The sequence below is a fragment of the Cottoperca gobio genome, chromosome 24 (assembly GCF_900634415.1).
Source record: "Cottoperca gobio chromosome 24, fCotGob3.1, whole genome shotgun sequence".
NCBI classification, from domain to species: domain Eukaryota; kingdom Metazoa; phylum Chordata; class Actinopteri; order Perciformes; family Bovichtidae; genus Cottoperca; species Cottoperca gobio.
This window is the reverse complement of record NC_041378.1, coordinates 4,048,760-4,109,707: the sequence shown is the minus strand read 5'-3', so window position 1 is coordinate 4,109,707 and position 60,948 is coordinate 4,048,760. Positions and strand designations below refer to the sequence as shown.

General features: G+C 41.8%; 2 protein-coding genes across 2 annotated transcripts in view; both read left to right on the top strand.

Annotated features, from left to right (window-relative positions):
- Positions 1-2,421: 2,421 nt before the first annotated feature.
- On the top strand, positions 2,422-23,513 carry nudt14 (nudix (nucleoside diphosphate linked moiety X)-type motif 14). Its single transcript, XM_029425615.1, has 5 exons — positions 2,422-2,625; positions 11,455-11,498; positions 16,135-16,199; positions 16,938-17,238; positions 17,875-23,513. The coding sequence occupies exons 1-5, from the start codon at positions 2,545-2,547 to the stop codon at positions 18,122-18,124; spliced, it is 741 nt and encodes a 246-aa protein (XP_029281475.1). The 5' UTR covers positions 2,422-2,544; the 3' UTR covers positions 18,125-23,513.
- Positions 23,514-35,702: 12,189 nt separating this feature from the next.
- Positions 35,703-60,948, top strand: part of jag2b (jagged canonical Notch ligand 2b) — a 43,182-nt gene continuing 17,936 nt past the window's right edge. The window contains 6 exon segments of the mRNA XM_029462963.1: positions 35,703-36,077; positions 36,446-36,763; positions 52,286-52,340; positions 56,288-56,560; positions 57,457-57,517; positions 59,933-60,063. Coding sequence (XP_029318823.1) covers positions 36,009-36,077; positions 36,446-36,763; positions 52,286-52,340; positions 56,288-56,560; positions 57,457-57,517; positions 59,933-60,063 — 907 coding nt within the window. The 5' untranslated portion in view covers positions 35,703-36,008.

Below are 60,948 nucleotides of genomic sequence, written 5' to 3'. Positions count from 1 at the left end.
TTTCCATGGGTATAACGCTGGTAGCACAATGAGTTAAGATGTGTTTTATATAAAAACAAATGATAAGATTATTAAATACAATGCATTGTTAATTGTTAAGCAGTCTTGTGACGCCCAACAAAAGAAAGAATCTGTCTGGTTGTTGCTCTTTGTCACAAAAGTTTCACAAAAATTAAAGAGAAAAGTTGCGCATCAGAACTTAATCTAACTTCTTTCCTTTCCCATTAATCCTCTCATGACCCGTATTTCTCTTGTGACCCTTTGAATTTGGGAATCTACTCACTATTTAGAAAGTAGTTAATACTGCTATAATAAAGTGTTACCAGTTAATGTTTTATCAGGGTGAAAGAAATGTGGATTTGTTCGCAAAAGTCGTCACAGATTGTCTCAAATAAAACAAACGTTTTTCTTTATGCCTTCGTCTCATTTCATCCCCTCATTCTTCTGCCATAATTTATTTGTGTTCTGCAAACCAGAGCAGGTTGCCTCCTGTACAATGCTTCATCTCTGCAGTCTCCCCCCCCCCCCCCCGTCTTATCGTGCCCTGCAGCTTGGCTGGATCGGGCAATATAAATTGGACGTGCCCAGAGGAGAGACGCCGGTTCCTCTTTTAGGTACACACATTGTTTCGTCTAGGCCTGTATTTATTTAGATGTAAATCAGTTCGCAAAAAGTGTTACGTCCTGTCCTTGTGTAGTAGGCGGCGGACTGGGGCTCATTTGTTGGAGGAAATCAGCCCAATCTAGATTGGAGCTCTGCAGATTGTTTTCCATTATAAGGCTGCTGTTGATGTGAGGAGGTGACATCATGCGGCCTCACCCTTCGAGGCAGGGTTGGTGAGAAAGAGCTCCCACACCCGTCTCTTTTTTCTTGCTCAGAACAGTGAGGATGCTGGAGCTCTCACCAGGTTTAATATGAAGCTGTAATGGGCTGTTAAAGATGCACTCCGAACACAAAACACTGGATCAGAAGATGTTGTCAAATCCAAGTCAATTGCTAAATACTAAATTATTATGTCTGAGTTGTTAAAGGAACAGAGAAACGTTTTGGGAAATAAGCTTATTGAAGATACAGCCGGCAGCCAATTAGCTTAGCTTAGCATAAAGACTGGAAGTAGGTGGAAACAGCTAGCCTGGCTTGGTCCAAGATCCACCTACGAGCACCCCTAATGTGAATTAATTAACACTTTATATCTGGTTTGTTCAATCTGTGCAACAATCTAAATCTAAAAATGACATGTTGTGGTTTTAGATTCGACTCTAAAGTAAATACAGCAGCATAAAGGTCAAGGTTCAAAATCCACCTGCTCTTCCTGTGTCTGTGTGGCCCTAAATCACCCATAGCTGTGGATACGAGTGTGAACTGCAATTGGCACTTTCTGCAGTGCAAACACATGTGTGTGCCAGTTGACAGTCTGATGATGGAAAAAAATAAGAATCACTGAAATTTACAAGCAATGTTTCAATCCTCAAACCTTCATCTCACCCAGAGGACTCACACATTGCTGATATATTGAGTAGTAAGTGACAGTGTGTGGGATTCTTTGGTCAATTGAGTCCTTTTTCTTGTTTTTGATCGTTCGATAAATGTGTGATGTTGGGATACATAAATACAACTGACTTGACTCTATGGTGTGCAAGAACTTTATTGAAACAGACTCTAAAATGATGCAGGAATCCCAAAAGCCTTTACCAAAGGCTAATCCTAATTAGCATCATCCTAATAATCACCTTGGGTGTTTACTGAATCTTGCTGCAAATTCATTTTTATTTAAATTAATCTTATTTTAAATTGTATTCCTATTATTGCACTATTATGTCCTATATGCATTGCATTAGTTACATTGTTTTTATTGTATGTAACAATGCCAATATGTATTCCCTCTGTTAGATAAATTAATACAATACATAAAAATAATAATGTTTTGTTTGCCATATTTAAATGTATTTGTTGATTAGTTTTTTTTAAATGTATACTATTTGATAATCACTTTGAGCTGCATTGTATGTATAAATACATTTATTACCATTATTATTATTATTATTATTTATGAAAAATATATAGCTAGGAGGGGATACATTTAATTAATTTAAATTCTTAAAATATTCTTAAAAGGAGGGGAAATAATGTATTGGAAACGCAATTTATTGGGGTATTTATCTAATTTTGTGTTTTTTGTTGTTGATGAAAATTGTGTTTCATGTCATAAAGACAGCTTGACTGTGCCAATTAATAATTGTTATTTTAAAGGAATTTGTTATTTTAAAGGAATTTATATTTATATTATAAAAATGTAAATTTTCTTAAGAATACTTAGACTAATTATTTGTACTCTTATTCCAAAAAAAGCTTGAATCAGTATCCATTATAAAGAAATGAACTGCTCTCCATCCCTAATGTTGTTCCCTTCACCTCTCATGCCACCCTCATGTTTCAGTCGTATGTCCTCTCCCGGCTTCCGTAGACATTCCTCCACTGTCAGTTAGTGTGCGGCGGTGACAGACATCCATCGGTCAGCCAACAATCCTGCTCCAAGTGTAAACTATGGAAGAAATAAACAACATTGAAGTCACTCCGTGCACAGAGTCCGACTATCTGAAACCGTTCAGGGTGCACTATAACCAGGTGAGTTATTTCTGTCTTATAACGGTTGATGATACAGGCTGCTGGATGCTGTAGGCTAGCCCAACCCCCCATTCATTTTGCAGCTAGCATGCTAGCATAACATGAAGGCTAAACTGACCTTACACACAGACGTTGACAGCGACAATTGGTGTTACTTTAACCACAGTGACTAAACAACCGTATTCGCTTTGTTTTCACGTTACGGTGTGTTTCTATCTTTCACATGAACCCGAGACAGCTATAAGCTAGCATGCTAACGGTAGCTTGCTGGAGAGGTTTTTTAGATGGAGCCTCACGTTAACGTTAGCACATGTTTTGCATTAGTATAAGGAGGTGGTGTTGACATGTTTTTCGTCTGACTAGCAGGTCAGATGAGATCCCAACTGTCTAATTGACTCCTGTGTGAATGCAGCCTGTGTGGTGTTAGTGTCTGCAGGTCAGAGGTCTGAAAGAAAGGTTAACACTGAGATAAATTGCCCATTTATATGTGAAACAATGTAGAGACTTGCCTGTTCATATCCTGTGGGAATTTATAGTTAAAACTACTCTAAATGTTTCTTTTACCACATTACAGGTCCAGGATATAACATGAAACACAGCCAGGAAATATGCACACAGCTAGGGACAGCTGCAGTCTTTTACATTATTGTTTTAATATATCCTTTAACAACCCTAACCAGGAAGGTCCCAATGAGATCCCATTTCTTCTTCCAGGGAGTCCCGTTCCATAAAAACAATTTCACATGTTGAACACATACAATACATAAAGGCAACACAAGGGAAATAGTAAAATAAGAGAGTCACACCAGCAACATCCTTCCATCCACAATCCAGTCAATAAGCATGTAAAACAGCAACATATTTACTTCAGAGCAGTTAGTAATATAACTTTAAAGATATTAAAAGAGGAGAGTACTTCTAAAGTAATGATATTTTGCAGCTTATTCCATTCCCAGGGTGCATACTGGAGACATCATCGTCATTGTACACTTAGGCTTTGTCCAAAAAAAGTGTGAAAGGGTTAAAAGATGGATGCCAAAGTCACAGTATCAGTAAGGGTAGAGGGGGATGAGTTCTTACGTGCTCTACAGTAACACATACGCTTCATGAAGTGTTTATGTAGATGTTATATAGAGTTCATTTTGTGTATTGTCTTGCTCTCTGTGGTCATCGGGAAATTAGAAATCAACCCCTCTGATATCAATTGTTTCCTCATATGCTTTAGCAGTGCTTGTATAGATTCAGTATCCTGAAGACGTACTTTGGCACAGTCACACAAGCATATACTGGCTATATAGCATGTTCTTTTATTGGGCTTGATGGTGCATGTATAGTGGCCATCCATCCATCCATCTAGCTATCCATTTTTAGCTGCCTATCCAGGTCATGGTGGCAAACAGGGCGGGGAGAGTGAATCATCTGTGACCGAAATCTCATTAACTGTACATTTTTATCTCAGGAGATCCAAAGCTGTCAAATTTCATATTAGCTGCCTTCGTGGTTTGCAGTAAATGCTCAATATTGTTCACTGCATAGTGGAAATTGAAAGGCATGAGATTGTAATCCTGAAGCATGACTCTAAATCATTATTACTGTGCCTTATTTATCTGCATTTTACAGGTTTATCATTTAAAAGAATATATTAATATTATTTCGTCGTCCTTCTGAAGGGAAAGTGTGATGACTGTGTGTCCTGATGGTCTCCAGCAAAGTGAGAAATGCTTCCTCACCCAAACATAGGCTGCAGTCCAGGAAGAATTTATTTTTAGGTTTCAAAATATTTGTGCAGCTTCTCTGTTCCTGGGTTGTAGACTTGGCTTCTGTTATGTAAAATGAGGAAAGTGACAGACAGTGGTGCAGAGGATGTATTTATGGTAATACTCACGCTCTACTTTCCCTGTAGATGATAGGAATATTTCATTATGACCTCTGGAGGAGGTTATGTTTTTGGTTTTGGCTTGTGGAAGTGTGTAGCTCTCGGAGTGCCCTTCAAGTTTAACGTGATGTTACTGAAGAAGTACAGTTCATGTCATTAGTACATGTAAGGTAAAGGTTATTTTGTTCACTCGGCGCTCAATATCCAGATTGGAAACATACGGAAACGGCAACTATCTATAATTTGAAGCTTCTCTTTTGTAATGTTGCTTTCAATTTAGTCAGAAAACTCAAGTACTAAGGCTCTCTTGTTGAGGGGAGCTCAGTGAGGAGTTTTTTTTTTTCTTCCCATTTGGGGTTTACACCTGTGACAGCAGTGGGGGGGGTTAAGCTTGTCAAGAGAATGGCGGAACGGCTAAGACAGCAGATGGACAACAAAAGAGACGACGGTGGACTCCCTCTCCGTCCTGTCCTGCCTTTCATCCTCGTCATCTCTCCTGTGCGGCTCGGGAGGGGCTGTTCAGGGACTCCCCACAAAGGCCTTTCAGTCACACTGAGGGAGCATCTCTTCCCCAAACCTTTTATGTTCATCGGTACATCTGCAGCTTAGCCACTGGTCACTGACCGAAACCTATTCACACGCAAACAGAAACGCACTCTAAAAGTAGATAATGTCATGTGTGAGAGGCGCTCTTCATCATTAGTGTTTACTGGTGTTTTGTCTCCTCTCCCTCGCCGCTCTACAAAGCAGGTGATTGTCCCTCGTTGACTCTGGGAAACCCCTCTTATCTCTGTCGCCTCGTGCTCACGTTGAATCACGGGTTGCTACTTGGAGCAGGATAATTACCTTCCACTTATTCATTATAATGACTTGAATTATTCATCTGGAATTATTTATCTTGTATAGCGTACAGTTAGTGGCCCCGGTACTCCTTCAGTGAATATGAGCTCCATTATGGACTTAAAACACACATTTTCTCACATGAATAGTTATTTATGGTCTCAAGCTCGAGTCATGGCAGTAAAATGGGCCTAATGTGTTCGAGTGAGTCTGTGGAGGATTGTATGCATGTTTTAAATCTTTGATTTAGGGCAGAGCGATAATTCAATTTCATCATTTAGTGGAAACTAACACAATTAGTTTATTGTTTTACCCAGTGAACATATTCAAGTAATGAATAACGGTTGTATTCAGTGTAAATCATCTCGTGCTGGAACATTTCCCTGATTTACCTGAACTAAAGTTATAGTTGTTATAAAACAAACTAAGTTAAGTTTATCACAGCCTAATGTATTGAGTCGACTCAGCAGCTGTTTTGTTATACTAACCTTCATCATGGTTCAAGGTTTTCTTGTCGCACACGTGAGAAGAAACAACCCTGACTTAACATAACATGTAATAATAACAACACAGCTTCAACATCCATCAGTGCGCTCTCTGGACAGTCCACGTGTCCCAGAAGATTTTCAAATCTCTCGGACGATAGGGAGAAATTCTGCTCAAATATTATGTTTATTGAGCGTAAAAACAATGAACAGGATATATACAGAATGACAGCGCTCCCCTTCAATTAAACTACCTTTACATAGCCTCCTGTAGTCTGTAGATGTTAACTTACCCATATTACACAAGTCTCACAGCGCTGTGCTGAAGAAGCAATCCCAAAACGAAAGCTCATCGTCTTGTTTTGCCTCTGACTACGCCGTACGTGCTCTGACTCCAAAGATATTCAATTTAGAAACATAATACAATGCGCAAATGTTAGCATGCTTCAAGTAAGGTGGCACAATTAACCTGCCACACATGGATGTTAGCATGACGAGCATCAGCCTCACAGAGCAGCTAGCGTGGCTGAAGACTATTAGTTTGTATTCCTTGACAAACAACTTCAGTCATTAACCAATTTTCTAAATTGTTGTTAATAAATGAACTGCTTCAGTACGCTACCAGCTCTAACACGTGAGAAACTAAAGCATGCATGGATGTGAAGAAATGATCTCACATGAATGTTTTAATCAAACAGAGATTACGTCAGTTTGCATCGAGGGGACACTAACATTCAAACTGGCTCGATGTGATTTGAGGACTTCATGCTTTCTGTGGATTTCACTCGAGGACACAGTCACATGGGTGTGTACTTGAGCAGGAGTGTGTCCTTGACATTGGGTTCGGCACTCGTGGATATGAAACAACTTATATCGGGTTGTTTTAACGCTGCGGATCTGTAATTTTCGTCATTACTCGTCGATTGGTTTGTGCAGGTGCACATGCCTTTTGTCATTGTCATTTTTAAACCGATCATTAGTTCACTGGTTGTAATGTGTGTATGATGGCCCTGCTGCCTTTGTTCAGGCTGGTGAGAAGACAGAGACTGAAGCTAAAACCAGAAAAAAACTGGAGAGCACATGTTGAGATTCAAAGAGCGCTATTGTATTTGAGGACGGTAGTTGATTTTTTTTTTTTTCTGCTGCAGCTGCCGGCTTTATAGTCTATGGAGGTGTGTGTGTGTGTGTGTGTGTGTGTGATGGTTATTAGACTTAAAGCACCTAAAAGTCCATACATCCCTCCCTACAATAGCCATTCACACAGGACTCTGTCATTTCTGATGCCCAAAGCCAGAGGGACCACATTAATTTCAAGGTCCTGTGTAGCCTGTTCCTGCTTCCCTTCCTCTCTCTCTCTCTCTCTCTCTCTCTCTCTCTCTCTCTCTCTCTCTCTCTCTCTCTCTCTCTCTCTCTCTCTCTCTCTCTCTCTCTCTCTCTCCCTCTCCCTCCCCACGGGCTAATCTCTCTGTCGTAATCCATGTCGGCCATGATTCTCCGTCTCCCCTGGGCCATTCAGGCCGTCCCCGCCCCCCTTCTCTCAGCAAGTGGCCCGAGTAATGAGGGGAACCCCACCATCTGTGAGTGTTGACAGGATACTAGAGAGGGTGTGTGTGAGTGGTTTTACCTCGTACAGTATGTTGTTGCTGGAAAAGAAATCATCGTTTTGCTGTTTAATCAGTGCAACCACACAGTCTTTCTCCTGGTCTACTAACTGATATTACTGGTATTGCTGGTGACATTTCTGCAACTTCCTGTTGGGAAGATATCCCTCTGACCTGTTTCCCCTCCCTGGAATCACTCTGGATGACTTGTTTTTGTCTTGTGAGGGATTTTTCTTTTGGAGGTGGTTAGCCTCTGCCAAAACAGGAGAAATGCAACTCCTGGTAACTTCAAAGTCGTCTTACTGACTTGCATGTTGTGTCTTCTTAGCTGGCTTGTATTCACTTGTAAACCTACGCTCAGAATCACCTGCTTTAGTCCAGAGTCGGAGGGTGTGTGAACCCTGACGCCTTATTGTTTGGTGAAGGTCCTCTGAAGTGCTGCTTCACAGCTTCTGATGGTCAGTAAATCCCTTCAAATCAGCGCAGACTGTCTAAATCACTTCAGTCAGGCAACACTGTCGATGGCTTCTTACCAGTTGTTTTGCAGATGATTGTTTCTGAACCACAAACCATATATTTGTTTTGTAAATATTGGCGCTGTGTTGCTGGATCCTCCACATAGCACCTTTTTATTGACTAAACATTTATTAAAACAATTGCCTAAAGAATGTCAACAAAAGAAGGAATGTCCCATGTATTGATATATATTCAAAAAGTACCCTAGTTATTCCTGCTTCAAAGTATAATTCATATACAGAAAGTGCACTTTGCAGCCATATCGTGTTGGGAATATGTACTGTACATCTTTGTTTATAATCTACTTGAACATACCCCAGAAATATCTGTGAAGGTTAATTGACAGGAAAAACTGCTCATACATTATTCAATAAGGACGCTTTACAAAGCCACGAGAAGTGCATCTCCGCCTTAGTCACGACAAGTGATTTATCACACTCACGCCTTCACACTAGTTTTGCTTTCACCGAGGAAAAGCGAGAGGGGTGCGGCCGGCTTGGCCTCAAGGAGGAATGATGGCGTGTAAGACACTCGGCACACTTTGTTGACATGACAGGTTTTTGTGAGAGTAATTACACTATAGACTGTCTGCAGCTCCGCCAGAGCATCTTTCATGACATGACTCCACAGCGAGGAGTTTTGATGATGTCAACACCTTACTAATGGCTGACAGCGAGAAAGAAGATTACTGGCATCACTGCCGTCTTTAGGTCTTTCTGGCTTAGTGTGTATCACTGCAGCATGAGCCTGCACTGATGGTTTACGGGCAATTTGGACGAAATATTGATGAAACTAAATGCAATTTGTTTTACTGTAAAAGATTCAGAAGCTTAAATGTTTGCAAAATGTAAAGAATAATATGTTTTATTCAATATTAATGTACGTGCACAGGGAAGTGGAATTTGCTCCATTCATTGATAAATATGTGCTTGAAGTCAGTTGTAAAAGTATCTCCTCAACTTCAAACGTTTCCTTCATCAGTGACCTGACATAATATCTGTTACAGTAGATAAAGGTGACACCGTAGCAATACCATAACTAAACGTACACAAACTTTGGCTTCATGCTCTCATTTCACACCACAACACCATCGTTAATGATGCATGAACGGCATTATGCTAGCTTGGCTTCACATTGAGGCCCTGTGGCTGTGACCTGTTGGGTCACGCACCGGCCGTTTGACCGTTTGGATGATGTTGAGGACTGAAAGTGGGATTCAGAGTAGTTTTATTTTTATGGATGAATGATAATAGTAAAGGTTTTGTTGATAAACAAAGCATTGTGGTTTGTTCTTCAGTGTTACGCTATTAGCTTTTAAATGGAGGTTTTAGTTACTGTATGATATCCAGTACACTCATTGATTGTATGGAGGGCAGGTTAGCCTGGTGTTCAAAGGAGGGGGGGGTCATAGGTCTGAAATAACCAGTATGTTTGGAAACTTACACTAAGTGTGCTTGAATTTGTTTTGAGGTTATAGTGTGCTCTATTGTTGTATTTAAATTGTACAGACATTAACGACATATATACTTTTTATTTGATATTTATCATTGGTGCTTTTATATATATTTATATACTTATTTCTTCACATTATTGTGTACGTAATACACTTAGCTTTGAGGTCGTTGTTCTTAAGTTTATGTCTGTTTCTGTGTAAGTAAATGAAGAGCGATTGTGATTGTGAAATGCCAGAGTCTCGTGAGAAAGGATGCACGCCCCCCCCCTTTACTCTCTTCAATCACTAAGTTCCAATTGAAAGCTTTGTGCGTGAGTTTATTCCCTTTTCGATAGACATCTTAAAGTTGCACACTGCAGCTCTGAGTACATCTTTGGCAGAGCGGCACATCCTAACTCAAACCCTGTTGCCACAACAGTAGCTTTATTATGTCTGATTCTATCCGTGCAATTAGTTTGCCATTTCACCTCCTCCCATTTCTTGGGTGGTACTAAAACTGCACCACCACACTGGCACACACGAAGGCACATCCATTGTAGCTGAAGTAAGCCTGTTCTAGTAAAGCTGTCATCCCTGCGTTTGAAAGAGCTCGTGGGTGGAGAGGAGGTGTAGCCGAAAATTTGAATCATGGCCATATTTCCTCAGGCGTAGAAAAAGTAGGCCGACTTCACCGTATTTCTATCCAGCATGCAAAGTGGAGAGAGGAATAAGTTTGTGGTTCGGTTTGATTCACACATCTTTGCTGATTTTAATGTGAATGATAAAAAAACCCAATAATGAATGGGTTGAAGGTGTCACTTATCTTGATGCCTTTCGCCTGCAGCTCTTCGTCAGATCCGTCCACAGTGACTTCCGCTTGATTTACCGATATCGATTTCTGCCTTGCAAAATGGACCCGCCGATATTTACATGCTAATGTTTAGAACTGAAAAGCAGCGTGCGGAAGTCCATCTTTTGTTCGGACTGAGCCACAGCTGCAGGCACCTCTACCTCATCGTGAGAACAATCTGTTGACTTCACAATAAGAATGTGAAAAAAGAAAGAAAGTGATGAATTACATATTTTCATTTCCCTCGCAGCTTCACACCCTGAATTAAAAATAACCTCAAAATGAACTGGACTGTCAGGATTGTTACCTCATTGTCCCTTTATGCTTACTGCAAAGTGATGAGCCAACAATCAGACAATGTGTCTCACTGCCCACATACTTAAGATGTCAGTATGCCAGAGTATTTGGTATTTACTCATTGTGATCGTGTTTCCTTTGTGCTGGTCGCAGACCTGCTCAGGCGGGTTGATTTTGCAATCGTGCTGCTGGAAATTTACTGAAGGAGTGTTGAGCTGCATGTGTCCTGTTGATGTGATGACGTGACCACAGGGCACGCAAACACTCGGCTACAACAACTTCGTACTCAGGAACCTCTCCGTGGAACTAAGACCATCAGTTTAGATCCTCTGTGGATAAATATTAGGACATTAACATCACAAACAATACATAATAGGACACTTTTCTGAGTTGTAATTCACAGGATGTCCCGGACATCTGACCCCTAAATGCAGATTATTGCCAGTGTTTGCTGAAAGCCGTGTCTTGCTTTTGGTAGCCTGTAACTGTATATTGAATATGCAACACACATTGTTATTTCTCATGCAAAGTTTTGGCTGCTTTTTTAAGATATTATTCAAATTATAAACGTTAAAGTTTACATGCTTTATGCTGAACTACAAATAATAAAGCTCAACAACGTCCTGTTTGGTGCATGCCCAGTGTGTTTTTGTCGGCTGTGCTTTGTGATATTTCAATACTTGAACAAGCCCTAGCAAGCATCAGTCGTGTGGCAGCTGATTGCCTCTACAGTCATCAAATTAAATAAATCAGCAGTGATTTGACATCCTGCCATACAAGTGACATACAACAAAGGGAGTGAGAAGTTGTGGTACACTGAAGACACACTGTATGCACACGTGTTGCATAAACTTGGCTTCACAAGTGTTTCATTAAAATAGTGTTACTTGTTAATTGTATTAACCTTTTATTTTTGTCTTATTCCTTCACAGAATGGCACAAAGAAATCCTGGGACTTCATGCGAACCCATGATAGGTAACAACACATTTAATTCTCTACTGTTGGATATTCTTTCAATTGAACTATTTCAAATTATACATGGAAACAGACACAAAACATGCAGTAATTATTATTTTTGAAGGACTTTCTGGTACATTACATGTAAATTAATTGATAGTTATATGTTCATAAATAAGTTGCTGCTTGTTTTGTGCGTGTCCTTGTACCTGTAGCCATTACTAGCACTCATTGTATTTGTATACCTTTCTCGAGCATCCCTTAAAGATGCCAAGTACTTGGACTGTTAAACCAAAACAGACCTTGCTTTTCGGGAACTGGCGACCTGTTATTCTACTTGGCAATGGCTATAAATGTCTTGGGCTTCACAGGGGGCACTGTAAGAGAAATATCACACGTTTGCGTCAAAAAACCCCAGTTCCTACCCCCCCACTCTGCCCAGGGTACCAGAATGCCCTGAGGTAAGTCTCAGGTCATTTAAGCCCTCTTTCCTCCACTCCTGATCCCAAAGAGAGGTCCCTGTGAAAAATAGTTCCACTGGGACAAAAGCAGTAAACCTCAAACCTGTACTTCCTAAAGAAAACAGCCCATGGGAACATCCAGCTTTCCCCCGGGTGGAAATTCTGTCAAAGTGTTATTCCCCCCGTTTAGAAAGGATCCAGGGTTGTTTTACATTTTTGTTTAAGTGCGCATAACATCTCAGCAGGACCCTTCTTATCATATTTTAGGAGCCCTAGCAAAAAAAATGTGGAAGACAGATTTGTGTTTAACGTACTGTAAAAGTGAAAGGAAGATAGTCCTCCACGCTTCCCGAGATCAGTTTACTGTGAGCTACTTCTTTTGTAGGTTTTAAAACACATTCCTCCTTATATTTATCATTTTGGCTCTACTTTTCCCAAACATTCACCTTCACCAGGACTTGAATTTGTAAGGGACACGCACAAACTGAACGGCGTCTACGCTTCGTGGTTCTTAAAGATGATCGTCTCTCAGTGGCCATTTACATGGTTTCTGCTATTTTAGACCATCCGTCCATTTTCCCGCCACTTATCTTGTTTTGGGTCAACTGACAATATTGTTCTTTGACCTTCAGACTTCCTTTTCACAGTCGTCCGTTACAATGCTGGCTTAACCGCAGACGGCACTCCAATCCGCCAATCGATCTCACACCACATCTTACCCTCACCCTGACCCTGAGAGGGTAAATCCACCGTTTTCCGTCACATGGCCTCCAACTGGGAGTTGCTGACCTTCAATCGCCCTCGTGTGTCCACTGGATGTCACAACGTGATGAATTGAACATAATTGCATCATTGGCAAAAGGCAGAGGTCCTGTTCAGACCGGGCATTAACGTGCGTCTTTTGTGATCCGATCACGGCACACCTGGCATTAGAATGTGTGTCCAGATGCGTCTTGAGTGATCACTTGTGATCAGATCTCACTTCACCGCTCGTTATGTATGTATTCACGTGTTTTTAGAAGTTACTGAAATCAATCATACGTTTCTACAGAAATGTGCGATCACTAATGAATAAGTGCCGTACACCCAACGGCGGTCTATATGTGATATGTTCAGATACATTTTATTAACCTAAAAATATAAGGTTATTGTTTACCGCCGGAAAGAGCAGACGGGCGGGTGTCCGATCTGTGCAGAGCACCGGGACAGAAACACAGACGGTATGTTAACAACATTGCAAACACAAGATTCACTCTTGGTGGCGACGTTATGGACAAAGCCAGCGACTGAGCGCTTATTGTCGACTACGCGGACGTCCGTTGAATAGACGATCCTTCGAATGTGGATCTCAGTGCGTCTCGGGTGCATTCACACCTGTACTTAACAGCTGTCCAGATCACAAAAGTCTGAACACCCAGAGATACAGTATTGCAGCCTGCACCCACCAAGAACTTCCTTCACGACTCTCGTGGGAAACGGTCATAAGCCATCTCCAAATCTACAAAAACACATGTAGGCTGGATGTGCAAACTCCCGTTGCTTTGCTTTTTTGACACCTATGTGTTTATGGGTATGTTTGCGTGCTGGTTCTTGTTTATTACTTGAAGTAACATTTACAGCCAGTATTTTTAGTCTGTGCACGACATTTTAGAGACGATGGGCTAGGTCATCTGCTCGTGGGTCTTTGTTCGCTTCCATGCCTTTCACTTTCACTTTCAAGAGTTTTGATAATGTCTCAGTATTAATGTATCCTCATCCAGCTAATACATGTGGAGGGAACATATTGTTTTGTGTTTCACCTTTGGGATTCATTTGTAAACAGTCAGTTTCATTTCCCACTGGTAGGCTTCAGTAAGGTCATGATGAGGATGATTAAAGGAAGTAAGATCCACGTCTACACTCAACAAAGTGTGTTCTAGCAAGGGGTTTTCTAAAAAAAAATATATATATTAAATAAACGCACTCAAATTAGTCAATCAAAGAAATTGGTCTAACCAACTTAAGTATTGTGCATACAAATATATCTCAATTAGCAAAAGTTTAAAGAACTAAAAGAACATTTGTCTCCAGAGTTGTTGGTCATGCCCAACAATATGCCTCTGTTCTGGTATCAGAATATAGATTATTTAGTACATAAGACAGTTCTTTCTTGTACTACGAGGACCCGATGAGCTTTGCATAGTCCTGCTCCTCATATGTCTTATGCCATAAACCAGTTTTGCAGCCCTGCAGAGAAAGCTTAACGGTGCATGAAAGATCCTGAGCGTCCGTTTAGCCTGCTTCTTGGTTTAACCATTAGAGGATTCTTCTTCAGCGGGAAGCTGCAGAACAGCTGTAATGGTGTGGAACAGCACTACAAGACCCAGGCCTGCCTCAGGGGACAGCTTCCATTGCCTCAGGCTTGCGTGTCCCACTTTTAGCCCAAATCTACCACATTATCTCATCTATACCTGTACTCCACCGTGGCGATACTCCCAGCAGACTATCTTTTACAGCTGTTGGCTGTCACAAATGTCAGTGCTGCTTTTTCATTGCTCCGACGTTCGGGATGTAACTGCGGTTGAGGTTTATTTTGAAGTGAATCCCATCCTGAAATGTGGTGGCTCCTCTCCTTTGAGTTCATCAACATAATCTGTGGATAAAAGCTGAGACGAAGTGATGAATCAAACTCCATTAACGTTTTGAAGGGAGAAGCAAGTCCTTTCTGTTAAGGAGGTGAGAGCAAAGGAAGGAGCTTTGGAGGAGGGAAGTGGATGAACAAGTAAAGTGGCGGCTAATCTGGCTAATCTGTCATCTTGTTTATGATCTAAAGGACGATTTATGTTTACTCTGGCCTCAATTCCCAAAAGCATGGTTTCAGTCAATCAAATAGATTTGTGCCGTGTTGTCCTAATCTAGATACAGTCATGATATAGAAGTGGCCATTGCTCCACAGAAATATTGATATTGAATCTGATATCAGTCCAATTAAAGAACATAATGTTTACAGCCAAACACAAAATCAGACCTGAGCAATACATCTCAATCGAGCACGAAGGCTTTGAGTCTGAACGTAGCCATATGGGCTCATGATGGTTTGGGCCTCAAAGGTCTTGACACCCAGGTCAGCTGACATTCTCACATGTTGTTGCAAATAGACTTTAAATATCTGTATTGCAAACGGATATTAAATCAGTATCAGCTCAGGCGCTGTTGCTACAAATGAGTCGTAATAGCAACGTCCTGGTTCCCTCTCACCATGGGAAAGACAGGGCAGGGCTTCCTGCCGCCTCAGACACATCCGCTTTCCCAACACCGATCCCAGGCCTCAAGTCTCCACTGGCAGCGACAGTCACGCTCACACACTCTCACACACACACTGCAGTGAACCCCCCTGTGTGTGTGTGTGTGTGTGTGTGTGTGTGTGTGTGTGTGTGTGTGTGTGTGTGTATATACAATTCACTGGGTGCCAGTGGTGAAGCACATCACACTGACCTTCCTTCTTATTGTTATCTCCACACACATCCTGCTTGTGAGAGTCATCGTTTGACTCTGGGATGATGTGGTCCTCTCATTTCAGAATAGTATATATAGTATATATATAATAGTAATTCCTTTTTGTTATCATTTCTAGTTTCAGAACTTCATTCACACGTTTCCAATTTCAGTTCATTGAGATTTTAGTCAGAGCTTTTCAAGGGCGATGCCGCTTCATTGAAGTATGGTTGTCTGGATGGATGATACGGGATGTGGATGGAGTATGGGTTAGCATGAAAAACAACGTGTGTGTGTGTGTGTGTGTGTCTTGTTCATGCTTTAATTTCAGTTTGTTTACTCAGATTTAACTACATTTTAAAGCCACATTTGAATCCCAAATCATCCGTCCATGAGGGTTTGCAGACGGTGTGTGCAGCGGGAAACATGTGAACAGGGGGTGTGTATGTAGACACACAATGTTGTATCATAACCATGTGTGCTATATCGTCCAATAGAAAGATACACGAGGCGGGACATTGTATTCTGATTGGATGAGAACTGGTTAACTTAGCATGTCCATTGATTATTCAGTTCCTTATCGATTCTGTTCCAGATCCTCAATACTTGTGGAGCCACCGTTCCCCAAATGCTGGATGTTCTCCAGAATTGTTAACCCCAGTAACTCCTGACACTTACTAACTTGTCCTTTTCCCCCCCCCCCCCCTCTTTTCCTTTAGTGTATCAGTGCTGATCTTCAACACCAGCTCACACTGTTTTGTCCTTGTCAAGCAGTTCCGTCCAGGTAATATTTCACCAGGCGAAGCAGGAGACTAACCGCTCCGCAATCTACTCGGTTCACGTTCTTCTTGTCACACAGCTCCATCTATATTGTTGTATATCCTGTGGGCACTTTCGCTAAAAAAGCAGTTCATTACAATCCCTGTTTATTCTCCTGGATCTCAGTAACAATGCAGACTCATAAATAGAACGCAAGAGGCCCTGTTACAAAGCAGCCTAACCTCCTTTGTTGGAAGTCGCCAGGGACTGTTCCACATAGCAGTGTGCTAAATTCAAGGAAGTCTGGGCATTGATATCTTTTTTCCCTCTCCGTCCTTTATCTGAAATAAATCACTTTGACTACAACAGAAACCACATTTGATATTTTATTTAGGGAGTGTACGATACGTGGGTTAGCTTATTGCTATCGGACAATAAGTGTTTAGACTTTAAAACCCTGATATTGTACTGATTTGATATCTTAATGATTATATCTGATTATTATATTGCATGAGATTAACATTTTCTTGATATTACAGTGTTACAGGGAAGCTTTCAATGATTAGCGTGCATCCTGTGGTTGATTTGTCAATTATTTACTCAAGAAAAATATTCAATTTACAACGAAATGAAGCAAAAAACTGTATCTGTGTTGCCCTAAATTAGATATCTGTCAAACATCCTTCGTTTTAAGTTCATTAAAGTAAGAGATAGAAATCCTTAGACCCTCTCTCAGGTATAATAACATGTTCTGTCTTTTCAGCTGTATACATGTGCGAGTGGGAAAGGAAGAAGACGCAGCCGCCTCAGTCTGCCGAAAAAACTGAGGAGGGCGCCTCCGAAGCCGCCGCCACCGCCCCCGAATCTCAGGAGGGCCAGTCGGCCCCAGAGGGGGAGAGCTCTTCCGAGTGGCCCCCGGCTACAGCGGGGGTCACCTACGAGCTCTGCGCCGGCCTGGTGGACAAACCCAACCTATCTCTGGAGGAGATCGCCCGACAGGAGGTGCTGGAGGAGTGTGGCTACGATGTGCCCGCCTCTAAACTGAAGAGGATTACTTCTTACAGGTCGGCTGATTGTGGATACTGAAGTTACTGAGACTCATGAACTGTTCCAACACAAGACGCTTTAACTTCTGCTTTAGTCGCTCCCTCTGGATGCTCTTGTCCCTTAACAATTATTATCTTGTTAGCATTTTAATTTATGTTTTAGGCTATGTCCACTCAGAAATAACCCACATTTACTGCTTTGTTTCTTTAGTTTGACATTTAAAAAAGAGTGTCTGCATCAAACTCTTTAAATGTAGCTCACAGAAGGTGAAAGTTCCCTGAGAGGAAGCCCCACATCGACCAGCAGCAGCTGGACAGCTTCCACTGACGGCTCTCAGAGCTGTGCTTTTGATTTGACTTGAACACCTCCTCTGGCTTTGTTGGTGTTGTCTAGCACCGTTGTTATGTGTGGGCTGCTTCCATTAAATAGATAGGTATCGTTTTAACCCTCAGGACCCCTATGAGGGTGTTTTTGACAGACACGCCTGTTATGATGAAGTTCTGTTCAAATACTACAGCGTCTAAGCATGTTGCTTATTCCCAGCATTCAAAGCTGAAAGTCAAGATATTTCTGTCTCTGCTGCACCGATGTTGACCCTTCTTTTGTTATTAATCTTATTTATTCTTAACAAGTCTCTCTTCTTTCCCTCACAGGTCAGGCGTAGGTGTAACGGGGGCCAAGCAGACCATGTTTTACGCCGAGGTGTCCGACGACAACTGCGTGAGCGCAGGTGGAGGTGAGCCACGCGAGGGAGAGCTTATCGAGGTGGTGAAAGTCCCGCTGCACGAGGCCATGACGTTTGCCTACGACGAGCGTATACCCAAAACCATGGGCGTCATTTTTAGTTTCATCTGGTTCCATAATAACATGTCTCCCAAGTACAAGATCTCTACCAATGTGTAACTAGTATTAACCAACCCTCTTTATACCGTTTATTCCAAATTAAATCAAACACTGGGCCAGCACATCCACTCTTCCCCTCATGGCTCTTCATCCTGTATTGCCTTTTTGCTTATTGGTACATGATGAAAGGTGGGCCCCTTGTCTTGTTGCCAACAGGTATCTTTAAGTTGTGTCCTGTTTACCTTTCTTTTTTTTTTTGAGTTTCATGTGGTCTTAATATTTTTCCTAAAAACAAATTTGCCATAGCTGGTTGTCACTGGCACATTTCTCCTCTTCTTGATGATTTATTTTTTTATTTTTTTTATCATTTCATTTACTGTGCCATCTGTGAAATGGCTGCATATCACTGATTTCATTTGCCTGCCCTTGATTAAAGGAATACTCCACTGCTTTTAGTGTAAGCTCTTGAATGTTACGTTAAATTCCAACTTGTTTGAAGCATTCCTACAACACCCAGCATTCATTGCAATCTCCGAGGCTAAATGAGCCATGTGCACCCTGTTAGCTAAACATTTTAGCGTGCTAATATGTGCATCGGAGTTGACGCAAACCGTTCTACTTGCCTGACAAAGTGTGCCAGAGGAATTTTGCATCTGATATGATCATACACATCATATGAACAATGGCTACTTTTTGTACTTGAACTATTAAAGATATAGATATATATATATATATATATATATATATATATAAGGTTAAAACAAACAAACAGCGGAGTATTCCTTTAATCCATGATCCAGTAATGCAAAAACTATGCTAGTCAATGGTGGGGCCTTGTAACGATTGAGGTGTTCGGTGCGTTTTAACCACCACTTGATCAAGCATGCCTCAATTAATTTCTTTGATCCACAGCCTTTAAGCAATACTTGCGATAGTTCCCCCCCCCCCCAGGCTAAACAATCACTCGGTGTCACTGAAATCTTCATGAAGTCAAACCAGTGGACACGTTTTCTTCTTCTTCTTCTACAAGCAAAGTAGAAAATGTGAGTTAGATCCCAGAAAGCAGACACCTACCGAACATTGCACCAAGGGCCAACTTTACTTTTAAGACTCATCGCTCTCAAGCACAATCCTGCGATGTGTCACCGACATCTGGCCTGTAACTGTCTATGAATAGTTTAGATTTAGTTTGAGAAGGAGTTCTTTTCACTCTGATGCATATTGTTTCTGAGATGAAGACAGACCGGACGTACAGCAGAGACTGTATTAAAGCTAAATCTGCTATTTTAGGGTTTTACCATAATTAAAGTCATTTCTAGAGAGTTAATTTTATACCCAGCTCATTTAAAAAAAAAAAGGACTTAAACCATCTTAAGAGTTTTGCCTTTGGTCATTAATTCATTTCAAATCTCGGATGCTCATTAACACACGAACCTAATCTCACAAAGTGAATCTCAACAGCAGTTTGCCAAAATCTCAGGTCCAAATAGTCAAACTTTTGGTCATATTCAGGGTGGATCTCTGGATGTGACGATGACCAGCGTGTTGTTATCTTTCAAAATCACTTGCAGCTTAAAGGCAACACAGTTCTTACTATATGTTAGTGTTTTTATTTTCGTCATTCAAAAAGGGCTGGTACTTCATTTATTAATCAATATGTGAAAAAGGAAGAAATTCCCCCACCTTGTAGTTTTCTTAAAAATATGCAAAGACAATACTGTTTTTAGAAAATGATCTTTCACTTAAAACAGATAACATCTCATTATTTATACATTATTATTATTATTATTATTATTACAGGTAGATGATGATGACGAAGTCTGCTTGGTGCACCTGCAGAGTTTGGAAGTGATGTAGAGATATTAAAAGCTGCCTGATGGTTTGTTGACTACAGAACACGATGAAAACGAGCTGTACGTTAGGTATTATTCAGAAGAGTTCAATGTAATAATACCGTGAACATATTGAAATCATAAATAAAACTAAATCTAGCCTCCATAATACAACTTACTGTTGATGTGTTTGTCTGACCTCTGGTGTGAACTACTCCAGGTGAATACGAGCATCAGTCCATGATTCATTTTTTGTTCTTCTGGGCTTTTTGTGCCGGAGGAACATCTGACAATCAAATGTTGAACGTTCGTCTTCTTTTACCCATAAAACCTTGTGTTCTTTGGGGCCTGTGTTAGGTGTGTGTACTTGTTCCTCCTGAATCTCACAGCGGCTCTCTTAGTTTCAGGCATAACAAAGGTGGTTATTTTGGTGCCACTTGTTTTTATCTCCCTAAACAAACAAAAGTCAAGAGAATTTGACGTCAAATATTTGAGGAGTCATTTCCACTCAGACTGTGGGAGTATATGCAGAAACACTTAAGCCATATTTATCTCCCCCTACGCCCCGATCACTGAGCCTCTCTGTCTGTCCCTCGCAGATCATTCCTTCACGTAGGATCCATTACTGGAGCTGCTTGAATTGTTTTTATTTAGTCCACTCGTTCATATTTTCTCACCCAAATCCAGCACTAAATCAGATTCCCTACAAACTACAGGATGTATCCACTTAAATAAATAATAAAAAGGGACACACACACCGTAACACCAACAGGGCTTTTTAAACGATATTTTCTTAACTCCACTTGATATCCAGCCACCATAATATTTTTAAATATTTTTTCAGCTTTCAGAAAGTTATTTTTTTGGCACCTAACCCTCATGGGATCCCTTCCCCTCCATCTTCTTCCATGTGACGATCCTTTCTTTATGTTGAACAAGGTCTACGTGGATCTCAGCACTTAAAGAGTCCCAATGGTGCTCACAATCATCTTTGTTTGTCATCTCGTGATAATCGTGAGATGAAACCATCTTTGGTAAATAATTGAACATGGTCACTTTTTTTTGTCTTGGAATGACTCGTTAGAAAATTATCTGTTGCCCACATTTTAAATGGGTTAGCCATAATCATTCCAAAAATTAATATTCCTCCGTGTATTTAAAAAGAAAAATCTCCGTTTGCTGAAATGAGAACAACTGCTTCTGATTTGGCTCCGTGTAAAACAAAGCCATTTAAACGTTTAAGGCCGGTCTGTAACTTCGTGTGCCTGTCGAATGTGGAGAACTGCCATTTGACTTCTCTTAGGCTTGTCACTGTGGCATCAGCCAGCAAGCCAGCGCCGGTACATATTCCTCCACACCTTCCCACCGGCTATTATCTGGAAGACGAGTGCATTTAGTGAACATATGTCCTCGGTGATTGACGAAAAGTGGCGTCCCCACAAATAGATAGCAGCTGCCGGTGGGAGGGATCGAGGCTAACGTCTTTCTAATAGAGATTTCAGCAGAGAATTCGGCTGCCAAAAGAAACACAACCAGCGTGTCAGCACTTCAGGTTCAGCCGGTTCAGCCAGCTTCTCTATAGGCAGATAAATATACAATGGAAATTTTAATTTATGTGAGGCCTGTATTTTTATTTTTTGTTCAGCCTGTGGAGTCAAAACTCACGAGTTGATCTGTTATCAGACCTGCTGTCTATTTTATACTCAACCATTTTTTATTAGTTTTATAAGCTATTCAGATGTGACGGGCTATGTTTTTATAATCTCATTTAGTTTCAAACTTGTGTGTTTTTCAGTGTAAAATGTTTAGTTTTTTTTTTTTTAGTTTAAAGCCAAACTACACCTTCATAGTGTCGACTTTATTCTAATGGAAGCCATGTAAATCACCGACACTGGTGATGGGCAGTGTTCTTCGAGGACTTAAAGGAAAAGTTTGACCTTTTTAGAAAATTGGTTATTTGCTGTGAGTGTGAGAAGATCGCTGATCTTTAACGTCTTACGGTAAATGTGAAGTTACAGCCAACAGCTGGCTAGCTTAGCTTAGCATAACAACTGGAAACAGGTGGAAGCTGCTTGCTGCTGCTACCAGCATGGTAATTAACACAAAAAAAGTGCGGTTTCCATAAGTGAAAAACAACGCGTGTATCCGCCCCCCCGTGATTTGGATCCGCTCCATGATTTAAGGGGTTCTTCTGTGGCCCGTGTTACACACTGCCACCAAATTTCTTGAAAATCGGACAAGTAGTTTTCCCGTAACACTGCTGACAAACAAAACCAAAAACACATTGGTGGAGGTAATTCGGGAGCGTTAGCTTACAGCGTTGGCTAACTGTTTCCCCCTGTTTCCAGTCTTTGTGCTAAGCTAAGCTAACCAGCTGCTCCCTGTAGCTTCATACTTTCTTACACGGCCATGAAGTCGTATAAATCTTCTCAAATATCTCGCGACAAGAAAGCAAATAAGCGTTTTTCTCAAAATGTTGAATTCTTATTTTTTTTTAAGTCTCCCACCGCGACAAGCCTAACCTTCCCCTCTACGACAAAAGTAAATGCACTTTTGACGGTGTGGAGTTAGGTTGCAGACTGTGCCACTGGTAAGCCATATGCTACTTCTATTGAATAAAAAAATAAACAAACACATGAGGTAAGTACATGGTTGTATAATTCATTCTTGCCTATGCTGGATATTAACCATTAGCCCGGCATTGGACATTTCTACCTCCATCACTCAGGCACATAACGAAAATATGTTGTGTCCGTTTGCTTGCTACTAAAGCGCTGACATATCAACTTCTCAGCAACATGTCCGAAATGTCATCACTCAGCGGTTCTCTGTGACAGAACACTTAATTAATCGGTACCAGACTTTTGTAGATGTACCCCCATGGCTATGCTGTAGTTGCTTCTTCAACTGTGATCGTTTTTTTATTTTCTTCTGTTAATGGTTTGTGCACCGTTTGACGATTAAATACTGTATTTTCAATAGTCATGAGCTGAGCAACAGTGAATCATGAACATGTTTTTTTAAAGGTGCTATGTGTAGTATTCTCTCATTTCTAATTATAACTCGGACCTTTGACAGTTCAAACATTACGTCTGGTGATTTAGGTTGAAGTCACGTTTGCTTCTCTCGTGGATATTCAGACGCAACAGAGGAAGGGATCAGATTTGCCGCCCTTCAGCGGTTATCAGTGACTGTAAAGTGTAGCACATGAAAATCCTACACATAACACCTTTAAGTGAAAGAAATATCTTTTTTTTTTTCATGGTAAAGAAATTTATCCAATTGTGATTTTATTTTTCTTTCACTGAATTTGTGTTTTTAAGAAAAATATTTTCTGGATTTAAAAAAAAGTACAAACACAAACATTGCAGTTTTACGGAGTTATCATGTATTTTATGCTTTATTAAGAGTGTGTACTCATTGTGGGCAGTGTTTTCAGTAAAGTTTCAATCTTGTTAATTTATTACCTAAATGTTGAAATATTAAAAACTTTTAAAACATGACACTTGGTACAAACATACAGTATATATTTAAATATGATACTTTGCATGTGCACTAACTGTGTTGGATTAAACTGCATTAAGTTGAAATAAAATGGGTTTCATGCCCAAAATGTTTTTTGTTTTCTGTAATTATTTACTAATTCTTCCAGTTTATTCTTTAGGAGTTTGTCACGATAACTACAAGTTAAAGTTAGTGCTATAATACTGAATAGTTGCAGAAGTATCGTTGTATTGAGTTAGAAAAACTCTTATTTTGGTCACTAAATTGGCCTTAAAATTGAATTTTAAATCATATTAGAAAGGTTTAAATCAAAAGAGTAACATTTATAAACATTAAATAATTAGTTTATAACAGACTATAATGTAATTCACTGACAAATATACTAAATGTAATGAACAATTGTCCTTATATCTGCTTACAACAACATTATATCGTGTTATAAACTATTAAATATTTGCACAATGTCGACGTGTTGTCAGCGTGCAGTGGAGAAACTATTTACTTCCACTGGGAAATTAAAAGAGCGGAGATCAGCAAGTATCCTGTGATTCACTAGAGCTTTACTTTCTGCACACATGAATCTTTTACACGTCATCTCTCTCGAACAAACTTCCAGATCAGAGATAAAAAACAAATGTAAAAGTCTGCAGACCGGATCTTGATGGGCATCTTCATTGAATGTTTCCCAGAAATAAAAGCGTTTGTACCGTGGAGATGATTTCATCTTTCAGTGTGTAAGGAAACAGGAAAGTCTTCAACAATCAGCAGTCAGATTGTTTCAGATGTAAAACACGTTCTGCCGAGCGTAACTTTCTATATCACTTTCCCTTTACATCCCTTTTATCCAATGCCAAACCCCGCACATCTGCCGCGCTCTTAAAAGCACGTTGCTTGGGAACAAAATGGCAACAGGTCACGCTCATACACTCCCTCCTCACGACACAGAAACATCAGACTACAGACACAGATAACCCTAACCCTCGACATGTTTTCATTTCTTTCTCATGTTTAGCTTTTGACCTTGATAACGAAGACTAAAGAGAAGTGTTTTGTCGGCTGGTGGTTTATTGCTGAAGTTGTTGTGAAGTTGAATGAAAGGTATTAACTTTAAAACACGTTCAGTTGTTTACATGACTGTGAGGGGTTTGTCTTTTTAAGGTTTAACATTTGAGATTGTAGAGAGATCCAGATGAATGATTTATTTTGACACCACGCTCGTCTGTTCGTTAAGTACAATGTGAGAGCTAGCTTAGCTTAGCATAAAGACTGCAAGCAGGTGGAAACAGCTAGCCTGGCTCAAAGTTCTTCAAACCTCCCAGGACTTCTGAAGCTCACTAACTAACACACTGTGTCATGTTTCTTTAATCGCTACAGAAATATTTACCAACATTTGCCAAGAAAGAGTTTTAAGTACATATTTGAACCACAGATTGTTTTTACATTTCTGTTTGTGTCCAGATAGATAGTTCGGATTGTTTGATCTAATGAGGTACTTATCCACAGTCAGTGTGTTACCTTCAGTAGCTGGCGGTCGCCACAACCCCAGTGTGGAGTCACAAAGCTGAGCAATGTCCTGCTGTGCACGGACGCAGTTAGTGTTATTGTGTGACTTTGGTTAGTTTGGTTCGCGGTCGATCAGCACCTCTTGTGTTCTGCGAGGTAGAATTGTTGTTTTTGTGAATGGAGTCTGGTGGCTGGTTTGAAGAGAGCAGAGATAACGGCTTCAGGTAAAGCAGGAGGATCATCTAAATATATCGTACACTTAAAATAGATCTTTTAAAATAGGTTATTTAAGGTGCTGCGGCCCCTGTCCACAGAGGTACATTGCTTTACTTCTTTGCCGTCTGTTTCTCCAAACTGAGGTCGTGTGCCGATCACCATCCACGGGAGGTGATACCCTGACTATGGATCCTACTTGAGAAGATCTGAACTATCCCTTTAAACAACTGAGATTCAACATGTTCGTTAGTGAGCTTTAAACGTATGTCTTAACTTTTGGAAAGACACGCTGAGTTTTCTGTGATCACTTCCCTAATCGAGTTTATTCCTACAGAGACGACATCCTCCCCTCGCCATCCATCTTTAAAAGGGTGGTGGAGCTGGGTGGATGGACGGGTGCTTAAATTGCGTCCCTGTTGCTTTCATGTTGTAACTGGACACATGGGACGTCTCTGTTCTCCAGAGACCATCTGGATGTGTGTGTGTGTGTGTGTGTGTGTGTGTGTGTGTGTGTGTGTGTGTGTGTGTGTGTTAGCACAGCAGATGGATTCCCGCCCCTCTCTCTGAATGCAGTCCATTCACAGGTGGGAGCTGCTAAAACCTGGCCTTTGAAGGGAAGACAAGACGCAGCGCTGCAGTTAGAGGAGACACTGATGTGCACAATCCAACACACTCTGACTCTCCATCTGTATGCAAATGACATCTTCACCATATGGAGAGGAGGCTTGCTTTTTAACCTTTGTCCACCTCTGTCTCTGAACAAATCTACTGTACGTCTGAAGTCATTAGTCGTGTTCTTTCTACTTTTCATACTCTCGATACACTCGCTTGAGGAGTACAAGAGTTTACATAAGTGCTGTACTTGTATTTGCTGCTTTATACTTATACTCCACTTCATAAATCAACTGCTAAGGTTAGAGGATCTTCTTCTTCATGGGTTCAATAATAACCACATGGTTATATTTATGGGGACTGGTCTGTTATAGCTGAATACTTTTGACGTTTACAGAAAAACTACTGGCCCGATTTTCATGAACGTTTTGTGGAAGGGTGTAGCAGGGGCCGGGGCAGAACACGTTACATTTCAGATTCCAATCACGAGGCTGATACACAAATTATATTGGGATTCGTTCGATGTCGGAATAATCGTAAAAAATTAGATCCCGACTGGGAACATTCACGTGAACGCCCCCTCAAGTCGATTACAACTCGTTGTTAAAATACAACACATCTTCTTTCCAGCGTCCATGTTGGAAGAACAACTTCCCAAACTCTAGAAATGGGAAGATTTGTGTGAATGCACCGTTGGTTCAGATGTATCCTGCTGTCCCGAACCCCGGTCTGGGAGCCACGGCCTTAAACACAAATACAATTGAATCTCCTTCAGATCAAACAATCCATGGTTTCTTATCTACTTTTTTCCCCTACACTTGAAATAAGCACAAGATGTGCTGCTCTTCTGCCCTCAACTCCCGAGCAGTTAGGTCATAGCCTTGGATTAACATTAAAGAGCAGAGGGTTAAAACTGATAAACGGTCCTTGACAGGAACCAGGTGAGCACCCACAACCTGTTTCTGTTTTCAAGCTGGCCATAAAGTTTTTGCCGCAGTTTTTTTGCAGCGTCGGTAATCCTTATCAGTGGGGTCCTGTGCCGTGCATGCTGGGATGGATCAAAGGGGTTTAGAGCAAGTCTTAGCCCTTAGGGATCTCCATATGTGGAAGGAGTCTTATCTGTTAACAATGACAAGAAAATAACTCTAACAAACCACATATCCTCTTCAATCAGTGATTCATAGTAGGAAGCAGACAGCAGAGTGGTTAGTGGAGCCAGGGCCATCTCATGAAATACTAAAAATGAAAGTGGTGTTTTGTTTTTTCCAAATATCTAAAAGATTAGACGGGGACTGCCACAGCTAAAATCAGTTCCTGCATGAACAGGAAAAGACATGCAGTGTGAGATTAACTTGCCCGACTGCTCAACATCGTAACTGTTTTTTCCATTCTCAAAAATGTTTTTGTGGGTTAACTGTTTCCCTATTCGCCCCCTGTTATTGAAACCCAAATATGCATTTCCAGTTAGTTGGGAAATGTCAATCTCTTTTCTCCTTACCCAAACAGTAACATGCTGCACAGACATCTGAGCTCTCCGCAAGAGAAAACATGAATGCATACAGTGCTGTCAGCGGAGCAGAACATGAGGGTATGATAGAGGTACACTTCGGTGTCAGTGGTGACTAACATGTCCATCTTATCGCAGCGGAAATGCCCTTTAAACACACTTGCTAGCTCAGTCAACCATGAGAACTGAAGGAAAAGAAACTGGGTTACCTTAAGTCGCTGAGTGAGACATGAAATGTGTACCAAGACTTTCGATTACTTCGAGAGTTGTTGTTCTAACTTCACGTAAACTAATTTTCCTGATTCTTCTTCCTTTGCTCACGCTACAACCTTCCACCAAGTTTCATGAAAATCTGGTCGGTAGTATTTCCATAATTCTGCCGACACACAAACAGACCGAGTCGAAAACATCCTGACGAAGGTAATGATGTTCTTCCTTGGCCTCGAACATTTATTTAAATGTCAGCATGTTATATAACTCCTGGAGCGAGTTATAGTCAGACATAAAGTCAGGATCGTATAAATTAATCTATTGCAAAAAGCTGTCTGGTTGTTGACAAACTTAAATGGACTAATTTGCCATGAATTCAGAGTAAATTAAGACTATAAAACCTCAGAGCTGCTGTGGCTTTTTAATGCTTTTCACTTCTTCTAACTCTGCTAGCCTGGGGGGGTAAGGTAGCTAACGTTTGAGGCTATTCATTATCTTTGAACCAGACATGTTAGTCACTCAGCAACTCATAACATTCATTAAAGATATATAGGCTAATGGAAGAGAGCTTTCTCAGCTGGATTAAGTTGTGTTTTATGTCACTTTACACCCACCTGACATCATTTGTTTCCCACCTGAAAGTTGCTAAGACGACTGCCGACCATCAGGTGAGTTGAATACTCGTCCAGGTAGCTGGGAGTGTTCCTGGAGTTAAATGTGTTTGTGTGTTAGTTAGCTAGTTATCTTAACAAGATATTGGACGAGCTAGCTCCAGCTGGTCATTAAATGTTATTGCTGTGTCAGATTGAGGTTAATTAGTGTGTTGTTGCTATCACCCTGTTCTGACTGTATTAACATAGAATTTCTCTTTTCAGCTGACACTTTAAACTGTGTCTACCGCAGTATTGTGCTGCTGGATAATTTGCTCGCCAGCATTTGCATTACCATCTTACAGTGTTATTGTTTTTGACAGGCCGTCTGCTCGAAAAGCTACATTCCTCTGCCAGCCGTGGTGCCAACTCGGGTACAGTGCATACTGTAGTTTCCCCATTCTTTACTCCTCTCCTTTGTGAGGAATATAATGTACGAGCACGATGTGTGAGGGAAGGTTTTCTTTTATCGGCACTACTGTTGTCTAATATCTTGATTTGTTTAAAGTGCAGAAGATGGATAACCATTTTTAAACTAATATTCGTAAATTTAAACGTTATACGATGCAACATATTAGGATTTTTCAGCATATCACCTATGAAGACATATACATATAATATGTATAAATATATAAATGAGCTTCTATGATGACAGATGAGGTGTGTTTGGTTAGTTTGGCTCATAATTTAAGGACTCACACCCTGCAAAGACATTATAGTATGAAAGCTTTTCCCCAAATCATATAATAATTAAGATAAAACACAAACTAAGTGATGATTAGTGGACGTTAGACCGAGTGTAGCAGCTGTCCATCTCCACACAGAAGACGACTTTAATGCACAAATGTGTTGTGCGCCAAAAAATAAGAAGAAAAAGCTTTAATTGCTTTTCAAAAATTACCTGAAAACGCTACGTGGATCATCATTTCCATAACTATATGGCATTTTCAGATGTATCCGCCTCAGCCTGGATATAATTATATTATGGATATAATTATTCCAGTATTTTGCATAGTGATCATCAATAGATATTTCAGTGGGAGCTTTGTACTGAATAACTTTCTACTACAAAACGATGGTAATCACTTGTGCCAGTTAAAGGCTTCTGTGCTTCAAGAGTAAAGGGTGGAGGCCATTTTGGTCAATCATGATGAACCTTTTCTGTCACAAAGAGAAGTCATTCATTATTTAAAGCCCCTTTTAAAAGACATATGTGCTTAAATTAATCCCCAAGGGAAGAAAAAAAACTGCTAATAAACAGTACTGTTTATGTACGGTCCATATGGACTGACCGCCGTAATATTCCTTTGAGATGATCGCATCCATTCATCCAGTCTGCAGCGTAGAAAACATAAAGATCCTTGTCGTCTTTATTACATATTTATAACTCAGCATCTTTTGACTTAATCATTAGAGAAAGATACTGAAGTGATGCCGCAATTAAAACACTGAATACATCAGAAAATGAGGATCTTAAAGCAGCCAATGTGGCGAGATAGTCATTAGAGTTTGATGAAAAACAGCATGTCTCAACCTTGACCCATCAAACCCCCTCCCCTTACACCCTTACAACCCCCCCCCCTAACGCCACCAGACGCACACACTGAGTCCCCAAAAGATGCTTAAAGATAAAAGAGAATCGACCCGTCAGCCGTATGTACAGAGACCGGAGATCTGAAAGGAGAAAAGCCATGAAAAATGGATGAGAGAAGAAATCCACTTCACCTCCCCCCTGGAGGCTGGCAAACCCCCCACAGCGCTCCCACTCATAATCCCTTCTCCTCCTGCACACACACATACACACACACACACACACACACACACACTCCTCTCTCTGTGCCTCACACACATGTATGCAAACAGGAAGACAAGGTAGGCACACACCCCCCCGAGGCCCTTTGGTAGGTATTAGTATTCGGGAGATGCTATATTTTGGCGCTATAGTGGATTAATATGAGTGTTTTATGATAGAAAGCTTCATGTTATTGTGCATATTTCCTTTTGGTTTTGTAGATACATTTTTAGTGTAAAGGCAAACATTTTATTTTGCAGCTTCCTCTGGAGAATCTCGAGCTTAAAGATACGCTTAACAAATGTCATTAGTCACGGTTTCAATGGCGAGTCCCATATTAGTAAATCATTAAGGTCTAAATGCTTTTACAGGAGCATTTCAACCTTTACACAAACAACAGTTGTGGGGAAAGCACTGAATCCTTTTAATTCTTAGCCATGAAAATAAAAAATGAATGTTTTAACTATAGGTTCAGCAAAGAATATTGGTTATACATCAGCTTATATTGAAGGTAGAACAGACTAAATGTCTGCAGCCATGCTAGCATCTTTGTGAGGCTTTACTTAGTGCTGAATGCTAACGTTAGCATGCTAAAGGCCCTGTCACACATATCCGTATGTGTGACAGGCGTGTTTGGCGTAACGTCTGCGTCCTTCAAACAATCACAACATACCCTTAATTTATATCAACCTATTGCCGATATTTCGTGTGCGCCGGCATAAGTTTCTGTCATACTGATATGTGTGACCGGGCCTTAACATGCTCACAATGACAATGCTAAAGGCACTGTCACACATATCCGTATGACAGAAACTTATGCCGGCGCATACGAATGTTTGTCAGAGTCCAAATACGTCCAACTTTTCATTGGATCGGAAAAGTGAACATATACAGATACGCATGTCTAACCTATTGATATCGCATCACTTACTTCTACAAAATGTATCAGACGAATGCCCAACGAATGCATAAGATATACAAAAATATGGCGTATACAAAATATCGGCAACACGCTGGTTTACGTAGATATAAGGTAAGGTACAAGTAGTATTCGTTAATAGCTCACTGTGTTACGCTGGGGTGCGTTGTTGAACGCTGATGTTTTGAGCATGTTCAAAATTACCGGACATACCCGACGTGTGCTTAATAAGATATGCAGACGTTACTTACGTTAGACATACGTGATTACGTAGTTGAATATTTACCTACGTAAATACGGTACGTGAATACTTACCTACGTAGATGCAGTACGTAAATACTTACGTGAATACCTACGTGACTACGTTAAGGCCCTGTCACACATATCCGTATGACAGAAACTTATGCCGGCGCATACGAAACTTTGTCAGAGTCCAAAATATTATATGTATAATAATTTGTTATGTATACGTCAGCTACAACACCGCTGTGGAAAAGTTGGACGTTTTTGGACTGACAGATTTTGAGCTAATTTTCATATACGCCGGCATATGTTTCTGCCATACGGAACTGTGGCGTGTTTGGCGTAACGTCTGCGTCCTTCAAACAATCACAACATACCCTTAATTTATATCAACCTATTGCCGATATTTCGTGTGCGCCGGCATAAGTTTCTGTCATACGGATATGTGTGACCGGGCCTTAACAGGCTCACAATGACAATGCTAAAGGCCCTGTCACACATATCCGTATGACAGAAACTTATGCCGGCGCATACGAATATTTGTCAGAGACCAAATACGTCCAACTTTTCATTGGATCGGAAAAGTGAACATATACAGATACGCATGTCTAGCGCATCACTTCCTAATACAAAATGTATCAGACGAATGCCCAACGAATGCATAAGATATACAAAAATATGGCGTATACAAAATATCGGCAACACGCTGGTTTACGTAGATATAAGGTAAGGTACAAGTAGTATTCGTTAAGAGCTCACTGTGTTACGCTGGGGTGCGTTGTTGAACGCTGATGTTTTGAGCATGTTAAAAATTACCGGACGTACCCGAAGTGTGCTTCATAAGATATGCAGATGTTACTTACGTTAGACATGTGTGAATACGGAATACGTAGTTGAATATTTACCTACGTAAATACAGTACGTGAATACTTACCTACGTAGATGCAGTACGTAAATACTTACGTGAATACCTACGTGACTACGTTAAGGCCCTGTCCCACATATCCGTATGACAGAAACTTATGCCTGGCGCATACGAATATTTGTCAGAGTCCAAATACGTCCAACTTTTCATTGGATCGGAAAAGTGAACATATACAGATACGCATGTCTAGCGCATCACTTCCTAATACAAAATGTATCAGACGAATGCCCAACGAATGCATAAGATATAAGGTAAGGTACAAGTAGTATTCGTTAAGAGCTCACTGTGTTACGCTGGGGTGCGTTGTTGAACGCTGATGTTTTGAGCATGTTCAAAATTACCGGACGTACCCGAAGTGTGCTTCATAAGATATGCAGACGTTACGTGACGTTAGACGTGTGAATACGGAATACGTACGTAAATACTTACCTACGTAAATATAGTATGTGAATACTTACCTACGTAAATATAGTACGTGAATACTTACCTACGTGAATATAGTACGTGAATACTTACCTACGTGAATATAGTACGTGAATACTTACCTACGTGAATATAGTACGTAAATACCTACGTGACTACGTTAGAGGTACGTTAGATATCGGCTACGTCGGCTGACGGTGAACCCTACAGCCAATTTATTGAAACAGAGTGGATACCCTATTCCTACCCGATGTTAAGATGATGCCTGACGACGGAGTAACTTATTAAATATGTTTCTACAGTACAGCTAGCGTTCAGCATGTTAGCCGTTCTCCAGCATCAGCATGACGTGAACCAGATGGCACTTTTCCAGCTCCGTTACCCAGACGCTCTGATACGTTTTAAATAAGTAAGTGATAAGCTATCAATGTTTGACATACGTATAATAATTCGTTATGTATGCGTCAGCTACAACACCGCTGTGGAAAAGTTGGACGTATTTGGACTCTGGCACATTTTGAGCTAATTTTCATTTACGCTACATGTTTCTGCCAGTACGGAACTGTGTACGTCTGGCGTGTTTGGCGTAACGTCTGCCTCCTTCAAACGATCACAACATACCCTTAATTTATATCAACCTATTGCCGATATTTCGTATGCACCGGCATAAGTTTATGCCATACGGATATGTGTGACAGGGCCTTAACATGCTGATGTGCACATGTTTACATGTTCTCCAGCTTAGTTAAGTGTGTTTGCATACCAACATTTAAATGTGTTTATTTAATAGGGACGCTGCATCACAGCTATTGCTAGTTTTCAACTCTTGTCCCTAGTTAGGCTTTTACATGTACAGTGAGATGAAATGTTACAGGATCCCCTAAAGTAATTACAATTCATCCCGGAAAGGATATGAATGCCTGTAATTAATTGTGTGCCAATCCATCCAATAGTTGTTGAGTCAAAAACTAAAACGTGAACCTCATGGTGACGCTAGAGAACAAGTCAGGATCCACAAAGTCAGGAGGCTTCATCTGCTGGGAACCATGAATATCTTTAGCAAATGTAAAGGCAATCCATCCTAATGTTGCTGAGACAAAACTAAAAATATTCAACTGCCAGTAGTAGTGTCAGAGGATCACCAACGTTTGAAGGATTCATCTTCATGGGGAACATCCAAGTAGTTGTTGAAATATGTCAGTGTGGACCAACATTGCCATCCCAAGAGCCACACCGAGCAGAGGTAAAAAACAACAACATTGGTCAAACACACACACACACACACACACACACACACACACACACACTGCTCCTTCACCACCCGAGGCCCTTTACTAGGTGTGATCCAACTTAAGGCACTCACATGTACTTGTGACAGCGTGTGAAAATGTTCCAGTCAAAGCGGCTGCAGCGGCTCGGGCTATCGGTCGCCTCCTCGAAGGCCTATCTGATGGGCTGGCAGTCGCCTGACGACAAGGAGACGGAGACATGGAGGGCAGGAGAGGGGGGGGGGGGGTGCTGTCACATACACTTTGATTGGCAGCTTCTCTCTCTTGTTTGCCTTGTCAGAAACTGAGTGGGGTGACTTCAGTGGGAGCATGTTGCATGTCACTTACACCCGTGCAGCGATATTGAAGGGAAAATCCAGTTCAAGTACAGCCTCGTCTTATGGTCGCAATTCATATGCCTCTCATTCACTCATTCACTCATTCATCACTGGAGTGAATTGATCGCAAACTTCCTGTTTATGTAGAAAATAAAAGCTTTATTCCATGTGACCACAGGAGCTTCTGATGAGTGATGACGAGTGTCCGTTTGAGAATGGGGTCACAGTCGAGCTAAATTTAGTGTATGAAGGACAAAAACTTCTCTGGAAGTGTCAGACATCTGTTAAAGAAGCAATACAAAGAATTTAAAATGAGATACAATGATAATGCACCGTTTAGACTGAGTATTGGTCCAACTATAAACTAAGAGATGTCACGTAGAAACTGAGAGATTAACAGACCAGGTATAGGAGGCAGAAAAGAAGAAAGCACAACTACAGCACGCTTTAGTTAGTTAAATCAGTTACTTATAATAGGCTCTATGGCAATTACATATGTACATGTTCCTTTGAATGGGTTCAGGCTCAGTAACTATTGTCCATCTGTCAACAGGACTCACCTGACCACGCTGCAGGTGAAAATCCTAAACTAAGACAAGCATGTGTGCAAATGTTTACATCTGTGTATGTTCAGTATCGGAGCAGGTAAAGGGAAGAAATGCACTTTTGATGCTGAAGTTGCCAATCCAAACGAGGTGGACATCCTGAACATGTGTAATGTGGAGATGTGCCGAATGCAAACCAGCTGCAATTGTAAAAAGGATAAAAAGTTTTGAAATAATCAAGATGCATTCAATACTGACATTCTTGTATACCTAATTGTGTGTGTCTAATGTCTTCTTGTTGCCAAGTTTGAGAGAATCAGGTTAAATGATGAGTGATGCTTGGACAATAGAGGGCGCTCTAAACTGCTGCAATGTGTGGGGTTGAATGGAGGAAAAGCTTCTTAGTAAGTCTCGTTACAGAAGAAGTGATGTGTTTTAGGGGCAGTTTTACTTTCAGCAGCATGAATACTGCACGAACAGCTGAGTGAAAACATGTTTTTGGCAGGAGGGTTGAATAAATTGATATTAATCTCTCTCATCAAAGCATATCATAAATAAATCCAAAGTAAATGTTGTTTTTTGAAGCATCATTATGATTAAAAGCAATTAGATCAAGAAGGAAAATCCATTTGGAGGCGAAATTCAAAAATGAACACACTAAGAGGCATTCAGAACCAATGTTTTGTGTAATCACATTATCATGATCAAATCACATGTCATTCACCAGCTATTAGTCCACTCTGACCTCAGAAATGCAGACTACTTGTGGGACTATGAAAGTTATGGTGATAAAATATATTTTTAATTATTTGAATGAAATGACGCCTGATAATAAAAAAATATATAAAAAGCAAACAGCAATCTGACTTTAATTAAATTGAACACAGCGCCTATGAGGTCCTAATTTAAAATAATAGCCCTGCTCATCATAATATCTTTGCGGGCGCGTTTAATTAAAGTCGACCCCTGCTTTGTTCGCATGCTGTAATGCGGTTTGTCTAAATGAAGCTCCATACAAACCCAGCATAATTCAAGAGTTTTTGGGAGGAGGAAGAGGACGAGGAGGGTAGGTGGGGGTTATTATACTATTGTCCGCCCCTTAATCCGGTTGGCTCAGAGACTGCCCGCAGGCCAATTTGTAAGTGGTTTGCGGAGCTGCCAATCAAAGCAGACATCCTCTCCTCAGGCTGTGGCTACGAAACATCTCAGTTGCTGTGTGGAGAGATTTGACGGAGGGACACTCCTGTACATGGACCATCACTGCGCTGCAATCCGCCTGCCTGCTCACACACACACACGCATGTAATGCCTCGGTGAAATCTGGACGTACACGGTGGAGAAAATACGCATGTGAATATTTAATTTTTGCATGTCAGGAGAGGAGGAACTAGTCGCCGGGTCCGCGGTCTTTTCTTATCGCTTCCCCCCCCCCTATGTCACTCTAATTAATCGGAGGCATGTTGAATCGCACCAGGATTAGGAATTGCTTCCCAATAGTGTGCCTGCTGTTGACGTTATGGACGGAGGTAAGAAGGCTGTTTTATTTCAAAATATGTTTATTCAGCCCCTCATAAATAAAATAAATGTTTAAAATTACAAATGTCAAAAGTTGGTGGGCGTGGGCAGATATATTTGCTGCAGCGGTTAATTTGCTCCCGCCTGTAAATTGTTCACGTGCTGTTCACGTGCTCCATTCATGATTCAACAAATTTATTTTGGAATATCAACCCAATCTGGTATAAGCTTTTATGATGATTTTAATTGGCAGGTAGGCACTGTTTGACCACTCGTCCAAATTTTACGCACCGATTTGAGCACCCCAAACTATTCTGAGTAGCATGTGAATATATAGGCCTATATTTAAATTTGATCTTTTTTAAAATGTTGTTTCTAGGTGTCCCAGTCAACTGGCTATTTCGAGCTGCAGCTGATCTCCGTGGAGAATGTAAACGGCGAGTTGGCGGACGGGGAGTGCTGCGACGGCTCCAAGAGATCCCAGGACCTGCGCTGCACTGGAGACGAGTGCGACACTTACTTCAAAATCTGCCTGAAGGAGTACCAGGTGGCGGTCACCACCGACAAGTGCACGTTCGGATCTGGATCTACGCAAGTTCTCGGTGGAAATATGTTTTCTTTTAAGGGCGCAAAGAATAACCCGAATAAAATCGACGACGCTGGCAAGATTGTGATCCCCTTCCAGTTTGCCTGGCCGGTGAGTTGTGGTTTATTGCGTCCAATTAAGTGTTTTCTTGACATGTTCTTCCCTGGAGAGAGCATAACGCCGAACCCCGTGTAAAATATGGGTAATTGAATGTTCAATGTTTGATGTATGCGTGTACACGTGCGTCAGACAACCATTTTTTTTTTTTCAAGGGTTTGGCGCCTCGCTCCCATTCTGCATAGATCCAGTGCAACACTGATGTGGATAAAAGTTCACACTTTGTTTTCTAGTTTTCTTCTGTCATTGCACACTAGGGTACAGGTTTCAATTATTTCATTATAAATTAATCTGCTGATTATGTTAAGTATTTTGTCTATAAAACAGTGAAACCTACCTCACAACCTTCTTTTGTCAGACCAACAGTCCAAAGTCCACAACATAATTACAAATGCTATCATGTTAGACCAAGAAAAGTTGCATCTTCTAACATTTGAGAAGCTGGAACAATTGAATTTTTGGACTTTGTGCTTGAAAAGTGACTTATTGACTAATCCTTGCAGCTCTAATTGCAACAGTGTCCCAGTGCAGAACTCTACAGCTGTACAGTGGAAGGTTCGACAGAAATAACCTGTTTGTAATAGTTGACTTGAACTTCATCTAAATGGCCAAATCGACTGTAAATCCTTAATGATTTTGTTTCAGTTCTGGGTCATGTGTATGTGCCTTTGCAGAGAAGCCAGATCTCATTGACTGTCCCGACGAGCATCCTGTCCTTTTTATGAGAATTGACACACATCACAGCTAAACAGTTGCATGCTTCACGAGGATCCGATTGCAGCTACAGTGGTTTGCAGTGTCATCTGGGTCATCTTTTAAAGTTGCCCTGATATATGAGGGTTGGCTTTGTTCCAATCCAGCAGCTTGCACCTGCCAAAGCCATGATAGGGTAATTAGACTGGGGGAAATGCTTTGATATGTAGACCCTGCAGGGGGAACTCTGTTACTTCTCGTGTAGAGAAGCTGCGGGCCTCCAAAACTTGACATTTTTTTCATATTTTAACAATTGTGTTGCAATTTCATCAAAATCCAATCCATCCAGTGTAATTTGGTGTATTAAGACTTTTAGGATTGATCCACATTGCTCATAACTGTCAGTTTTTTGTTTGATGATTATGGGAAATATCAGGGTAAGTAGAAGCACTTTGTTTGGCTTTCTACAGAATAGGAACACTTTAACGGCTGAATTATCACAGGAGTCTGGTGTGATGTACGAGACTGGCATGTGCTGTGTTTGGAGGTGCAGCCCTGTTGTTTGTGTTGGATGGATGCTCCAATTAATTCTCTATTATAATGATGAATGAGTGACATTATGCTGCAAGTGTGAAATATGTGTTTGATGCCTTCAGGCAGTGGTTTGATGCTGCTGCTGGATGGTTTTGACACCCGCCCGCCCCCCTCTGCACCTCACAGCCTTCTCTCCTGCTGTGGGTGCCAGGTGGCCCCTGGTGGCTCCTCCAGGGCAATTAAGCTCGTCTGACTGCAGATGAGTGATAGCTGATGGATAAGGTGTGCTGCTGAACAGTCCTGTAGCACTGAACACACCTTTATTTTTACCTGTTTGGTTGAGAGGGGTGCTCTCCAATTTGTTACGACCTCCAGCTCTTGTTACCATCGCGTTTGAGATGAAATATTGTAAACTGCTTTAGGCAATGAGACGTATTGCAGGTATGTTTTTAGGAATCAAGATATTGATATGTTGCCTCCTTTTTATTCCGATTTGTAATGTGACCAGAATATGTTCTTTGTATTTGGAAGTAGAGATGATTAGTCTGAAGGTTAGTCCTTTGGATGATGGACAGAAAAAGTAATCGGCAACTATTTTGATTAATAATTTTTAGGTGTAGAAGTCTGTTTTGGATTGTTAGTTGGACAAAACAAGACCCCTGAAGGCATCACGTTAGGCTTTAGGACATTTTGATAGTGAAAAAATTACATTTTTCACCGTTTTTGTTGCTCAAATGATTAATCTACAAAGAAATCAGCAGAATAACTGATGAAATAATTATTTGTTGCAGCTCTTTTTTATAAAAAAAAGTGAATATCTTCTGGTGACTTTGCCTTCTGTGATAGTAAACTGAATATATCTGGGTATTTCCATGCAGCCCTACTTTGAAGAAAAGTTAATTAAACTTAATTTCCACAAGATGTTCCTGAAAGATTTTCATGTTTTCGCTGTCTCTTGTGTAAAGGCCCTGTCGCACATATCCGTATGACAGAAACTTATGCCGGCGCACACGAAATATCGGCAATAGGTTGATATAAATTAAGGGTATGTTGTGATCATTTGAAGGACGCAGACGTTACGCCAAACACGCCAGACGTACACAGTTCCGTATGGCAGAAACATGTCGGCGTATATGAAAATTAGCTCAAAATGTGTCTGAGTCCAAATAAATCCAACTTTTCCACAGCGGTGTTGTAGCTGACGCATACATAACAAATTATTATACGTATGTCAAACATTGATAGCGTATCACTTACTTATTTAAAACGTGTCAGAGCGTCTGGACAACTGAGCTGGAAAAGTGCCATCTGGTTCACGTCATGCTGATGCTGGAGAACGGCTAACATGCTGAACGCTAGCTGTACTATAGAAACACGTTTAATAAGTTACTCTGTCGTCAGTAACGTCTGCATATCTTATGAAGCACACGTCGCTTACGTCCAGTAATTTTGAACATGCTCAAAACATCAGCGTTCAACAACGCCCCCCAGCGTAACAGTGAGCTCTTAACGAATACTACTTATATCTTACCTTATATTTACGTAAACCAGCGTGTTGCCGACATTTTGTATTAGGAAGTGATGCGCTAGACATGCGTATCTGTATATGTTCACTTTTACGATCCGATGAAAAGTTGGACGTATTTGGACTCTGACAAATCTTCGTATGCGCCGGCATAAGTTTCTGTCATACGGATATTTGGGACAGGGCCTTTAAAGGCATCACATGTTGGGCTTTTGTCTTTTGTGTATTTAATGGTTTCGGGATTTCCCGCAGCTGTTTATAGCGGGGGCGGGTCCACCTTTAGTGAATTAACAGCCGCCTTTGCTAACTGTGTTAAGCTGCAGGGGAAAATTGCAAAGGTGTGATTTTTTCACACCGCAAAAGCCATATATTTAATGAGGGAGGCTAATTGTTTGGACCATCAGGTGGTAAAGATGGATTTGGGGCAACATTCACCACCTGGGCTAACCAGGGTGCTGCAGCTATATAACGTTCATTCATCACATAGAATATGAACCAGTGTCTCTGGTTGGACTCATTGACTGACACCTTGAGGCAGAGGTGAAGAGGGCTATTCTGGTGTGTTGTCTTTCTGTTAAGTGGCCCGGGCTGATAACGCTGCACTATTCCAGTGCCAGATGTCACAACAAGCCTGCGGGTTCACTTGCTGCGGCGTTGTCGCTTTCCTCACTGTCGAGACAAAGCTGCAGTGTACTATTGGCTGCGTTCTCCGGACAACTGCGCGGTTCAAGCCCCAAAGAGGGCCGGACTCTTCTGTCATCCAGCATCTTAAAAAAATGAAGATTCTTTTACTTATTGACTACCAGAATAAAGCTGCACGGGTTTAATATCTATTCCTACAAAACCAGTGATTTTCAAATGAACCTTGAAATCCTGAGTTGTGACGATGACCCTTGTTCAGGCCTTTTTTTAATTCTCAAAGAGCACTTTTCATCTTCCAGTCAAGTGTTATGCAGTCGGGCTGTGACCATCATCCTGCATTTCTGGGAAAGGCTTCTTCTCCTGCGAAGACGCAGACTCATCATAGCTTGTCTTCCCGGCCCAGTCATCATCACACCCGTGTGATGCAGTCGCTAATTGCTGATTTTACTCAGATTGCTTGATGCTTATACATTCTTTGGAAGTCTTCCAGTGATCCTCCAGCGCTGGCTTCTCCTGCCAGGAAAGAGACTATTGATGCTGCTGCCACCTCTGAGCTCAGCCTACACTCAGTGGTTCCCCACAGCTTTTTGAATTTACAGTAAATGCACACTCCTTTCTCATCTGATGGGTTTTTAAATATTTGTGTTTAAATTTGGATTTTTTTATGTTGTAGTCCAAAGTTTTGAGGCGTAAGGAATCATTTTTGGGAAATGAAGCTAATAACTACGCCTTGCTCTTTCGTTTCCTAAAACCACAAAGTGTTTTCACATCGGTGCCGTACGGATTAAACACATAAGATATAATATGTTAGAGGTGAAGGTTCCCCCCCCCCCCAATTCACCCGTCTCTATGCTAAGCTAGGCTAATCGCCTCTCGGCTCCAGCTTCGTAGTTGATGCACATAAGATGTGACCGGTATCATCTTAATAATCTCATGAAGAAGAAGAGTATTTCCCCAAAACATTTGAAATAGTATTTTAAGAAACAGTTTTCAGACGGAAGTAATTTTTCCGTGTCAGTGCTGTAGAGAGTGGATCATACTGCACCTCTGTCTGATTGAGTTTCCTGTCTGTTGACCCGTGCTGAGCACTTCAGGAGAGAGAGGTAGGGAGAGACACACGTCTTACTTCCATCTGATCACTAATGAAATTGCTGGAGGAATTTCTCTGCCTCTTCCCCCCCCAGCTACATTAGCCGGACGTCCGTTTGATGTGAGCCTGCCTGTAACTGTATCTGCTCTGAACTTGGATATGTATCAGACCTCCCTCGGCAGCAAAATAGATGCATGTAGGAGACCTGCAGCCTCATCAAGAAGCTTGAGTCGTTGAAGATTCTGAATTAAATGAGCTGTAGTGTTTTAAACCTCTGTATTCCTGTAAAAACGACCCCCGGTGTGTGTGTGTGTGTGTGTGTGTGGCTCATGCTCTTCCTTGTGTGGTGTGCTGTCAGTCTCGAGAGGCTGACCATCTCAAAAAGTGGAAGCTGTAGACTATCTCCTTCACATTTAAACGGCGGGTTGATCTGCACAGACCTGCAGAAGATTGTTTTTCTTGGCTCAAACTATTTAAATCATCTTGGCTCGCTTCTCTGGCCACGTGTTGGGAGTGTCGCTGTCATACCTTTTGTGCTACTGTCGAGCATGTCTCTCTCGTAGTTGACTCACTTGCACAAGAAGTGAGTCAAGGTCTTAAATGTATAGTAGATTTATAACTACAAACATTGTTTCTTATAAATGGTTTAAATGTCAGAAATACTACATTTTGCACCAGCACCATACTTCTTTTTTCTGTTAGGGATTCTTTTTCTTTTTCAATCTCTTGATTTCTTTTTGTTTCTTCGTCCACTTTCACACTTTGATTTAGAAAAACAAAAATCTGCGGCGGAGCATCCTGACTGGGACACTAACAGATTCACTGTGGTGCTTTTATACCAGTCAGAAGTAGGACGGAGGCTTTAGAAGCAGCTCATTCAAACACTTTGACTCCTCTGTGTGAGAGCGCAGTTAGCTGTGTTTTGGATGCACACACGCTCACAGAGGCTAACGCCGGCTGCCATGGTTAACCACACCTATTGCGGAGCTTGTCAGAGCTGTTGCTAGGAGACGGCTACATAGGCCTCTTGTAAACAATTATCTTTCCTCTCTGAGGCTCCCTCCCCCCCCCCCATCCTTCCTCCTGCCGGTCCCAGGGCTGCTGCGTGGAAAACCACTCTCATGGGTCTCACCTGTGGTTCAGGTCGGCGCCGTATTGATTATGCGATTACCCGGTCGAGCTGAACTCCCAACGTGTTTCCTAAGTGCTGTTTTCTTTGGCTTATTTTTAACTTGTTTAACAGTGATGACAATTAGCAACATGCACGTGTGCATTTAATGATGTATGTTTCGGATCTGCTGACAAACTGCAATGAATCCAAGCTGTTACACTTCAACATAATGCCACCAAGGAGAAGTGTATCTACAGCAGAGTCCCTACAACAGTCTTACTTTAGGCTTAGTTGTGGTCCCTTTCTAAGGTGCGTGTGTGCTTTTTGTTGTACATTGTGAGATCTTCTGTTGGGCTTGTGTTGAGGTAAAAAAAACACAGCTTTTCAGGATTTGCCAATTTTAGCCCTTAATTTCTATGTCTCGGCCTGGTGGCCATGTTGGTTTGACATGACCAGAATAAATTGGTGAATTTGACTTTAGTCTTCTCTGTACTGAAGATCTGTGTGGTTGCACTGGAACTTTCTGAATTTAATTGTAGGACCACAAACAACTATTTGGAATGTGGATCCTCTTAAAGACCTGACTGTTTTCAGCAGTTTCACCTTTTACTTGACAGAGGACAGTGTTGACATGGGGGAGGGAAGAGAGAGAGGAGGGTGGAGTATGACATGCAACAAGGATGGAATCGAAGTTGTTATGTGACATGCACTGTAACCACTCTGCTACTGGGGCGCTCCCTTTTTATGATGCGTTTAGTGTGGGAGTTCACTAACAGGCTCGGGTAAAGCTGTTAATAGAACTGTGATGGTTTGATAGTTTTAGTTTTTCTTCCTTCAATGGTCATCATGCATGTGGCGTAAGACATTTCTTTTTAGGGCGTACTGATGGGTCAAAGTTCTTGAAATGACGCCACATTGGAATTATTTCTCCCGTTTTATTTGTGGTGCTCTTGATGATATTTTGGCTTCTTAATGGGCTTTCTACACACATGCAACGTATCACTCGCAACATTCTCATGATTGAAAAAGCTCAAAGTAATTGAATTTATTTAACCTAATTAATTTAAAACAACATTTGATCCTAACCGGCATAGATATTGCATTGTGTAAAACTTTGTAAACAATCCGATCAGCATGCAAAGTCAGATTTCTGCAAAGAGTGTGCTAATGCTCTTTCTGCGTCAACGATTTAACGTAATTTTTAAACCACCATCGCTCCCACTGCCCTGACTTCTCCCCAGCGAGGCCTTCCCCCTCCAGACATTGCACATTTCGTTCTTAGAAATCTTACGTACCGTTGGCTGTCGTCAGTTTACAAGCCTGACAGACATCTGTGTTGTTGCTTCGCTCATCAACAAAGATGCAGTGTAGTATTGACTGTGATCTGGACAGCTGCCCTGTGGAAACCCGTGTGGACTGAACTCTTGTCATCGCCATCTGACTCTGACTACATTCTTGATATTAAATGGATCTGTTCTATGGTGGAAGGAGGCGGCGGGGATTTCCTCTGAGAACACTTTGTTTTCTTCATTCAGCGTGTACGCGTGGGAAATAACTGCTTTTAGGGTCCATTTAATTAAAAGGTTGTTTTCCTGCTCAGTGCCTCGGGGAGATGACGTTTTAACTTGCTCCATCAATGCTGCACGTATATAAACAAACGCAAATCTGGCAAATTTGGAATTAGCGGTTTGTTTTTACTTGCTTTGAGCAGTTTCAGCGTCAACCAACCGTCATGAATGTTCAACCTTACATTTAAATCCTTTCTGTGACGCTCTCAGCTGTTTCAGTGACTTTCTACTAACTTTGGACACATTTCTGCCCGTGCCAAAATGCACCAGTGTCCCTCTGGTTCTGTCCTCCTTACCTAGTTTACTTGCAACGCTCCTAGTCCAGACGATCATGAGTTGTTGGCATCCATCATGTCTGTTCCCCTTGCTTTGCTCCTCACCAACTAAAGGTATTCAAACGCAAACCGGAATTAAACTCATCCTGCAGCCACAGTGTCTGACAATAATGGAGTGCTTCTGGTTGGCGCCTCATTACAAACCACAGATCAAGCAGACCACTGCACTGTGATGAGCCAATTTTGAATGTGTGAACCAACATTTAAATTGGTTATGGAAATATTTCAAATAGAAATGCATTGCACCTTCAACAGGATCATGAGTACCTTGTGTAAAGATGATGCGAGTTGGGCAGACGCCTGGGGTTGTTAATATTTCTAGTTATTTTTCTATAGTAGCAGACCGCAGTCAAGCTCACATTGTGAAGACCAAGTAAAAGAACAGAAGGATATAACATAATTGGGGAAAACAACCTAAAGTTGCTTGTTATGTTGATATTTTGAACAGGTCTTGATCTTGACGCAGGACGACATGAGTCCTTCTGTTATGATGGTGCAGGTATTCCAGTGGGTGCTTTCAGGAGCATGTTCAAGATGCTCGTGGGTCTGAGCTCATGTGGCACTTAAGGAAGCTCCACTGTGTGTTTCTGTCTGCAGTATCTCAGGCCAAAACGATGCTCATGTGTTTTTAAAATCAGCTACTGTACCTCTAGCTAAGCCTGTACAATGTGCCTATGCTTGCAGTGTACAAGGTGTTTTGACATCACATTATACTGTAACCAGACCCTTCACAAATTGTAGTGTCAGAATGTTCTGCCCTTCTATAATACATGCCACCAGACTCCCACTAGTCCAAACAATGAATAGATAATCAGTAATTTCTTTAAACCAAAGTAGTCGTTGAACTATTTGCCCTGGGAGTCTGTTTCAGAGGCAATGTTGTACTTTAAGGTTCAAGAACCAACTAAATGTATTTGTCATTGTACAACAATTTACGCAACACAATTAAGTTATAGTCTCATTTTAAGTGGAGAGACTTCAGTTTGTTTTTTGTTTTGTTTTTCAACAGAAACTACATCTTTACGATGTTTTTCTTGCAACATGAGTGAAATGGGCAACTTTTAAAATATCAGTCAGCACAACTGAGCCCTTGTCAATGAATGACGGAGGGTTAAAGGCGACACTGCAGATGTAGATTGAGAAGCAAGGCAGCTTGTTGACGCCAATAAATCGTCCCCACGTAAATTGTGACGCAGTTTACGTGGTGTGGGAACAATGACAACACAACGCCTACAATCATGTTCTCAAACTATTTCCTCACACCCGACTGATCGAAACAATGACTTAAAACCTCAGTTGTCGCCTCCAACAAAGGGACTCAAAGTGTTGCATGAAGCCGGCTGCTCAGGTGCTGTTCTACCACCTTCTTGGGTGCAGTCGTCGTGCATAGAAAAATATGCACGACATCGATTTGTGTGTTTTGAATATACCGTTTGTGCATGTTGCTGTTGCCCGCTGTGTCCCCTGCCTCTTGTTAAATGAATGGTGTGCAGGTGCCAGAGGCTCCTTGTGGGGGTAATTAAAGCATGTCATTACATGGGCAGTTAAATTGTCATTGTACTGTGGAACTTGTTTGAAATGATAATGGGGCTCTGCTGGAGGTGGTGCTGTATTACTCTCCAGTCAGGCGCCCTGTTGCTTTGGATCAGAAATGAGCCTGTTAATGTTTCTGATGCATGTTTATTGCTGGAGAAGCTCTTTTTCAAATAATTGATGAGTTGATTTAATCGGCAGATCTGTGAAATGTTCTCCTCCAAAGAATCCTGCTAAAGCGCCACTTTAAATCTTGTGTTAACCGGAGATGTGCTCATACGTTTCTTGGAAATAAGTAATTCAGTGTGAATTTCTTTTCTTCCAAGAAACATATGAGCACATCTCCGGTTAACACACGATTTAAAGTGGCGCTTTAGCAGGATTCTTTATGGAGAAACTCAGTTTTACAGATGTGTCGATTTGTGTTAGTCACTTAAAAAAATGTTGAGGAAAGCCCTAGGCCGTCCTTGATGAGGCATGAAAAACAAACAGCTTTTGGTCCGATTTCAATTTTTTACTGACATTTCCATTGTGAGGCGTCCAAGAGATGCAGCACAGTTTGGTGCATTGATTACATTTAAAACAGGAGTTAACCCTGTATCGGTAAATTACTCAAAGTCAACTGAGACATATCTATTGTTTGCATGTGGAATCCTTTATGCTAATGCGCATGTGTTGGTGTTTGTTTTACGTGTTGCATACTCTTGGATCAAGCTGGTTAATTACAAACAGGAGGGGAGGGGTTTGTTTCATTGGAAGTGCATGGGTAATGACCCTGTTGGCATAGTAGCAGCATGCTCAATGGGCCGTGTGTTTGTGTGCACAGCCGGTGTACACCAGCCAGCCAAATGCCTTGCTTTCAGTGTGGCATCTCTCTTGGCACACGACTCTGGCAAGCAACTTGTGCGCAGAACTTGTAACCCTCCACCTCTAAACCCGCCAATGATATGCTTGTCTATAACCTGCTTTCTCAACCACACATGTAGTTATTGTTGTGTGAATGAATATTGACTTGAGGTATTGGTCAGTGGTGCTTATCTTGTCTGCTTGGTTCAACATCAAAGACATTGATATTGATACTGGTTTGTCTGCTCATTCTCTCGGGTAGAAGGTTTAAAAATGACTGACATTTGCTTTCATAGTGTTTTGATTGAGGCTTCATGGTCTGGCACGCGTTGAAGACTGTGGGATGTGGGACTGTATTTGCAGACTGTCACTGCTGTTTGGTGGTGTAGTAGTCCCACTGTGGCTCTAATCACTTAACTAGTCGTCTCACAAGAACTTAATTGATATCATTCAATCAAGCAAAAACAGCCAATGGTTCAATAATGGGATTTGTTGGTTTCCTGTTTCATATTTTGTTGGACAAAATAATCCACTTGAAGATGTGCTCTTGTGCAGGCTTGTTTTACTACAAGAGCATCAAGGGTCACTGGCGAGGTGTGTTAATAATCAAGCAAAGTACCGCTATATTTAGTACGGATGCCAAAAAAGGTCAAAAGCCTTCCAACTCGTACTTCTCTGCCTGCCAACATCACCACCACATTTGCAAGTATTTTGCCACTGGAGGTCTTTGATCCTTGCCTCTGAACAGATTGAGGAGCTAGACCGAGACAGATTTGCATTTGGGTTCACCCTTCAGGGAGAAGTGATGGGGAAACTGGTTGAGCTCACATTTACTTTTCACCCTTGATTGGAAGACGCTACTACCCCAACCCCCAAACAAGCCCCCCTCCCTTTGGTTGTGCTCTCAGAGGGTGTCTAGACTTTCAGCCTGTTTGCTGTCTAATTCTTTAATTACCCTCAGTATCATTAGGAGTTAATGATACTGAATTATTTTGCTTCCAGTTAGTCTTAACTCCTAATTAGAATCAAAGATGCAACTGGACATTACAGACTTGATTAACATCATTTTATGGGATGGCTTTCATTCTGTAATTCCTTTTATACTGGGAAGGCTTTACGTCCCATTAGTGATAGAGTACCGCTGTTGTTCATCCATGACAACAGCGGTACTGTTTACCAGTAATTCCAAAGGTGTGTGTGTGTGTGTGAGTGTGAAGAAGGTAGAAGGTGCATCACATGCCTATTCATCAGCGATGGTGTAGCTCGATTGCACTTGCTGGAATAGTGTAGACTCAGCCCGAGTAAAACCAAAAGCTGGGATTGACATCACAGATTAATGAAGATTACATGCAGCGATTACTGGCCACGGGATGAATCGTGATGACCTCATGTCCCATCAGAAGGCAATAAATCAGATGTTACATGGAGGTGGACATTCAGGTCACCTATCAATGACATGGGAACAGAAATCGCTCAACGTTAGTGTTTTTATATGGAGTGCACATCTGTGAATTGTTTAGGTATTGCATAAAAAAACAGCTCCTAGGAATAATCTAAGAGCTGGATCAACATTTAAGGTCCCAATTTTGCCTAAGAGGCAGAAATGAGTCAATCAAACCTTAGATCCACAATGCAGGCGCACCCCTCCATTGATACTGAATTGTGGCAGACTGGGATCTCCCATGGGATTACACACCAGGCCTGGATCTCACATTCTTAGTATTCTTCGAATGCAAACACGCACATCGCCCCACATGCAGAGGGCTGACCCCTCTTTTGAAATAGAAGCGTGCAGATCCCATGCTTAGTGACCCCAACCTGCCCCGGCTTTCACTTCCCACTGCCACCGCTCTGTTCCCTGTCCCTTTTTTTTTTTTTTTTTTCAATGGCCACTTTCCAGTCACCAATCCAACCCTGATCTGGCGTGGGAACCTACACCTGTGGCCCTCCCCAGACATCACCACCACATCCTCTGCCAAAATGACCTTTTGTGATGATTTGGTCCATTTTGTGCCATGTGATGGAAAGATGGCACTTGAGTGTTACATCATTATCAGCTAACACAGATTCACTGAGTACATGACACATAAACATCACATTTTTTTATTTTTCCGCCATGCCCCCCTTTTTGACTTGAAAACTAGGATTTCTCTGAGTAAATCCTCTAATCCATTAGGGGCAGGGTTGGGTTTTGGATATTTGACTGACAGAGGATTCTTCGTGGTCTGAAGTATTTCACTGTCAAATGGAGCTGATGTGTGTTTTTTGTTTTTTTGAGAAAAAGGGCAGATTAATGAAATTAAGGTACACCTCAGATAGTTTCTGAGTTGGACATAAGAATACGACTCCGCTGCCAGATCTTTTGACTTTGCCCATTCAACTGTCCTGCCCAGGCTCAGCAGCACACATGCTGACACTAATTGTCCTCGTGCTGACTGTCTCTTCATGGACAATGGTTTTGATTGGGATGGGGGGTGAGTTATGATGTTGGGACAAGGGTCTTTGTTCAGTAGCCTTTCCCCCTTCCCTCCCCCACACCTCCCCTTTATCCCCCTGCCCATCCATCTATCTTGTTCCAACCATTTGGGCAGCTGTCACTTAATCCAGCTAATCACAGAGTGGGATGGTCTGTGGGAAACCAGACTAGTCCGTGGCTTTGCTCAACCCCAACATACACTGACTCTGGGAACTACTTATCCAAACAATTACAACACGTAGGCATGCAAGCAAGCCAGGATTTTAGGTGGTGGAGGTCACAATATGGCCACCTGTTCTTTCTTTGATCTTTGAATCTGCCTTGTGATGAGGTTTGTCTGCGACACTTGCAAAGTCTCACGATACAGGCATCATCCCAAGATCTCCTGCCTGTAATTCATTCATTGCCACTCACAGTCCCTCTTGTATGCATTGGCATATGCACACACCCACCCACATGCTCAGACTGGGGCAGTTAGCCCACCCTATTGTGGTGGGGGGAGGGGAATGGGTGGAAAGGTCAGAAGCTACATGTCGTGGGATGATCCACGTTTATGTCAAATAATCCATCTTTGAGGCCGCATCTGTTGTGCGTCTGCGGGCGGACAGGTTGGCAGAGCTTCCTGAAAACTACAGCATGAGCGTCGCCCGTCGCCAGAACCCCAGACTCACTCTTCTTCCATAGCCCTTTCCTTCCCACCCACCTCCCCTACCCCAGCCTAGTTTTGGCACGTCACGTCTTACCGGTAGCTACAGTCTCGTACAGCTGTACACCCCCTCCCGTGCCCAAGGTCTGACCCAAGCCCTTTAGCTCACCCCTATCCTGTCATCTTCTATCCCCTTCTCTTGTCACCCGTGGTCTTCCACAATAACACTTCCCTCCCCTTCCTCCCGCCACCACCCACAGCCAGACAAGCCTTCTTAATCCCACAGCCCAGCAGCAACCAGCCTACCAGCTTGTTGGTCCCCCAGATCAACAACACAGACTGACACACACACATCCAATCCCCCTCCCTGGGATTTCTCTTTCCCGCTTCATTGAAGTCTCTCAAATACTTGCCTTATGCTTTTTTTTTTGTACCCCCCCCCTCAGGCCAACGTCCTATCAATGACAGTACAGTACAGGTCACAGCAGTCACACTGTGGCTACTACAACTGTCACTGGTGGTGACGTAATGAGTGTTATTTAGGTCAGCTGGTTGCCTAGCAGTGTGCCCTGCAGCACACCAGCTAGATTACTCTTCTGATGCTGGTTAGCTTGGTTAGCTTCCATCTGTGTTTGTTCATGTTTACTCAAACCAGTGTCATCTCAGGTTTTTACTACATCATTGCAAATAATTTTAAAGTTTGGCTAAGATCTTTTAAGAACAATCCCCCTCCCCCCAAATGTCAAAGTATCAATTGAAATGTGTACCTAAATTGACAACACATACTAATTCATTTTTGTTATGCTAAATAAATAAGAACTGTTGTACTTGGAGGCATGGTGATGCATGGAGTTGGGATCTCGGGGTAAAACTTGGGCGGCAACATGTGATTATTCTTGTTTTTATGAATCAATTAGTCCTCAAAATGTCAGTGAATGATAGCCATACTATTTCACCAGAGCTCAAGCTGACGTCTTCCAACCAAATAAATCCAATTAAAGATTCCATAAAACAGAACAATGGAAAAACATTTGCCATTTCTGCTTCATTATTGCCCCTAAAGCTTTAATAGATGATCAACCTTTTTATTAATACATTTTCAATTGATCAATAAACTAATTATTTCAGCACACGGTAAAAAACATTTGTCATTGCACAACTACTGTTATACCGGTCAACTGTTATACTGATAATCCCCTTAGCTGCTGATTTACCTCACTGTCTGACAACCAAGGACAAAGCCAGGCAGAGTTCATCTCACACAGCTAATATTGGCAAAGTGACCTTAACGGACAACATGCGGCTTTTTCCCCCTGAAAACATTTTTGTTTTTTGTTTTATATATTGATTGTCGTAGAAGGAAACAGGAAAAAGGGTCCAATGGGATTTCAGAAGGCACAAAATCCACATGTCGGGTAAACCGTTGCATTGTTAATGCATCAGATTCATCAGCTTTAAATATTAGTGTAATGTCACCATATAAAATAAGTGTAGACGTATGAAGCTAGTTTCCAGGCTTCATGCTAAGCGCTCCACTTCCTGGCTGTAGCTTCACATTCAGCGTACAGATATGGGCGTGGCATTGATCTTATTTCTTTGCACTGTGTAAAATGTCTGCAATGGAAATATCGAGTTTCCTTTCACTATGACTATCTTTGTGTATCTGTGGCCTTTTCCTCAGTTGAACTTCATGACACGTCTCGATGCCTTTTTGTTGCCAGGAATCTTTTGTATGAAAGCTTCACTGTCGAGCCAGCAGGAATATGTGCAGGGTCACACTACCACATTACAAACCCAGCCAGAGGAGAGATAGTACAGCCGAGGCAGTTTGCTGTTCCCTCGTGTCCTCTCCACATCTCAGTGCTGCAGTTTCTCTTGGCTTCTTCCCACAGTTGTACTTACCGTATGTTGCTCTCTTATCTTTGAATCATTGGGTTTCATTGACCGTGTAACTCAAGCGCACCTCCGAGAAACGGGGCCAAGTTGAATACGAGACTCTGTAGTAGCAATGAAATCGATTTCTGCATCATCTGTGTGCGCGATGCTTGTAGAAGAGTTGCATGACTGTGGCTGGAAGGATCATCCACAATATTCTCTCTATGTTATGAACACATTGTGATCGTTGGTAGTGTTAACTTCTCTGTGAATTAGGGAACAAAATAACAAAGGCCATTGTTTTAAATGTTCCCTTTTGTTGCTGAGAGCAATGAAGCATTGTCACGTTTAAAGTCGTGTGAAATGGAAATGTTGGGCTGTGACTAGTTTCAGTGTTCATTTAAAGAAAAGGGGACTTGAATTGGAGAATGTTTGATGTACAGAAGGTGTTATAATATCATCCCTACCGTGCAGTCGCTCTATAGGCAACCTGAGACTGTTACTCTAATGGACGGCAGTCTTAAATGCTCCACTAGGCTCACCTGCACAGAAATGACAGACAAACTCACCTTGTGTTGGGGACATGAGAGATGCTATTTTGTCCAATTTCACCTGACTCTTCTTTTTTCCTTTTCCCTCCAGCGGACGTACACGGTGATTTTAGAGGCCTGGGACTGGGACAACAGCACACGCAACAGTAAGTCTAAACTTCATTCACCTCTCGGAGCCGTGGCTTCCATCAGCTGCTCCTGATGGAGATACAAGTGGATGTGGTTGGTGTTTTTTTTACTAAGATTTCCAAAAATGAGTTTTGTCGTCTTATGGTCAATTTTGTAAAGTGGCACTGGCTATATAATGGTGTTTTTAAGATTTGAATCGATAAGTCGATCAAAATGAATTTTTTTAAAACAATTTTGACCGTTTTTTTCTTTTCATTTTGTCATTTTTCAACCTGAAATACCCCAAAAAATCCCTTCTGGCTGCTTCTAAAATATGAATATTTGATGTTTTATATGACGATAACTGAAAATCTAGTTTTGTTTTTTAACTGTTGGTCGGACATAACAAACAATCTTCTTTCATAGGCAATTAATACTGTAAAAACACATTGCAACCCCAGTTGAAATATTAAGTTGAAGATGAGCGTATGAGCCTTCCTGTTCACATTTTTTAAAATCATGCGTTTAATGTATTCAGGTCGTAAATGAAAACCATAATTTTTACTTTTACCGCTATCGGTTAGCAGGTTGAAAACCTGTCCGTACACTGTGGCACCCAAAGACGCTTCATATAAAATACACGTCTTGGTTCTCAGCTATGTTTGCTGTGGCGGTCCGCTCTGACCAGCTGTATCCTGTTTTCCTTCAGTCATGTCCGCTGGGTGGACTCCTGTGTAACCCCTTTTTCCCGTCTGAGCAGTAGCCCAGTCTGGGAGGAAGAGGACCCCTCGACGACTATAAATGTCTATGTGTGGATGCAGCTTTGATCCGTGACATTCTTCACTTTTCTGTGCATTCAAATATGTACATGAATGCATTTATATTATAGTCTAAACATGCTCCTTTTTTTTTTATTTATATGAGGTCATTACATCCTGTTTTGTCCATAACATCAAACGCACTTCCACTCGCAAATGCAGACAATGGAGAAGAAATAGATTTTTGACATCACAGCGCTTTGATTAGACTGTTGCATGCTTTGTGGAGTTTCTGCATGTGGGCCTCCAGTAATTGTGTACATTTACAGTAATTAGTCCTGATGTTAGTGATGGATGTGAGGAACTAAATGTTGCTTGTCCAATTGATTTTCTGCCAGCGACTTGCACTTAAGTCTCAGACAAATTGCTGTAAAGTAGCTAAATAAATGTATTTCGGATGTAAGGATACAAGAAACACATGTTCAGCAATTAGATTCATGCCGCTGGCATAACACGTTTCTTGCTCTTATATTAAAATATAGAAGGAATGCGAATAAAACGGACCTTGAAGCTCACGCAGGTTTGATTCTTTCTGTGTTGGATGCTGTTTGAATCAGTTGACTTTAACCTCAATGTCACGGGTTCAAGAAACACAAACGTCTGGAACAAATGCTCCTTTCAACCTCCGTGGGAGATCACAAGGGCGTCTGCTTGAAGTGGGAAACGTCTGTGAGGTCGCAGTAGTGATTGTAGCCTTTGTCTGGCAGGTGGGCCGGGCAGGTCACACTCATTATGTTGTTTTTGATTTGTTTTCACACTTAATATGCAATGTCATGGCACATGCATCACTTCACAAACATTTCATGTGTGGAAATCAGATCTTGCTTTTCACAGTTTGGGATCAAAGACTAATTTGATTGAAGGAAGTGTAGGAGACTGAAACATAGTAAGGTTAATGCATCTTTTTAGTATAAATATATTCATCCAAACTCCTAAAATATCCCTTTACAGAGCTTATAGAACAAAACCATGTCAACTCCTATCATGTTCCTAAACACGCACAGTGAACACATTAATGTTCAGTGTTGCAAATGTAATTTGTTATATATAGTTTGGCTCCTCGAGCATGCTGTACCATATCACTATCATCACTGATAGAGGCGTCAGGGTGTGGTAGTATTTTCGGTATGAACTACTGTTTAGTGATCGAGCTGCCGCTTGATTAAGTGAAAAGCTTATATGAGACGAGGCGTTAGGTTCCCCCCCCTGTGCTGCTGTTTGCAGATCTGTGTATCTTTAAGCTTCCCAGCGGTCACATTATCAAAGATATGCAGGCAACAACATCACAGGTGTTTTTTAGTTAACTGTCCAGTAGCACTGAAAACTGGATGTCCACCAAGTAAAACTCTGACAGAACAGGAATCGGCATGATCACATCCTGCTACATATTGAGCCTATTGGAAAAAAATATACCTTAAGTCCTCGACTGCAGGACAGGAGTACAGTGGGTAGGTGTGGAGGAGGATCGGGTAGTTTCATGACCCACTAGAAGGCCATTCTTGTAATGTAAATCTGTCGTGATATGAAAAGGTTTAAATGTTATTTAACTAGAAGGGGCAGTTTTGATCCCTTTCTCCTTCTCGCCACTCCATCCCAAGTAAAAAAACAACTCACTGGGACTGTGAATTGACAGAGCCTTGAGGTGATCTGTGAGACAGGTGCAACCAAAGGTAAATGTTGAAGTACGTATCGACGTGCAAGACACTGGAACTTGTTCTTTGGCCTGACTCAGCACCTGCCTCACGTCTGGTCCTATGTAAGAGCCGACCAGTGTGTGGTCGGCGAGATTCCTCTCCTCCGGCGTCATGTCCTCCAGTGTGCCTCTCTTCCCTACCCCCTTGTGTCCTCAGGAAAGGCAGCCGGCTGTTTTCCTTGTTTATCGAGCAGGAAGTGGAGTGGACTGGGCGGCCGGGCTCAGTGTTTAGACACCGAGGTAGCAGAGCCCGGTTTGGGCCCGGCGCCCATTGTTCTCAATCTGGCAACTGCCGGGGGTTATTTCTGTTATTGTTGCTTAATTCTGTCTGACATTGTGTCTGTCCCCCAGCAGAGGAAGGTTTATGTGTGTGTTTGTGCTCGCTCACTTCAAAATGTCTGGTGCATTGCAGCCCAAAGCCATGGAGGGGAGAGAAAAAGGAAATCGCAGACCCCCTATTTTCCAGAGATTGTTTGCCTGCTTCGATCCCACTGCGATAAAGATTGCTTTCTTTCTGGAGGCCGGCGCTTCGGCGAGCTCCACAGAGGCAAACAATGTTTAATGGGAGCGTTGGCGTGCTGGAGGCTAAATGGTAGCAGCCTCCTGACATGACGGTGCACATGCAGACGGCTCAGAGGCACGGTGTGCTTTCACCAGAAAATAGATCAATTTGCAGACAATGAATTTCAATTGCATACTTAAAATTCAGTGGGTACTTTCCACACACGCACATAATGTGATATCAGAGTGTCTGCTGAAGGAGAAGGCACTGCTGCTCTTCTGAAGGAGGGACTCAGCACAATACGGGAGATTCCACATCATTGACTGATGTTTAAAATAACTATTTTCTTAATGCAGTGGCTACTGGGGGGCCTTCTGAGGGGAAGACGGACACAAACTCAGTTGCATTTTGCCAAATGTTAACTTGTGGTGTCATGTTCTTTGAGAGTGTGATCTTCTGCTAAAGGTCTTGTAGCCGAGATGCTAACGCCTGCAGATCCTGATCACGTGACGGAACAGTTGCTTATTTACACATCCAGCAGTTACGGAGCAACATTAGCTTCTTGTTGAAGTCGTGTTTCTGTCCAATGTTTCCTCTTTTACCTCCGTTGGTCTCTGACTCTCGAGGGAAATATTTGTCTCTTTTTAGCTGCTAAATGTTCCACTTTGTTCACCAGCCAGAAGAAATATGGATTCAAGCAGAATATTTGTGAATGTTGGAAATGATTACACCGATGTTTCTTTCAATAAATGTTGACTTTTGGACTTTACAACGCTCTGGAGTTTTATGGATCACAGATTCGGGAACGATCCCACCACTGGAATCTAATTCTATAGAGAGTAGAACACTTTTAGTGTTAGTGTGGCCGTATCTTCATCTGCAATTCATCTGCAAAGCCTTTGACATCACTGATATGTGTCTGTCTGTATGTGCATGTGACTGATATTTGTCTTCATCTGCTTTTTGTTTCAGTTGAGGACGAGGAAGAGGAGGAGGAGCTGCTGATCGAACGCAGCATCCACACAGGGATGATCAACCCCGGCGACCAATGGCAGAACATCATGCACAACGGGCCGGTGGCTCACCTCATGTATCGCATCAGAGTGCGGTGTGACGATAACTACTACAGCAACAAGTGCAACAAGCTGTGTGTTCCTCGCGACGACTACTTTGGCCACTATCGCTGCGAGCATTCAGGGGCCCAGGTGTGCCTGAAAGGCTGGATGGGCTCCGACTGCAGGACAGGTAAGCTGTCACATGCATCGTAAAAGTTTGGATGTTATCTCGTTCATATTGAGTCCATCAAGCTACGACTAATCGTTCAGTCAACAGACATTTAATCGGTGACTATTTTTATGATTAATCTTCATTCAAGTTAGTAATTAAACAGAGATGCTAAAGAATTCTGCTTCTGAAATGTGACTTATTTAGAGAGAAAGTGACAAATAATTACCAGAATAATCAAATAAAAATAATCCATGGATACTTCTATACTTTAGTATAGTTAGCCTGCTACAGTTTAGTATTTAACCTTTCAAACACTCTTTGAAAATAGTCTTTTAATTAATTAATCAATTAATTGAAAAAACGAATCGGTAAAATATGTGATTATCATTAGTTGCCGCTCTATTTTAAAACTCTATAGTGTGGAAAGTGCTGAGATTATTTACTGAACAGGTTCTGATGCTCTTATGTGCATCAACTTAATTTCTCTATAAGCGTACGGAAACCTATAAATGCCCATTTTAAAGGCAACGCAACTTATTTCCACGTTAATCCAAAGTATACATTTAGTGGAGCTGCAACATGCGCCGCCTGCTTATGTTAAAACGTAGCCGCGTTGGCATCGAGCTTGTGGGTGGTGTTGGAGAGAGTGGGGGGGCCTTAATAAATCATCCCAACTGACCTTAGAAGACGAAGGGTGAAAGGAGGAGGAGGAGGGGAGAGGAGAGGGGCTGGGTTGTTTTTTAAGAGGGGGTAGAATTGTACATGCAGGCGATAAACAAGCTTCTCCTCCTCCCACCTGCCCACATCGTTGCCTCCCTTGTTAACTCCTCTCTGGCCCTTCTACATGTTTTTATCAGACGTAAAGTAAAGATTTGTTTTTACTGTTTCTCCGTCTTCTCGCTTCTTTCTCTCAGCAATCTGCAAGCAATACTGCGACCTGTTACATGGCAGCTGCTCCTTCCCCGGGGAATGCAAGTAAGATCATAAGGAATATCTATTTCTTTGTGTATATACAGAAAAGTGACCGCTTCATCCTGCTTCTTCAGGATCTTTATCTCTTGTCCTATTGTACAATGCAGTTTGATTTATTTGCTGTTTATAATGGAGTCAAAAATAAACTGCAGTAGTGTTGAGCTTTTTGAAAAGTCGAGCTAAATGTGTGAAAGGCAAAAAGAACGATGGATTCCAGACGCCAAACGGAGGCACCTTCACTTGTCATAGCCTGTTGTGTTTTGTGTGTCAGCCTTTTTCTTCCCTCGCGGGCATCTCCACCTCGCTTCAGAAGAAAAGCGCAATGCCGCGCCTGCCTTCTTGTATTTTTAGCCACATGAAACCCTCCACAGAATATCAAGCATCTCATCAGCCCTCTGCCGCTCGGACAGAAGAAAGGGAGTCGTCGGCGTGTGAATTTGACCACTGGTAAACGTGCTGGGAATTGTCATATGCCCTCCCCATCCGCATTGCAGTCCTCCCTTGAAGGGCAGGAGAGGAAATGAATATCCCACTGTGTTATGTACATATCCCAAAGTGGAAATGACCGTTGGATAAAGTGACGTAGAATGGCCTCGTAGGTCCGCGCTTCCAGGATGCGCTGCATCCCGTCGTCATTTGTAAATCCCCACCTCCCACATGGAAAGAGACACTTCTTCCATTATTAGGAAACGGGCTTTGGCTCGGAGCCAAGGAATAACAGGGGGATGACCAGTTTTAGGAAACCGCTTCACATTTTTTTGCGTCTGCCTCGACGGGAATCCTTATTCCAGTTAACGGGCAGACAACAGGGGGGGGAAGCGGCTTATTCTTCCCAAATGTCAAGTCGCAGTCAACAGGAAAAGTGACGTGAACAGAAGAGCGGCAGTAAAGAATCTTCCTGCAGCGGCATGACTTTAATGACACCTCGGGTCACGCAGAAAGCTGGTATTAAGTCGCTCGCCGTCTCCTTTCATCAGTTTTATGGGCTTTCCCTCGTTGGCCACAGGCTTTTTAAGAAACACAAAAGCGAGTACGTTGTTGCGCTGCTGCAGTGAGGCTGTTTATTAGCACACATTAGGCTTGTTCTGACATATCTGTCAGAGGACTTGCCTCTTCACAAGAATCACTTGGGTGTGCAATGCAACACCATTGTCCTCCACGCTGAACACTTTACAAACTTTGACATGTCCAAGTTCTGAGATGTTGGAATCCAACTCTGAGGAAATCTCATGCCAACACCCGTGAGGGGTTGATGAGTAATCGTGACATTAATGTGGCCCAGGATGAAACCACTTAAAGCCTCTTTTTGATACTTTAAAGTGCATTAAGTGAGTCTCCTTGCCAAAGGTCTGTTAGTGTTATTCCTACATTGCTGTCAGACCCTCTGCAGGCTTCTCTCTCTGTACATGATTAGCTTCAAAGTATTCCCCGAAGCGCGAGAATGGCAGAGATTTCCGAAGGGCCTCGTCTCTCAGAGAGACAGCGGTGCCGTCTGCAGGAGACTCAAAATAGCAACCTATTGACGAGACAGCTGGCTCGACGACACCGCAGCCTTGGAATAGCCGAGCGCTGTCATGAAGCTGCAGGCGCGTGCACATATACACTGTACTTTATACGCACAGTTGTCTTCAGCCTCTTGCTCTCAGACACCACCGTGCCACCCTCGTAGCCCCAGACTCTTACCGAGGACTGGAGCCGCTGGAAGTATTCTTAACCCTTCCTGCCCTGGAATGTCACCCTCCACTCAGATTAGTTGTCAGGGGGCCGTGGGATAGGTTGACACGAGAGCAGATGCAGTATTAGGTGCATTTCCACTGTTTGCACCCGACGGCTCCAATCAGCCACAAGTAAACTCTCGTCCCTTTTGCACGTTTAGCAGCTCAGAGGTTTGAATCCTGAATCAGTTTCTCTTCCCAAAGAATGTAATCGTGCATAAAGTAACTTCAGAGATGGTTCTTGTGTTGTGGAAGCTTGTCTCTCTGGACACGGTCATTAGGACCTTCAAGAATCGGGATGATCAGCACTCGTTTACTGGATTATCAGACACGACGAGTCACTAATCCTGTGTTTTCATCAGGTTTCATTGGCTTTATTTCTCTTTGATAAATCCACACGAGAAGTATGAATACAAATATTTCTCTGAATATAATATGAGCGCCCCCCTTTTAAAAAAAACTAAACATTTTAGTAAACCCCATGAAGAGCTGTGACCTCATTTAAAGACAATTGTGACCTTTCAACATTTTCTTTTCCCGAGAATATAAAACGCATTAATAATGCCAAGACTGTCTTGATCGTTTAAGAGAAAGTGCAAAGAAGGAAACATCTTTCAACTTTCTTTGAAAGGAAACAGAAGGGACTCCTCAGAGAGCAGGTAAAAGGATGCGATGAGTTGATTTCTGCGTCTGTGATTGACAGGTGCAACTACGGCTGGAAGGGGCAATTCTGTGACGAATGTGTGCTGTACCCGGGGTGCATCCACGGGTTCTGCAACATGCCGTGGCAGTGCCACTGCGAGAGGAACTGGGGCGGCCTGCTGTGCGATAAAGGTTTGGAAAAGTTCTTGTTTTTGTTTAATGGCCTCCCACACAGAGCGCCTGCTTTCATCCTGCACGTCCCCTCAAGCTACAGCTGCCTGGAGATGATGAGTAACAAGTGAGCGAGCAGAGATGCAACAAAGACTTCTGTAAAAGCAACACGTCACCTGCTTCTAATTGTATCACATCCTGTCACCCAAAGGCCTTTCTCTGAGATTATTAGAGCTGAAGGCAATTCATCCTTTAGTCATCAAACGGAATATTAACTGGCAACTATTTGGATATCTGATTAATCGTTTGAGACATATTGCCAAACGTTTCCCAGTTGCAGCTTCACAACGGTGAAGATGTTCTGCTTTCCTTTGTTTTAAGTGATGGTAAATTTAACTTGTTGGGGGCTGTTTCAAAAAGTCACCTTTTGATTCATTGTTTGATCTATAAGATGTCCAAAAGACCAAAGCCTCCTTCAGGCACTCTGAGTAATGTGAGAATGTAAGTTATTTATTTAGGCATATTGGTGAAAACGACAACCGTTTACAGCCTCACATGTTGTTCATCCAGGCGGAAATGATGAAGGTAAATGTAGGTACTGGATATATAGACGATACACCGGAAATAAACATAATTCATCCCATAATAAAATGACCAAATACAGAGAAAACTACGTCGCAATGACAGGAATATATGAAACGAGTATAAATGATAAAAACTAATAGTGACAATGCAATAAGATGCGTTCCCATCAATCAAATAAATAAACCGTTACTGAAGGAACTGTTATTTGTATTTCAGGTGTGAGTGAATCAATTAATAGTCGTCAGAATAAAAGCTCATGACGATAATTGTTTTAGGCATCATTTAAAGTAGCGTACCTTCATAAGAGGTCTGAACTCTCTG

What these genes read in the sequence shown, in the direction of transcription:
- nudt14 (XM_029425615.1), top strand. Translation starts at nt 2,545, where the DNA reads ATGGAAGAAATAAACAACATTGAAGTCACTCCGTGCACAGAGTCCGAC. An exon ending in TCAGGGTGCACTATAACCAG is followed by an intron (nt 2,626 to 11,454) that starts GTGAGTTATTTC and finishes ATTCCTTCACAG; the next exon opens with AATGGCACAAAGAAATCCTG. An exon ending in TTCATGCGAACCCATGATAG is followed by an intron (nt 11,499 to 16,134) that starts GTAACAACACAT and finishes CTTTTCCTTTAG; the next exon opens with TGTATCAGTGCTGATCTTCA.